Raw genomic sequence first — 64,041 nt, 5'->3', positions numbered from 1 at the left:
TGTCTATAGGCCATTTTTATTTCTTCTTCAGAGAAGACTCTCTTTAAGTCTTTGGCCCATCTTTTACTGGGATGGTTGTTTCTTTGGAGATTAATTTTGGAGTGATTCTATTTTTGGAGCTGTTGATATATTTTAGATATGAGGCCTTTGTCCATTGTATGTTTAATGAAGATCTTCTCCCATTCTGTAGGCTTCCTAATTAATTTACTAGCTATGTCCTTTGCCCTACAGAAGCTCTGCAGTTTAATGCAGTCCCACTTATCCAGCCTTTCTCTGATTTGTTGTGATTCTTGGTCCTTATTAAGAAAGTTTCCACCTGTGCCAAGGAGGCCTAGTGTATCTCCTATTTCTTCTTGTAAAGTTTTCAGTGTGTCAGCTTTTACCTCGAAGTCTTTGATCCATTTGGAGTTAATTCTAGTGCACGGTGACAAAAAAAGGATCCAACTTTATTTTTCTACAGGTGCTTAACCAGTTCTGCCAGCACCATTTATTGAAGAGGTTGTTTTTCTTCCATTCTATTTTTTTGGCTCCCTTAAGATTAGGTGGCCATAAGTCTGTGGTTTAATATCTCGGTCCTCAGTTCTACTCCATTGGTCTTCAGGCCTGTTCTTGTGCCAGTACCAAGCTGTTTTGTTTATTATAGAGCACCTGAGCATTCTTTTTCTTTGTATTTATTCTCTCCTCCTGAGCTAATTTCCACTGGAGCTTTTGCCTTTTCCTAGTGATCTTTCTCTTAGTAGGTAGGAAAGCTATTTAATCTGGTATTTTATCAGTTGCTTTGTTGAATTCTCTTAACAATTATATTCTTTTGAACTTTACAGGAAGGCAATCATATTATCTAAATATAATGAGAACATGTTTCCTCTTCCTCTCTTACTTAACTGAAGAGAATTGTGCTTAGTGCATTTTCTTGGCCTGTAGAATACTCTTGAACAACAGTCACTGCAGTGAAAAATGAGGGTTGATGAAAACTGTGCTGTGGGTTGCACACTTCACTATTGTAGGAGGGATTGCTTACCAAAACTTAGATGCTCTGTGTACTTTTGTTGTCTGCCTACTTTTAGTCACTTTTATTTCATACTTTGAGCTCATTTCCTGGAACCTTCTCTGTGTGAATCCCTGAGCTGAGACTCTTTTCCTCCAAAGGATTTGTCTTGGCCTTTGGCAGGAGTAGGGTCAGTACCAAGTGGACCATACCTTGGAGTACACACCTAAGTAGAGTTGAACCTCAGTCTAGCTCACCAACTGCAGACTAGTTATGTGAAACTATATTTTCTTGCTGCTTCACTAAAACCAAAGATATTTCCCCTCTTCCTCCTCCCTTTCCCTGATAAGGACAAAAGGGAAATCCTCCATCACTGAGGAGAGCTGTATGGATCAGAGACTCCAACCAGGGCAACTAGGGCAGACCATTTCCAAGACTTACCCTTTATTTGTTTCCTTTCCCTCTCTCTTTCCTTCCTCCCTTCTCTCCCCTTCCTTTTCTTCTTTCATTTCTCTCTTCCTTCTTTCCTTCCTTCCTTCTATCTTTCTCTCTTTCTCTCTCTCTTTCCTTACTTTTTATCATTGCCAATGTAGGTGCATGAACTCAAGGACTAGCCATTGTCCCTGAGATTCTTTTTAATCAAGGTTAACACTCTTCCATACTGAGCCATATACCACTTCTGTCCTTTTCTGTTTATGTAGTACCTAGAAATCAAACCCTGGTTTTTTTTTTTTTGTTGTTGTTGTTGCTGTTGTTTTGGATTGTTTGAGAGAGTCTTATTATGCTATCCAAACTGGCCTTGAACTCATGATCTTCCTGCCTCAGTCTTCCAAATGCTGGAATTTTAAGTCATGTGGCACCGCTCCTAACAGGTTAATATATATTTTCAATTGAGAGAATGGTGAAGGCGGTGGCACTTATCAGAATGCATAGAATTTACAAACTGCTTTGTTAAATAGCATCTCTTCTCCCGTCCCGCGGGTTCAGTTATTCATAAGGCCCGAGGAGGCGCCTCCTAAAGGAAGAAAACCAATGGGGGAAAGAGAGGAAGGAGACCAGGCGCATAAAGAAAGACAGAAACAATCTGAGTCGCGTCAAGGTCTCATTTATTAAAAGTAAAGCAGGGTTTATATACCCTGAGTGTAAGGAAGGGAGTATAGAGGGGGGGGGGATGGAGAGTTTTTGTGATAACAAGAACGGGAAATCTCAAGGCTAGGGGTGGGTCAGGTTATTCTTTTGGCCATTGTGCTAACCCAAGCGACACAACCTGCGGTTATTCCGAGAAGTATTTTGTGCAGATGACTCAACCAGGTGCGGTTTGCCCAAGGCTAGAGGGTCTTTGCTTTGTTCCGTTTAACTCCTTGGTCTCTGACAATTCCCCCTTTCCTTTAAAGAACAGTCTTTAAAGATTGGTTGAGAGAACATCCTGTCTTAGGCTATATGGAGGGCCACCTTACTCCTGGCAACATGCCTTGTTGAGCCGGCCTCGACGGCCTCTGTATGTTGTGCCATCCAGGGTAAGCTCCATACTACTCCCGTCATTGGATGCTCTCTAGCTACCTTGGGGTTAACGGGTGAGGAGTTTATGGAACTGAAGTCCTCTCTCAGGAGGGTTCTCAACAGGCCCTGCAGGGCCTTCTAGGTCCTCTAGGCAATGACAATGCACCGAGATTGACAGAATTAACTTGATGTTTATAAAATATGTAAGGCGCTGAAAAAGCTCAAAGGCCAAAAGAATTATACTGGAAAAATTTAAAAAGGTCCCGAAATTAGGCTAGAGTGGTAAAGTCTAGTCCTGGACTTTGGTCAGTGTCAACGGTACTAAGGGGCTGATATTGAATAGCTATTATTTTAGTCTTAACTACTGTATCTATTTGGGTTTTTATAAAAGTCATAATTTTATTGAAAAGGAAAGGCCCGAAAGAGAGTAAAATAAGTATACCGAATAAGGGTCCTAACAGGGGTAGGAGATAAGGTAAAAGCCCATTAAGCCCAGTCCAGAGGGGGTTATCAGTCAGTTCCCTTCGTCGTTTTTCCAGATCTTCCTGAAGGTTCTTGATCTTGTCCCGGACAATGCCAGACTTGTTTGCATAAAAGCAGCATCGTTCCTGTAAAGCCAAGCAGATACCTCCCTGTTCTGCGGTTAGTAAATCTAACCCCCTTCTATTTTGGAGGACCATTTCCGCTAGGGAGTCCACTTGGTCCTGTAGATCCTGGATAGTGCCAGATAATGCTTGGACATCTCCAATTAATTGTTTTGATAATTGATTATACTTATGTAGAGACACACCTAATCCGGCTGTTCCCGACCCTATGGCCGCAGTAACTCCTAGGGTCACGAGGAGGGGAATAAATGTAATTGCTCGTGTGTGTCTCTTCCCTCCTATCATATCAAAACTAGGGACAGGTAGGGGCTCATCCCCTGGTACGACACTTATATCTGGGAGTAATAAAGCGAGAACACAATTTCCTGTCCAGTTGGATGGCAATTGGGGATAGGCCAAATTTCCTCCACAGACAAATATTGTGCCGCTGGGGGAGCAAAGAGACGGGGTAGGTTGAGAATAGTTCTTCAATATTTCACAATTATTGGAGGGGTACGTGCCAATATCAACATCTAGGGTATTGTTTTGCATTGCACCTGAGAGGCAGGTTGTAAAATTGCCCATAGGTTGGACCCTAAGAGGGGGGCTAGGGGAGCATGTGTCTTTAGTACTCACATTATATGTGGCGGAAATGGCTAAAGGCATAACTCTCCCTGCTGCTAAACAAAGCCAACAATCACTAGCAAGTACAGGGTTAGAGTTGTTGAGTAAAAGAAAGGTGGTGTTTAAAATATCCATTGTATTTATATCTAAATTTGATGCTCGGGACTTGGGTAATGCTAAGGGATGATACGTAAGTTGAGGCAGTTGGGGTTCTAGTGATTTCAGTACTTGGATATGTTTAATAGCATCTGTGGGCCCTCCTCCATCAGATACGCCTATGGGGGCCGTAAGGGGCCAGCAAGAGGGTTTGCCAATAGTTCCCTCACAGCCAGCAAGTTGCAACTGCGTATGGAGTCTTGTATACCCAAAAAGACCAGTGGTCACGTGTGTGGCCGTTCCTTCAGGGTGAAAGGTTTTGGTCAGGGAGGCTTGAAAGTATTGAAGGCCTTGTTTACCTATACAAATGGCGGCTGATGTATAGCAAGTGCTGTGCATTGCTGTGGTATATGCGCAGGATTCTGAGCAATTTTGTCTGGCTTGGCCTGTTTTAGAGGGAACTATTTTTGGTTTATTAATGCAAACCCATTTTGGTTGATGAAATCCTCCAGAATTAGTATTTACTTCTGCGCGGAGGTAGGCCACCTTAGTTATACAATCCACTGTCCGAGTGTAACTACTAGGAGCTTCAGGCCAATATCCTCCTGAGCAGTCACAGGGAGGGCCAAAGAGTGCAGTAGAAAGTTCCTTTCTTGAGGGGGGGGTCCAAAGCCTGAATTTACATTTTTGATTATTATTGAGGCTAAAAGCCATAGGGGCACAAGTTTTGGCTGCATCTTTATCTTACCAATTACAGGAATGGCCACGAGTTATTGAGACTCTGCAGCACCGTGGATCCTAGAAGAAGAGAAAAACTTTCTCAGGGAGGGTCCCTGGATTTATTATACGGTTTTATTAATCTTTCAGGTAACCACCTAGCTCCCCCTTCTTTAGAATTATAAATGCAAGCTGATCCTTTTCCCCAGATAATGACTGGGTCAGGGCCATTCCATATTCCCGTCAGTGGGTCTTTCCATAGGGCCTGGGCGTAGTCTGTTTGTGTGGTTGGATGCCAAAGGCGTTCTGCGGCAGATTTGCCATTAACGTCAAGAGTTAAAAAGTTTAAGACAAAGAGAGCATGTAATAATAAAGTCTTATAGTTTCCTTTAAGGGAATATAATGTCTCTTGTGAGGCAAGTTTAATGAGGGTGTTTTTTAAAGTCTGATGAGCCCTTTCCACTATTCCTTGTCCTTGGGGGTTGTAGGGGATTCCAGTAATATGTTTTATGCTCATTTGGGAGCATCTCCGGGCCCATTGTCTGTCTTTATAGCTTGGGGTTGTCCCATGACAGAAAAAACATATAGGAGATGGTTTATAACATCTTTTGTGGCCTCCCCTAAATGAGCAGAGGCACAAATAAACCCACTAAAGGTATCAATGGTAACATGTACATATTTTAACCTTCCAAAGGAGGGGACATGAGTAACATCCATCTGCCAAAGTTGTCCAGGTATGAGCCCTCTGGGGTTTACACCTACATGGGGTTCAGGGAGCAGGGTTAGGCAATTTTTGCAGTTTTTAACAATTTGTCTTGCCTGTTCTCTAGTAATTTTAAATTTTAAGCGCAGGGTTTGAGCATTAAGGTGGTGAACAGCATGGGCCTCTTGTGCAAGGGTCACCGGATTAACTGTTTGAGATAAGGTAACTATTTGGGTTGCCAAATCAGCTAATTCATTGCCCCGGGTTAGTGGCCAGGTAGGCCAGAATGAGCACGAATATGTCCTACAAAGAAAGGGTACGAACGTTGTCTAATAAGTTTTTGCAATTCAAAAAATAATTGAAAAGTAGGTGTAGTAGGCTGAATAACCGGAACCATTTCTAAAACCTGTAAAGCTCTAACAACATAATGGCTATCCGAAAACAGATTAAAAGGGTGGGTCTTTAATAACCGAAAAACACAAAGCGCAGCAAATAATTCTACTAACTGAGCAGATTTAAAGGAAGTATTTACAAAGTGGGAAACATTATTAATAACATATGAAGCTTTTCCATTTTTCGAACCATCAATAAAGATGCTCAGAGTATTGGGGATGGGCTTTATCAAGGTATTTTTTAGAAAAACGAAAGGAGTGATATTAAGGAATTGAATAAGTCTCTCGCTGGGCATGTGAGTATCAAAGCTACCCTGGAACCCAGTGCATAAAACAGCCCAATCATCTTGTCTTTGTTGTAACCAATTAATTTGTTCCTTAGAGTAAGGGGTAATTATGATATCGGGATCTTTTCCAAAATACCTGACTGAAATTTTTAATCCTATAAAGATAAGTTGAGATATTAAAAGGGGGTAGGGGGGTAATACTTTAGATTGAGAGGCAGAAGCATGTACCCAAAATAGGGGTACTGCTCTCTGCCACAGTAAACCAGTGGGGGTGAATTCGGTGGCAAATATAATTAAATAAAGAGGCAAACTGGGGTCAAAATAGCCTATATTTTGTTGGGTAATAGCTGCTTCTAATTTTATTAAGGCCTTTTCAGCCTCTGGAGTAATTTTTCTTGGGGACGTGGGATCAGAATTTCCCTGCAAAATATTAAACAAGGGTTTTAATTCTCCTGTTGTTAATTTAAGATAAGGGCGTAGCCAATTAATGTCCCCTAGAAGTTTTTGAAAATCATTTAGGCAAACTAATTTATCCCTTTTAATTTTAATTTTTTGCGAATAAATTAAGTTGGGTTCTAATTGAAATCCTAAAAATAAAAAGGGATAGCAGGTTTGAATTTTTTCTGGGGATATAAAAAATCCTCTGTCTTGTAAAGCAATAACTATTTTTTGAGTCACTTGATGGGCCTCCGTTTCTTGTTTGGCGGCAATTAATAGATCATCCATATAATGTATAATATATATATGAGGGTATTGAACACGAATTGGGTCTATGGATTGAGCCACAAATTTTTGACAAAGAGTGGGAGAATTAGCCATACCCTGTGGCAACACTCGCCATTGAAAGCGGGGATTAGGGCCCTTATGGTTTATCACGGGTATGGAAAAGGCAAATCTTTTACAATCTCCAGGATCGAGGGGAATGGAGAAAAAACAGTCTTTTATATCTATTACAATTTTAAAAAATTCTTTAGGGATAGCTGTGGGAGAGGGCAGTCCAGGTTGTAGGGCTCCCATGGGTGCCATGGTTTTATTAATTTCCCTTAGATCCTGCAGTAACCTCCAACTCCCATTTTTCTTTTTTTATAACAAATATGGGAGTATTCCAGGGAGAGGTAGAAGGTTCAAGATGTCCCTGCTCTAATTGTTCCTGCACCAACTGAAGAGCAGCCTGAACCTTTTCTTGAGGCATGGACCACTGGTCTATCCAAACCGGATTGTCAGATTTCCAAGTTATTTTATCGGCTTGGAGCGCAGGGGGAGCAGTGGTCTTTAGGAAAAAAGGTCGGTCCCAAGACCTTTTCTATCCCATTTAGGGGTGGGTATAATTGGGTGACTAATTCCTTGCTCATGCTTTCCCAGTCCTTTTCCTGGCAAATATCCAGACTTGAGCATCATGTTAGTCACAGTCTCATTAGGACTGAACATGATAACTCCCATTTGGGTCATTATATCTCTCCCCCATAGATTTACAGGGAGTCCGTCCACCACAAAAGGTTTAACTGTCCCAGTGTTTCCCTCTGGGTCTGTCCATGTTAATATTTTAGAACTCTGGAGTGTATTTTGAGTCTGCCCAATACCCTTTAAATGGGTAGCGGTGGGTTCCAGAGGCCAAGAGATAGGCCAATGTTGTTTTGCAATGACAGTAGCATCGGCCCCTGTATCTAAAAGACCCAGGAATTGTTTTCCTTCCAAAAATAGTTTTAAAGTTGGTCGAGATTCTGTCAATTGATGTACCCAAAATATATCTGTTGATCCTGGGGTAGAATTGCCACGCTGGGGATGCTTATATGGGAACTGTCCTGTTACCGGCAGAGGGAGGGCTTGTGCAATGCGTTGGCCTGCCGATATGGCAAGAGGGCCTTGAGAGGCATGAACTAAAATTTTTAATTCGCCTGAATAATCGGTGTCAACCACCGAGGGAATGACAGAGAGTCCTTGCAGTGAGCTTGAAGCTCGGCCTATAATAAGAAAAAACATTCCTGGCGGGGGAGGCCCGAACCTTCCAGAGTTTATAACAACTGTTCCTTCCTCTGGAGTTATAATCCTGGTGGTGGAGGAACAGAGGTCCAGTCCTGCGCTGCCTGCAGTGGCTCGGAACAAGTCTGAGTCAGCGATGTTTGCATCAGAGGCAGATTTTGGGCAGGAAGGGTCATTGGTTGTCTCGGTGGGTAGGTAGGGCCCCCTGCTGGGGCCCGTAGCCCGTTTCCCGAAACCGCAGATAAAGGCTGGCCATTTATATCGGTCTTGGACCGGCACTCTCTAGCCCAGTGACGGCCTCTTTTGCATTTAGGACAAAGGCCAGGGGGAAGGGGGAGGGGAATTGTCCCAGGAACGTTGGGTTGTTTAATAGCTCCAGGGCATTCTCTAGCAAAATGTCCGATTTGTCCACATTTAAAACAGTTTTTAGGGCTAGATATTTGTCCTAGTTTTCCTGAAGGTGGAGTCTGGTTTTGGAGTATGGCTCCAATGGCCAAATTAATAGATTTAGACATTTTATGTTCAAAGGAATCCACATCATTGCAAATTTTAATCATACCATTTAAATCTAGGGTCTTTGTTTTGCCTCTTAAAGCAGCTTTACAGGCTGCATTAGCATTTTCTATGGCCAACTGTCTAACTATAATGTCATCTGTATCTACCTCACCTAATATTCTTTCAGCTGCTTCTAACAGTCTGGCAACGAATTGAGAATATGGTTCATTATTGCCTTGTACTACCCTGGAAAGAGAGGTAGTAACCGCTCCTGCAGCAGGCACGGCTCTCCAGGCGGCCAGGGCAGCCTGAGCAGTCTGGGTTAATATTCCTGCAGGGAGTTTTTGTTGTTTTTCCTCCGAGGCAAATTTGCCCCTCCCTGAAATTTTATCAGAAGACCATGAAGCCATTTGTGTATGTTTTTTATTGGTAATGGCTTGATTTTCTGCCTTATCTATAAATTCAGCTTTCCAGGTTAGATATTGACTCCTGGTTAAAACAGACTGTACAATCTTGTGCCACTCATGAGGCAATAAATGTCCCTCACCCCCGAGGCCCTCCAGTACTGTTAAAGTAAAAGGGGCGTTAATTCCATAATTCTTAACAGCCGAATGTAGTTCTTTAATTTGTTTAAACGTCAATCTCCTATATGTAATTTGAGAATGTCTCCTTGCCTCCTCCTGATCACCCCCTTCCTCCTCGGAGGCAGAGGAATCTAGGTTTTGTCCCTCCTCCTGCCTTCTGGTGGTGTCCACCTCCTCCTCTCCCGCTTCTCCTTCCTCCCCCTCTTGTTCCCGAGGTTGAGTGTTAGAGCGAGTAATTACGGGGAAGGAGAGGGAAACAGTTTGCGCCCCGGATCTGAGTCTACTATTACGGCTCTTTGAGGCCGAGGGTGTTTTAGCGGGCTTGTTACCCGAGGCATGGGGGGTAGTCATGGCTTCCCCAACAAGATCCATTTGTAAATCATGAATTTGCAAAGTGAGGTCCCTTAACTCTCTTTTTAAATGAAGCACGTTTTTTAATTCTGTCACTTGTTTCAAGAGAGAGTCTTTGGATTTAAGGAGACCTTGCACCTCCGGAGGAACAGAAAATGATCTCAACATTTCCTGTGGTGGGGCTGACGGGAGAGGGGTGTCTGGATAGGGGGGAGGGGTGGCCCAGTGAAGGGCCCTTATCTCTGGAGTCTGTGTAGCTGCAGAAACTTGGGGAAGAGAAAAAGGGCCATATCTTTCTTCCTCACAATGCGCTGCCTCCTCCTCTAGCTCCACCTCAGAGGGGGGGTTGAGCCTGCCATTATCAGGAGAAGTCTTAGGAATAATAGGATAAATATTTTTATAAGGTTTTAGTGACATATTTTTCTTTTTAGTATTGTTCTTGATCCTGTCTTCTAAAGGGGGTTGGACTTGTTCCTCTTTTTCGGGAATTAAAGGTGGCGCCAAGCGGCGTCCTGAGGGCACAGGCTCATCAATCAAAGAGGGAGTGCGCGAGCCAGGCCGAAGGCCAGTGACCATAGGTTTTTCATCGTCACTTTCGCTTTTGCGAGACGGGCAACGTGACTCCTGACTCCGTTAGGTAATCCTCTGTTAAAGCTAGTAAGCGAGCACTGTCACCTCCCTCCTCTGCTTCCTTTAAAATATCTCTAATAACCCCATAGAAGCTAAAGAAGGCCTCGGGGATTTGCTCTCCCTGACGGAGTAAATCATTGATATTTTTCCCTACCTTATTCCAGGTAAGGGGATGGATGTCTGGTCCGTGCAAGACCAACCACGGACACTTTTCTCCAACAAAACAAAAGAATTTTACCAAATCTTTCTTTTTAACTCTTATTCCTCTCTCCCTAAGTGATCCTTTCATTTCTTTTATAAATAAAACCTCTTTTGATAACGCTTTGCCCATGGTTGATGGGACGGCAGAACTTACCTCAAGACTCTCCCACGGTGCACGAGCGATGCGGTGTGGGCGTCTCTACCTTAATATAATCGGGGTCCCCTGCTCTCCACGCCGTCCGGTAGGTCACCGTGCCTCGAGCCCCACGTTGGGCGCCACTTCTCCCGTCCCGCGGGGTTCAGTTATTCATAAGGCCCAAGGAGGCGCCTCCTAAGAGAAGAAAACCAATGGGGGAAAGAGAGGAAGGAGACCAGGCGCATAAAGAAAGACAGAAACAATCTGAGTCGCGTCAAGGTCTCATTTATTAAAAGTAAAGCAGGGTTTATATACCCTGAGTGTAAGGAAGGGAGTATAGAGGGGGGGGGGGGATGGAGAGTTTTTGTGATAACAAGAACGGGAAATCTCAAGGCTAGGGGTGGGTCAGGTTATTCTTTTGGCCATTGTGCTAACCCAAGCGACACAACCTGCGGTTATTCCGAGAAGTATTTTGTGCAGATGACTCAACCAGGTGCGGTTTGCCCAAGGCTAGAGGGTCTTTGCTTTGTTCCGTTTAACTCCTTGGTCTCTGACACATCTCCTTTATACAACTATTTTAAGATAAGAAATTTAGAAAGTGATATTCTTTAATACAGAATTCCAAGCAGCCACTCTCTTTCAATAGACAGTTGCTTACCTTCTGTGGAATGTGCATCAATGTTAATAAAGTTGTTGGCTATTCTCTTGTTAAATCTGCCTTTTGTTATAGAAATGTCTTCCCCAAGTATGAGCTCAAAAGAGTTGGGGAAATCATACCCTTCCCTTCCCTTTGAAAGGATAAAAGAAGGAAATTAATTGATGCTCAAAAAGAATTTAACAAGCAATGATACCCATTATGATTTAAAAATTCCAGAAAGAATGGAAGAAAGAATGGAGAAGACCTTTCATGAAATCAATTGATAGAAGATAGTTTTCAAAAATGTTTACATATTACTTGGAGAAGCATCAGAATAATTCTCATTTAAGGAAAATTAGAATTTGTGTGCTGGTAGTAGGATAGAAAAAGCATTTACAGAAAACATTCCTGGTACGGTCTACCTAAAAAATATTATTTTGCTGCATAGTTGAGCTGGTAAGGAAGGAAGAAAGCAGCCTTCTGCCCTGTGTGCAGTCAAGTAGGAATGTTTGGAGGTCGTTCTGAGCTTTCTCCATCTTCAGCTCTCCAATCTTCTATGTTCTAGAGAGAATGACTTGGGTTTCTTCCATTTGCAGGGTGGTTGGACTCTCTGAATGACATAGTAGAGCTCTGAGTTCTTCATCAAGAACAGTGACTCAGGAAGGGGAGCAATGTTGGTTTAGATTGCTGATGCAGTTGCTGCCTCTTTCTGAGCCATCCATCCAGCCTGGTTCTCCTACTCCAGGTGATGTGTGATGGATGCATGGGAGCCCCGCCCCCACCCAATCCACTTTGCATTTAGGGATGAGACTGGGTAGAGCTCTCTGTCTGCCAGAACCTGAGCGTCTGCCCACCCTTCCTGCAGTTCTATGAAATATGGAAATACCAGACCCTGATTCCAACTGAAACGTGAGAGACAGAGGCATGTCCCTACCCCTTGTGAAGTACACCATACACTGTACATTCCAAACAAGGGACTCCTAGTATAAAGCTGCAGGTGACAAGACACTACATGGACTGAACCGGGCTAGGCAGTCAACTCAGAGCTCTAAACATTGCGGCCTGCTAAACATTGGAAAGGGGACAGAGTGTACTTGGGAGCTGATGCCAGCTGCCACCTGTGATCTGGGTGAGGGTAACTGCCTTCTGACCTCTTGGGTCTGGTGACTCAGTCCCTGAAAGCACAAAGGCCAACTTCCATTTATGGTCACATGAAGATAGCAGATGAGCTCTCTTCCTCCAGGTCATGAACTGTGGTGCTTGCTTGCTTATTGTTTTTGTGTTTCTTGTTCATCTGAGAGGAGGAACTCTACTCATACTCTACATACTTGAACCATTTCAACAGAATCTTAAACATATGATCTCACTTTGCCCTCACCCCAACCCCTGGCATTGTGTGACAAAAATGTATCCCATGTGGCATATCCATGTGCGGGAGAGAAAGAATCAGAATAAAGCAGAAAGAGACAAGGTTCTGCCACTTACTTCCCTTCGTCACTCAGATCCACCCCGTGCCCAGGCTTCTTTGTCATGCCCAGCTCCACCACAGGAGGAACTGCTGCTAGCTGTGTGAATGTCACTGGCCTCTCCACTTGAGGCTGTGATTTCAACACAGCCCTGTGTAGAAGTGACTTGATAAATTCACCTGTCATCTCCCTCTATTGGGTGAAGCCAACCGTTTCATACTTCTCTTGCCACTGTGTCTGTTATTACATTATTTCCTCCTTCCTTCTTTTGTTCCCTCTCCTTTACCTTTGGGTTGTTTCACACCAAATATACATGGAGCAAATACCATTTACTATGCATTTGTCAGTTGTGGGGCTTGAGCTCAGTGGCTGAGCACTGCCCCCGAACTTTTGTGCGGAAGACTAGGGTTTTACCACTTTGAACCACAGCACAGTGTCCAATTTTCTTGTGGTTGATTAGAAATGAGTTGCATAACTTTCCATACGTGATTTGGCTCTCAACTACAGTCCTCAGATTTCAGCCTCCTGAGTAACTAATATTACTGTTACGAGCCACCAGTGCCTGGCCAAATTCCCATATATAGGGTGTGAATCATTTATCTTGTCTGTCTCATCAGCTCCTCTAGCTCTAGAATGAACCAAACAGATTTTTCTTGTTCGTGCCAGTAATGGAGCTTGAAATCAGGGTCTAGGTGCTGTTCCTGAGATAGTTTTTCTCAAGTGTAGCAGTCTACCACTTGAGTACCTGGATGGGTGGCAAATGGAGAGAAGAATCTTATGAACGTTCCAGCCTGGGCTGGCTCTGAAGTGTGGTCCTCAGCTTTTAGCCTCCTGAGTGGCACAAGCCACTCATGCCTTGCCAGAACAACCTTCTCCATTCCATCTCTTCTGAATGCTGCCAATTCCATGCATTTAACTGGAGTTCCAGGTCTTTCCTCAAACTATGACTTGCACATTGTTTCCATCAGTGTCACCAAGAGATTGTTGGAAATGCACATGCCCCAAATCTCAGACTTTTGAACTGGAAATTTGCCTTTTAGAACCTCCTAAGTGGTTTGCATGAACATTAATGCTATCGTCATCTCTAAAATTTTAAACAAAGGCACCAGGTTTCCTTCAGCAGTGGAAACTGATATAGACATGGGAGGGAAGGAAGGAAAGACGGAAAAAAATCTCAACTGCTCACACCCTGGCCGCTCAGGAATTCAAATGTGGTTCAAAACTGATCACTCAGGATCAAATGTGGCTGAACAAGCAGCCTACCTCTGTATCCCTTGCTGTGGGGCTTTGCACACTTGGTGCTGCTTCCCCTCCCATTTCCTTTCTGCTTCCACGTCACTTACTTCTTGCTCACCTCTTGTTTGCCTTCTCTCCTCGCAGTGTTCTCTGACTGCTATGCCCAAGACATAATTGAGACTGTTGGCACTCAAACCAGGCTTATAGATTGGTTTTACCCTTCAGTGTCCTTTTAACATTTTCTTAACATTTATTCACTCATTAAAATATTTAAATGAAGCCAGGCACAGTAGGTCATGCTTGAAAATCCTTGAGATCTGAGGATCGAGGTTTAAAGCCAGCCTGGGCACTAAAGTCTGTGAGACTCTTATCTCCAATTAATCACTACAAAACCGGAAGTGGTTCTGTGGCTCAAGGGGTAGGGTGGTTACCTTGACCTATTTCAGCATACTGTCTTTCATGTTGTAGCATTTTACCAAATTTCCTTCCATTTCAGAACTGAATAATATTTTACTGTATGTATACACATTTTAATTACTCACATTTTGTTTATGTGTTTTTCTGTGGGTTTTGTTTGTTTGCTTCTTTTTTTTTTGTATTGGGGATTGAATCTAGGGCCCTATGCAATCTTTGTATTTCTTGACTTAGGAAGCTGTCTCAAGTCGTGTAAGCTTCAGGTTCTATGGACACCTCCATCAGCCCGTTGCCTTCAACTGTGCTTTCAGTGGAATTTCTCCTCCAAACACCCCTGGCTGGGAGTCAGCTGAGGTCAAAGGTGGGCACTTCCCAGCATAAACCAGTTAGGGAGCTGGAAAGGGCAGCACTGGGCACACCCTGCGTCTCAGATAATGATCTTTATGTCGTGGGTGATCTTGAAGAGCCTTTACATGCACACAGTGCAGCCTAGAAGAACAAACCAGCATGGTGTGCCTGACGGCAAAGGCAGATAAAAGCCCCCAAGCTATATTATCGGGGAACTTTGGCACATGCCATAATTCTCCTGGCTTCTCTCACCTGACGTTACTCCCATTTATGAGCACACACTACAGCCTTCAGCCCTTTCTCTGTGATTCTTTCCTAGTTTCCCCCTCAACCAGATGCCTTCTTTCTTTCCTCCTGCTACCTTAAGGAACAGGCCCATCACCGTGGTTTCTCTTGGACCCCATCTTTTTGGCAGCTAATGCTGCTTTTCCACTCCCAGTATCTGAGACTGCAAGCTTCCATTTGATTCCTTGACTCTTTCTGGCCTCTAATCCTCTTCTCTTCTTGCTTCCCACACTCTTTCCCACCACTCTTGTGGTTGGTCTTACCCATTGATCATCTGAGTCCCTTACTTTTTCCTAGGGTACAATTCTTTTTTTTTTTTTTTTTGCCAGTCCTGGGCTTGAGCTCAGGGCCTGAGCACTGTCCTTGGACTTTCTCAAGGCTAGAGCTCTAGCTCTTGAGCCTCAGCACCACTTCTGGCTTTTTTCTATGTATGTGGTACCAAGGAATCGAACCCGGGTCTTCATGCATGCTAGGCAAGCACTTTAACCACTAGGCCAAACTCCTGGCCCCTAGGGTACAATTCTTTATGAAAATGTTTCTTAATTTCTTCCTTTTGTTGGCCCATATGATTATTTATTATTAATGATAGGTGGTTTTTAAAAACTTCTTTTTTTAACTCAGTATTGGAGAACTCTCCCTGAGTTCCTTTTCTTAAACCTATCACTCTAACCACTTCTGGTCTTTCTAGATAAGGGTCTTGCAGAAGCTGGGCGCTGGTGGCTAGCTATTCACGAAGCTGAGATCTGAGGATTGAGGTTCAAAGCCAGCCTGGGTCTAAAAGTCTGTGAGACTCTTACCTTTAATCACCAGAAAACCAAAAATGGTGCTGTGGTTCAAGTTGTAGAGCAAGCAGCCTTGAGCTGAACAGCTCAGGGACATTGCCAGGTCCAGAGTTCTAGCCTGAAGGTCAATTTAAAAACAAAGTCTTGCAGGCTTTCCTGCCTGGGCTGGCTGCCAACCATGATCCTTAGATGTTAGCCTCCTGAGTAGCTAGGATTATAGACATGCTCCCCGGTGCCCTGTTCAGAGGTTAATTGGATATAACAGTCTCAGGTCCTGGCTTTTAACCTTGATCCTCACATCTGAGCCTCCTGAGTAGCTAGGATTAGAGGCATGAGCCACCATGCCTGGCTTTGGTGTTGTTTTCTATGGTGCGATACTAAGTTATATTCCTATCAACAATGTCTGAGGTTTAACATTCTTTGAATCTTTGCCAGCATTCTTTTTGGTTTTGGTTTTTGCTGCCAGTCCTGGAACTTTAGTCCAGGCCTGGGCTAAATCCACAGCACCATATCTGGCTCTTTCTGGAAGAATCAAATGTAGGATTTCATGCATGCTAGGCAAGAACTCGACCAATAAGCCACCTTCAACTCCACCAGCATGTATCCAGTGTGTTTAGGTAAGAGTCATTCTTGGAAAGTGGTACTCTGGCTCAAGTGGTAGAGTGCTAGCCTTGAGCTGAAGACCTGAAGGACATGCCCAGGCCCAGAATTCAAGCCCCAAAACAGACCAAAAAAAAAAAAACCCGTCATTCTTGTCCCAGACACCCTGAAATGACATCTCATTGTCTTGTCCAGTTGAATCTCTCTGGTGACCAGTGATTTGGACCAGTGATTTCATATAATTTTTGGTTGCTTATATATCTACTTTGAAGAAATGTCTATTCCCATTATTTTCCCATTCTTAATTGGATTTTTTATGATGAGTTTTGTGAATTCATTATGTAGTCTACATAGCAATCCTTTGTTAGATGAGCAGTTTGTACATGTTTCCCCCAACTATAGATTCTCTTTCTCTCTGCCTCCCTCCCTCCCACTCATGTTTCTGTCTCTCTCAGGCTCTGACTCTGTCTCTCTCTCTTTGTCAGTAGTGGGCTTGAACTCTGAGCCTTGGCTGTCCCTGAGCTCTTCAGCTAAGTCTAGCACTCTCCCACCTGAGCCACAGTGCCACTGCTGGTTTTCTGGTGATTAATAGGAGTCTCAGGGACTTTTGTGCCCAGGTTGGCTTTCAACCTCGATCCTCAAATCTCAGCTTCTTGTGTAGCTAGGATTACAGGTGTGAGCCACCAGTGCGTGCCTCTCCCTCTCTCTTTATAGTGGCCCTGGGGATTAAAATCAGGGTCAGAGCATGGGCCCTGACCTTTTTTCTTTTTTCTTTTTGTCAGTTATGGGGCTTGAACTCTGGGCCTGGGTGCTAACCCTGAGCTCTTCAGCTCAAGGCTACCACCCTACTCCTTGAGCCACAGTGCCACCTCCACTTTTCTGGTGGTTAATTGGAGATGAGAGTCTCATGGTCTTTAGTGTCTGGGATGGCTTTGAACTGATATTCACAGACCTGAGCCTTCTGAGTAGCTAGGATTACAGGCGTGAACCACTGCACCCAGCCTCTGAGCTTTTTTCATTCAAGGCTAGTGCTCTACTGCTTGAGCCACAGCTCCATTTCCAGATTTTTGGTCATTAATTAAAGAGAAGAGTCTCATAGACTTTCTTTTTCAAGCTGTCTTTGAACCAAGATTTTTGATCTCAGCCTCCTGAGAATGTAAGCTGTCGTGTTACTTCGTTGTTTAGAAAGATAGAGAGTAAAAGTGATTACAGAGGGGTTACATTTATATAAGGGAGAAAATAAGTACATTTCTTTTTTTTTTTTTTGGCCAGTCCTGGGCTTGAGCTCAGGGCCTGAGCACTGTCCTTGGATTTTCTCAAGGCTAGAGCTCTATATATGTGGTACCGAGGAATCGAACCCGGGTCTTCATGCATGCTAGGCAAGCACTTTAACCACTAGGCCAAACTCCCGGCCCCAAGTACATTTCCTTCTCTCTTCCAGTTTTTTAGCGTACAAAAGGTTCTTAATTTGATTTGAATGCGTTTTGTACATTGGCTTCTGTTGTTAGGTTTTGGGATTACACACACACACACACACACACACACGCACACGCACACGCACACACACACTTATAAGTATATACATAGGTAATAAAAATGTTTGTACCCACCGTAGGGTGTTTCCCATCTGTTTTGTCTCAGCTTCTACCACATTACCTGTGTTTTTCATGCAAGTTGCCTTTTAGCTGCTTGTTCTCTTTCTAGTGCCTTCCTTTTCTATCTCTCATGGCTTCCTGTGGAATGCTTCCTTCAATTTGTCTTTCCTCTTAGCCACCAAGTAAAATATTCGATTCCTCCACATTTTGCACATATGCTGGGCATTTGAACAAACATACTTGGTTATTCCTGTCTCACTGCAGTGATATTGTTATTATTGTCTCATATAATCACCATTCAGATTTTGACACCTAGTTTTATTCATCTTTCATGGTCATTTGTTTAGCTTTTGATCTTTCCTTATCTCTGCTATTGTTTATTTAAACATATTTGTGTTTATTCATTGGGGGAGTTATAACATGTGTACTTGCACAGTAAGTTGCTTTTTTGAATCTTGTTTATGGTATTGTATTCATCTTTAGTTTTTCTCATAATTCTTGGAAATTATGCACATAATTATTTGCCCTAGGTACAAAGCAGTATGGCAAGTTCCATCAGTGCAGAGGTTGTGCTGCCTCTCTGAGAATCTGACAGAACTATGAGCCCAAGAGAACTTTATATCAAATCCTTGGCTTCCGGGTTTTGTGAACAAATAAAATATACCTTATTTCTGCAAGCTGACATAAGCTGAAAATTATAACTAGAGCACTCAGAGGAGATCCACTCTCCACATTAATGCAATTGAACCATCTAACAAACCTGTTTTATTCCATTTTCTAGAGAGCCAAGAACAAGGACAAGTTAATTCCTTGTTCACTGTTAGGGAAGAAATGCTGGCTACCATTTTACCTGAAATAACCAACAAAAATTACCCTAGGTGGAAATGTTCCTGGGAGTTTTATTTTGGTTGGAGAAAAAATAGCATCATCTGTGGAAGATTGCACTAGATAGACTTGTGTGTGTGTGTGTGTGTGTGTGTGTGTGTGTGTGTGTGTGTGTGTGTGTGTGTCTGTCTGTCTGTCTGTCAGTCTGTGTCTGTGTCTGTGTCTGTGTGTCTGTGTGTTTGTGTGTGTGCTTGCTCATACACGTGGGTCAATAGTGAGGTTTGATTTCAGGGCCTGAGCATAGTCCCTGAGCTATTCTGCTCAAGGCTGTTGCTCCACCACTATCGCTATTGCTCCAAGAGATTCAGGGACTTTCCTGCCTGGGCTACACTGAAAGTGAGATCCCTACGCCTCCCTGGAGAGACTTGTGAGCACAGTGGGGGAACTTGCCAATTGCTGCTCACCATCTACACTTCCCATTCCAAGAGAAACTCATGGCACACTGCCAAGATGGCCTGGGCCTGGAAAGACATCCTGAGCAGAGCTCCCCGTAATGAACACAAACTCTTGCTTATCCAATCACACTCGACCTCCACCATGGTGGAGGATTCTTCCTTCTACACTAAGTACAATTTGAACACATCTACACTGCCCCTCTCCCTCTTTCCCTACTCTCTTCTTCCTCTGGATTATTGCTGACTCTCCTGTAAGTGTTTTACTACAAAGGTCTATCATGGACAGAAGGTCACAGTGTCATTCCAACCTTCTCCCACAGTTTTCTTTCCATGAGTAGTCAGCTCTTCAGCCTAGCATCAGACCCAAATGAGAGCCATGTACAGAAGGCACAGTGTTCCTTGTGCAGTCCCTAGCCCTTCACTGTCCAGCCATTTCATGCTCTGTTCTTTTTCCCTCCTTGTTCAAGAGGCCAAGCAGACAACCTGGAGATGAGACCTGGAGAAGGATGGAGCCACAATGCTCCTGTGTCCCAGGAAGAAGCAGACTCTGACTCAGAAAGGCCCATTATCAATGTAGACGAAGAAGATGACAGTCCTCAAATCTGCCGTGTGTGTGGGGACAAGGCCAATGGCTATCACTTCAATGTCATGACATGTGAAGGCTGCAAGGGGTTCTTCAGGTAGAGACACCAGCAACCTTCACTCTCCTGCTGCCATGCACACAGTGGCACATGGAACTGGATCTTCCATTAGCTCTCCAGGCAGTGTCTCAGGGGCCTCAGTTGTTCTGTCTCCAGACTGGAGAGTGGGTGTGCTGGTGGCTCACCCAACCGTCTCCTCATCAGTTCATATAAGCCAGTTCTATATCAGAGGAGTCCTTCATCTTCAGTTCTTGCTGGATTTACCAGGGCCCCTTCCACTAAAACTTTCCTAGCTCCTGGTGTGTTCTTGAATAAAAGATGAATCAAGAAAAGTGAAAGAATTTGAAAATCTAAAATACAAGTGCTCAGTTCAGTCTTGTAGGGAAGTTGAGTAAGGTTTGGCAGAAAATCAATAGATGAACATTATAGTCTCATCTGAAAACACATGGATGACCCAAAAATGAAAGATAAAGTATGTCATCTCAAAAGCAACACAGGCCTTGGCAGAAGAATCAGATTGTCTAGCTGAAGCATGAGGAAGATGAGAGCCAGCTCAGCAAGGCTGCCTGAGCATGGAGTTCAAACCAAACTGAGAAGGGAGGGGAGGGAGGAAGAGCCATGGGTTGCCTTCAGGAAGGGATGGTTTATGCCACCTCAAGGCCACCCTGAGCTCCCCTTGATTCCCAAATGGCCAGCCTAATGGGCGCCCTTCTGGCTCTTCCTGGTGGTGAATATTCACTCACCATTGAGCCAAGTCCTGCACCCACAGCCCTAAAGATGGAGTGCTGGTCCATGCGGGCCTGGGACTCAGCTGTGTGTCTCAGGACACGAGGGAGGACCGCAGGCTTGGGAGGATCACAGTCCCAAGTTTTGTGTTTGTGTTGGTTCATTGTCACGGGAGGGAAGAAGTCCTAGGTGCCATGGCCAAGCCTTGTGCACAGTGTGCTGGAAAGTTACCTCCCTGCTCTTCCTGTGGCCGGCAGGGTGCCAGCCCTCCTGGAAGAGCCCTGGCTAGGCCTGTGGTGTAAGCAGGGTGAGACTCCAGTGACCTGGAGGCCCTGCCTGGTTCAGAGTCGGGGGTGTGCGTGCACGGTGTCCAGTGCTCTCTATGCTCCCACAGGAGGGCCATGAAACGCAGTGTGCGGCTGCGGTGCCCATTCCGCAAGGGCACCTGCGGAAGACGCGGAGGCAGTGCCAGGCCTGTCGCCTGCGAAAGTGCCTGGAGAGCGGCATGAAGAAGGAGAGTGAGTGGTGGGCGCAGGCAGCCCCTGGGCGCCCAGTGTGCGCTCTGGGTGGGGTGCCTGGTTGATGTGGGCACACGCTGGGCGTGCACACGCCATGGGACTGGGCGCCGCTACTCACAAGGATGCAAGCAGCCATGAGGGCTCTTAGGCTCCTGGGAGCTGGAGCAGGGCGCTTGTGGCCCACCTCTGGGTGGGGTGGCAGGTGCCCTGGGTTTCTCGCACCTTGAGCAGGGCGCTGTGCTGCTCTGCCCTGCACAGTGATCATGTCAGAAGCTGCTGTGGAGCAGAGGCGCGCCCTGATCAAGAGGAAGAAGAAGGAGCGCATGGACGCTCAGCCGCCCGGGCCGCAGGGCCTGACCCACGAGCAGCGCGCGCTGATCCACAAGCTGATGGACGCGCAGACCAGAACCTTCGACACCACCTTCTCCCACTTCAAGGATTTCCGGGTAAGAGCTTTGCACCTGGCCTGCCAGCCTTGTCACAGCCTCCAAACCCCAGTCTCCTCCCCAGGCCTTCCTCCAGGGCAGACTCGGGGGAGGAGGGGCGCTTCTGCACTCAGCAAGGTCAGAACCTTTGGGGAGTTTTTAGAAAGGCACACTTCCAAGCACTCCTGGAGATTGGGCAAGACTCCCTGGGTTGGAGAACCCCTGACCAGTGGTTCCATTTCGAGTAGGATGTGGTGTGAGGGCAAGCGGTTGCAGCCTGTGGATGGCATTGGGGGATTGGTGAGGACAGGGTCAGGTGTGCTGGACTTATGGCCTTCCCTCACCCTGCCCACCCTGCCCGGCTCCTCTCTCCCTGAGGGTGCACAAGAATCTCAGGTGATCTGCCCTCTTCGGCTAGGGGATTACATTAACCCCAAAATCTCAGCTTCTATTCTGTCTACCTGCAGTTCCTTAAGCCTTCTCCATGAGTGTCAAGAGATGAGTGCAGAGGGGCAGAACCACCCCCCCACTCACACATGGAATCATTTGTATGAAAATACAGACTCTTCTCTCCCCAACCTCCTATTGTGCTTTCCAGCTACCAAATATCTTTGGCAGTGACAGTGACATCCCAGAGTTCCTGCAGAATGCTTCAGATGAACCATCTCTCACCTGGAGGGAACTCGGGAAAAAGGTGTGGCCCATGAAGATCTCTCTGCAGCTGCAAGGGGAAGATGGCAGTGTCGAAACTACAATCCTCCTACCTATAAAGAGGGAAAAGAGATCATACCCATGCTGCCACACCTGGCCGACATGTCAACCTACGTGATCAAAGGTGTTGTCAACTTTGCCAAAGTCATCTCCTGCTTTAGGTAGGCCTAGTGTCTGGGCACAGAGTGTGGAGAGGAAAGACATGGCCTAGAAGTTCAAAGGAGCTGAGGCACGATCCATGAGTTTAGGGGATTGACTTCAGTGCCCAGGCCCCCTGTGTTTCTCTGCTGGGGAGTCAGTTTGTCCCCCTAGTATAAATGGCTGTTTTAAGAAATAAAACGGGGTGGGAATGTGGGAGAAAAAACATCAGAAGCATCAATGTTCAAGGAGTAATGTACCTACATTCATGACAGCTGGCTCAATAGGTGACCCAGCACCCCTGTGTGATGAGAACCACAGTCCCATCCTATGAAGGCTCTGTGGCTAAAGATGGTGTAGGGTGTGTTTGCACTTGGGTTAGCCTCCTGTCCTCCTGAGCCTGCACAAGTGGGGCTGAATCACACATGCAGAAACCTGGATTCCTTGGTAGGGAGGGGGCAGGGGCTAATTATAGCACTCAAATTCTCAGGCTGTCTGGAGTAAAAAGGGCAGAAACATGCCCATGTGAAATCCAAGGTAATGCCAGGGAGCAATTAGCTCCACTCCATGGAGCCCAGAAAGGAGCGATACTCATGGGCCTCTGTGCTCTGGACACAGCCATAGGAGGAGCTGAGACACCTGGTCTTGATTAATAGGAATGGTTTGTTCAGGTGAAGGAAGCATTCTAAGTGGAGAAAGTGAGGCTGAGAAAACAAGAGCCAAGGCATTGACAGTAGGTCAATGGCTATGTGGGAAGTTGGAGAAGATGGTCAGGTTGTTAAGTACCCAGATGTCAAGCTAACTGGGCCTAGAGGGCCCCTGAAGGCTGCACAAGGGGAGAGGATAATGTAGGGGACTGTAATTTGCTGAGCTACCCTATGACTGGGAGAGACTGGAGGTAGCCAGGATGCCATTGCAGTAGTGCTCAGGAAGACTCCCTCCTACCTCTCCTCCTCCACTGCTCCTCCTCCTTCTTTTCCTCCTCCATCTCCTCTTCTGCCTCTTTCCCCTTCCTTCCTGTCCCCACTGTTCCGTCGTTCTCTTTCACCTCTCCTTCCCTTCTTCTGCCTCTAAGCCTCCATTCCAGGTCCTCTTCTTTTCACTCTTTCTCTCCCCCCCTCCAGCTCATGTGTCTCTTCTCGGATGTTGATCTCTCCCCTCCTCCTCTCTTCCTCTCCCACTTCTGCCCTTCCTCTTCCATCTCCTCATTTCCTCTTTCCTCTTCTCCCCTTCCCTTCTCTCTCCTTCCTGTCTTTCTTCTCCTTCCTTCAATTTTCCTCTCTAATCTGCTCCCCCTTCTATTCTTCCTTCTTGAATTACTTCCTCATCTGTTCAACCACCCCCTACCCATCCTCTTTTACTTCTCTCCTCCTCCTACCTCTTCAGTTCTTCCTCCTTTATATCCTGGATTATGGCTGCTGTGTGTGGCTAGTTTCCCTGGAAGCTCTGATAGCCTCCCCATCTTTACTATCAGGGATTTGCCCATCCAGGACCACATCGTTCTGCTGAAGGGGGCAACCTTTGAAATGTGTGAACTGAGGTTAAACACATTGTTTAACAAGGACAAAATGACTTGGCATTGTGGCCGGCTCATCTACTGTTTTGAAGACCATGAAGGTGACCTGGCAGAGGGAGGTGGGGAAAGGAGGAGGTGGTGGTGGAAGGAAGGGAGCTACAACTTTCTTGCCTAGGTTGCAGGGCAGACAGACTGGGCAATGGTTAGGGAAGCCTGGCTCCTGGGTCAGCTTCCTGAGACACTGTCTCCCTATCAATATCCGCATCCACAGGAGACTTCCAGAGACTTCTACTGGAACCTGGGATAAAATTCCACTACATGCTGAAGAAGCTGCAGCTGCATCAGGAGGAGTATGTGCTGATGCAAGCCATCTCCCTCTTCTCCCCAGGTGATGGCTCTCCCCAGCCGGTGACCTGGCCTCTGATGATCTGCCCCTGCCCACCCGCCCTCGCCCCAGGGAAGGTTCCCACCATTGGCCAGGCTCCCCCATCACCACACAGCTAAGGTGCAGACACCCTGGCTTCTCCTTGGTCAGTGGGGTGATGCAGAGAGAGCCTCAACCCTCCTTCGCAGGCCTGCCTGGTGACTCCAGCTGTGAGGCCCTGGGCTGGGAGTTCCTGGTCTCTGGCCTGACTGAGGCTCTTGTGCAGCTCACCCTTGCTGATGCCACTCCCTTCCCTTTGCCCCACAGATCGCCCTGGAGTAGTGGAGCGCAAGACTGTGGACCAGCTACAGGAGAGGTTTGCCCTCACCCTGAAGGCCTACATAGAGTGCAACCGGCCACAGCCTGCACACCGGTGAGAACTGGCAGGGAAAAGGCTCATAGGGCTGCCTGGGCCCTCCTGGCAGCTCTTCCCTCCAGCTGTCTACTGGCCTGAGCCTCTGACTTCCAAGGCTCTGGGACTGCATCCTGTGATGTCCACTGACACCTCCCTTTCCTGCTCAGCCCCAGCCCCAGCCCCAGCCCCAGGCCAGCTGTGATGACACCTAAAGGGCCTGAAGCTACATCCCATGAAGTAGCAAGAACCAGATGCCCCCAAGTCTCCTACAGGGTGTTCTAGCCCTGATGGTAAAGAACCACAGTGATAGTGGAGATAACAATGCCCCTGGCAGTGAGGTGTTCCTTGCAGGTATTATTTATTGGGAAATGCCAGCCATAGTGCCCAACAGTTTTTGTGTTGCATTGCATTTAATCCTCCCAGAAAGTAGGTGTAACACTGTCCTGCCAAGGGTCAGGACTAGGACCTTGGGCTCTCCAGAGACATGGACCCAAGCAGAGCAAATCCAATCTGGAGCTTAATAATTCCCAGGATGAGCACAAACCAAGAACAGGAAAGAAACTATGTATCTGCTTCTAGTTGCAACTCACAAGAATGCTACTTGGAAACTGGCCTCACCAGGGGCCACCACTCCTCAATGGACCTTAGTATTCCTGCATCCTCTGTCCACAGGACAGCAGACCAGGAGAATCTTTGATGGCAAAATTCCTGATATCTTAAGCATTATGCAACCAGGCCTGGTATTAGGGTGCTGACCTGAAACTCAAAATTCTCCCCAGGCCCACACCAGCTTTCTTTTGGGCTCAAATGAGATGTGACACTGGAAGTGGCCATGTCTTTACTGGGCCAGTCTTCCCTCAGGATGGAACCAGGTGGCCCGAGGTTCCAGCCATCTGTCTTTATCATCTAGAGTGGAAGGAGGCATGTGATGTGTCCCCACACTAAATGCAGAGTCCAATCTAGGAAGGGATCTGACCCTGCAGGTCCTGGTTCCTGGACTTTAACCAAGGAAGTGAACCCCACACCCCTGGCCCTTAGTCTATGTGTGTGATGTCTGTCAACCAAATACATTTGGTACCATAAATGCCTTTCCCACTAAGATCTCTATGTCCTCAAGGCTTTCAGGACTGGAGCCTGTGGCTAGGGTGGAATTCCAGCTTCTACCTCAAGTGCTGGCATGCATTCTTCCCCCCTGGTAGAGAAACTAAGGAATTCAGCTTTGTCTCACCTCTGGAATGACTGTAGCTGTCCTGAGATTGACCTTACATCCTCACATATGTGCTCAGGTGGATGGGAGAGAGGGAGGCTGTGTCTCCAGCCTCTCCCTCTGGCTGACCCACAGGTTCCTGTTCATGAAGATCATGGCTGTGCTCACAGAGCTTCGGAGCATCACTGCCCAGTACACCCAGCAAGTGCTTCGAATCCAAGACTCCAGCTACCTCTTCACCACCCCGCTCCTGCAGGAGCTGATCAGCAACACAGATGACTGAGCAGCTGTCCTGGCAGTGGCCACTGTGTGGCAAGCAGTCCCAGGGTCCTCTGAGCTGCCACTTCCAGAGCTCCACTGATGGACACTGTGATCACTCATGAGTCCTCCATGAGGACTCATAGCTGGCATCCATTCCTCCAGAAGGGGACCCAGTTCAGCAAAGGAAAGCCACAGACCCTATGTGCACTGTGCTGGCCAGGCCTATCAGGGAGGCAAAGCTGCCCTCCCCTTGACACAGGGCCCTGTGGTCTGGGAATGAATCCCTGTTTCCCAGTGAGTGCCACATCCCACAGAAGTGTGGGGTAGGGAGAAGGAAGGGGTGACCAGCCCTGGGCCAAGTGACTGTCCCCACTCAACTCCCAGATCAATGGCTTGGCTTTTCATTGCATCTTTAATGCCCCTGCACCACTCAGCTCCACCTCTTAGCCTCTTTCTAGGTGCTCAGCGGATTCCAGGCCTGTGTCTGTCCATCATCAGTGCAGTGTCTTGTTGCCTTCTAGAGAAGCCAGGAGGCCTGCTTGGAGTGCAGGAAGCTTGTCATGGCCTTGTCCTGGGCACACCATTCTGGGTCTGTGCATGCATTCACATGCATCAATAATGCCAAGGCCTGCGTGAGTTGGTATGCAGCACTGACTGAGAGGTGGATCCTCACCTCAGAGTTTATACCTAAGAAAACAAAGCAGAAACTCCTGCTACTCATAGTTTCTAAGCCCTGTTATCACAGCACAGAGTAACAGTTATTCCATGAATCATGAGAAGTGACATGTGACAGAGCACAGGTCAGTTTCTGTGGAGGCTGAGCTGCACTGGGTTCAGTGTGCCCAGGAGAGGTGCCTGTGTGTGTGAGAAAGGGGCAGAGACTGGGTCTCCCATGTGCGTCTTTGGTCCGGTTTATCTGCTCCCATTCTGCCAGGAGTGTGGCTTGTCCTGAGGCTAGATCACTGGAGTGCTTGGCAACAAGCCTCAGGTGACAGTTAATAAATGTGCCACTTGAATGCATCTCTTCTCTAAGGGAAATGGTATAGGAAGATCCTGCCTTGCTTAAACCATTTCTTAGGAAAAAGGTTCTTGTTATTGTCATAAATACACTTCAGGCACTTTACAAAAAAATGCATTTTCTTGGGGCCAGGAGTTGTCTGACCTAATGATAGAGTGCTTCCCTAGCATGCAGGAAGGTCTGAGTTCGATTCCTCTGTATCATGTACATAGAAAAAAATGGGAAGTGGTGCTGAGGCTCAAGCAGTAGAGCTCTGTCCTTGAGAAAGTCCAAGGACAGTGCTCAGGCCCTGAGTTCAAGCTCAGAAGTGGCAAAAAAACAAAAGTTCATTTTCTTTTTCTTTCTTTTTTCTTTCTCTTCCATCTTTCTTCCTTCCTTCTTTCCTTCTTTCTTTTCTTTTTTTTTTTTACTGGTCCTGGGGCTTCAACTTATTGCCTGGCAATGTATTTGGGATTTTTCAAGGTGAGGATTCTGCCATTTGTGCTACAGTATACCTTCTGGCTTTTTCTGTGTGTGTGATACCGAGAAATGGAACCCAGGACTTTATGCATGCTAGGCAAGTATGCTACTCCACCAGTAGGCCACACTCTTTGCAGCAATAATGAATTTTCTTTAAAAAATTTTATTGTAATTTATAGAGGAGTTACAGTTACATTTGCCAGGTAATAGGTGCATTACTTCTCACACATTGATACACCTTAACATATTTTTCCCCATTTCTTTCCCCACCCCCTCCCAATCATCTTGTTTTCCCCTTTTCCCTTTCTACTTCAAATAATCAAATGTATCACTAAAGAATTTTTATTTGTACATTTATAAATGTTCACATTTGCATGTTTATAAATGTCTGTTTATAAATGTGTTGCTGAAGGATCACTTGGCATGTATGTATGCCAGTTAGGGAGACAATTTCCATCTTAAAACAAATCTAAAATTTATTATTATTATTACATATGTTTATAAAGGACTGTGTGTTATAAACCAAGTATTGAAACACTTGTGCAAATCTGTCTTGATATAAGGAAAAGCAAAATTTGTATCACATTACCACTTGAATCCTCTGTTACTGAATTTCTTCTCATTTTCAATATACACTTTCTTATGGAACATATGCTCAATGATTTTCCTCCTTCCTTTATTTCTTGTGTAAGTACATTTCATTCCATGTGACTTATTTTGGAAATAGTTAACTGGTACTGTAATTTGCATTAAATAAAAAGTAGATTAGTCTGGAAATGAAATTAAAATTCACAAGTGTGTGGTCTTTATTTCAGTGCCCACCCTACTTTCTCCACCCTACCTATGTTGCCACCCTCCCTCCCTCTAGGGAAACATGACTTTTTGTTGCAAAATTCAAGGCTTCAACATCATGTCTCATTCTTTGAAATAACCTCACTCCGCTGCACAGCCAGGAGGTGCAGCTTCCAGCTTGGAAACCTTTGGATCTGATACTGAGGAAGCATTGCAGACACTGCTTTGAAAAGTAAATATCCACGAAAGGGACAGTTGTAAAAAGGTGTAAAAACTGCTGTCTATTTTTTGTTTTTTTTTTTTTGTTTGTTTTTTTGCCTGTCCTGGGCCTTGAACTCAGGTCCTAAGTACTGTCCTTGGGCTTTTTCCTCAAAGCTAGCACTTTGCCACTTGAGCCACAGCACCACTTCTGGCTTTTTCTATGTATGTGGTACCAAGAAATCAAATCCAGATCTTTGTGCATGCTAGGCAAACACTCTACCACTAGGCCAAAGTCCCGGCCCAAAGTTGCTGTCTTTTGATTACTGTGTTCATGGTTTGGTGTGGCTGTATTTTCTTTTCACTTTCGACCTATTAATGATGGTCTTTGGGGAGGGTCCCCGTAAAACATGAACATCACAAACAGTGGAGCTATACCTCCCACTGACCAACACATTGTGTGTGACTGCTCATTTCCAATCCTGGATAATGTATGTAAACATGTCCTTAGGGCTGGCTTAATTGCCAGGCCTAACCTAAAGGGTAGATAAAAGATCATGTGACTGCTGCTTCTTCAATAAAAACAAATTTATATTCGATAAAGTCTCGTTCTCTTTATTTACTGAAGTAATGCCGGACTGATTCCTTTCACTGGGGGAGGGAACACATATAGCAAAAGAGCATTGCTTGTGACACAAGCCCACACCTGGCATGGATTCATAGCTGCTGTAATCAGGAAATACCATCCCTACTTGAACTGGATGAATGTGAACAGGCTTCTGTGGGGATCTTGTAACTGCTTTCCTCCAGAAATGAGAGGCCACTCACCCTTCCCACATGATACGTTGTCCATGTCAAGACACAAAAGGGCTAATGAGTACCAGGAGATAGCAGTAACTTAATTAAGATCTTTCTTCTGAATTCTGAAGACTGAATCCTGCCCTCCTGAAACAAAAAGTAGAAGAAAAGAAGCCAGTGGCCACAGAGATATCTAGTTCTTGTTTCAAGGAAGGGGGTGAAAAGGGAATTGAAATGCTTGAGAATAGAAATGCCGAGAAAGCATCCTGTGACTCTTCAGTGCACCAAGTGTGGAATCTCAACTAGTTTTGGGACACATTGCTTTTATCATCTGTATGGGTCATACAGACATTGGTTTAATGTTTGGGGAACCGCTTGGATGTTTCAACAGTGAATACTGGAAGCGGGCACTAGTGGGTCATCCCTGTAATGTTAGCTAGTTTCTGGAAGTGAAGTTTGGAAGCACAATAGTTCAAGGCCAGCTGAGCATTACATGCAAGACCCCTTCTCAACCAATAAGATGGCAGGATGGCTCGCACCTGTCATCCTGGCTATGCTGGAGTCTGAGATCAGGCGTTCCAGACCAGCACAACAGAAGAGTCCATGAGACTCCACCCCACATGGTTGACATCCCAGCTGGGTGTGACACCTAAACCACGATCCAGGCAGGAAGCAAGACCCTACTTTCAAACCCAATGTTGGGCCGGGAGCATGGCCTAGTGATAGAGTGCTTGCCTAGCATGCATGAAGTTTGGGTTCATTTCCTCAGTACCACATACACAGAAAAGACTGGGAGTGATGTTGTGGCTCAGGTAGTAGAGTTCTAACCTTGAAAATGCTTAAGGAGAATAACCAGCCCCTGAGTTCAAGCTCCAGGACTGGCAAAGAAGAGAAAAAAGAATGGAAAGAATCTATCTGATTAGCAGGCTGAGATCTAAGGATTGCTGTTCAGAGCTAGTCCAAGAAGAAAGTCAGTGAAAACCTTATATCTACTTAATCAGCAAAAAAAAAGGAACAGGAAGTGGAAATGTGGCTCAAGTGATGGAGTGCCAGCCTTGAGTGAAGAAGCCAATTGAGAGACTGGTGAATCTAGAAGTAGGGAAAAGAATAAGTTTTCTTGCGTTCACTTAAGAGACTTCTTCAAGTCCTCAAATATCCTACTTGATGTAAAATGTCAAGCACTCCTTATGGTCAATCTCATATTGTTACTGTATTTAACTTTGTTACCTGATATATCGTATATATGTTTATTTGTATATTTGAAATAGGAAAGGGAAGGGGAGAAAAGAAGATGATTGGGAGGGGTGGGAGGAGGGTAACGGAAACAAAAACTTAAGAAGGGGTATCAGTGTGTGAGAAGTAATGGATCTATACTATCTGGGGAATGTAACTGTAACCCATCTTTACATTATCCCGACAATAAAAAATGGTGAGCACTAAGAAGTTGTCTCATTTTTATAACTCAGTTGGTAACAGCTCATTTGTAACATGTTAAACTAATTCAGTGCCAGTCACTGGTGACTCACGCCTGTAATCATAGCTACTCATAAAGCTGAGGTCTGAGAACTACAGTTCAAAGCCAGCCTAGGAAGGAAGTCCATGAAACTCTAATCTCCAATGAACTACCAAAATATCAAAAGTGCCTCAAGTGGTAGAGTGAGTCAAAGGATAGGATCCAGTACCAGCATGTCCACCAAAAATGGTAAAATGCATTGTCATATGTTTAGTTGTTATGTGCATTTAAATATTTGCACAGAACACTCATGAGCAAACCAAATTAAATCATCTTTATGTTTTATACTGGCTGAGTCTAAAAGTAGATAAGAAACAGGTAGGGCAGTAAGAAACAAGTAAAATATATATGTATACATGGAGGTTCTGAGACAGAATCTCACAATGTGTGTCAAGGTGATCCCAAATTCTTGATCCTCTTGCTTTGGTTTGCTGGAATTACAGACATTTTCCACAACATTCTACATTCTTCATTGTTCACTCTTTTTTTTTTTCTTTTGCCAGTCCTGGGCTTGAGCTCAGGGTCTGAGCACTGTCCTTGGACTTTCTCAAGGCTAGAACTCTACCACTTTAGCCTCAGCACCACTTCCAGCTTTTTCTATATATGTGGTACCAAGGAATCGAACCCGGGTCTTCGTGCATGCAAGGCAAGCACTTTAACCACTAGGCCAAATTCCCGGCCTGTTCACTCTTTTAAAATTACTATTTCCCACATTTCTTTCTTCCCCAGGAATGGAGATCACAAAGGTTTTACATATACGGCCTAACATTTATGACTGCAGTATCCTTGGAATGTGTTTGCGAAGTCTCATTTTTATGTGAAGAATTTGAAGTGTACCTTGCAGAAATAACAAGAACATTTTTCCTAAGAAATGGTTTAAGCAGGGCCTGGGAGTTTGGCCTAGTGGTAGAGTGCTGGCATAGCATGGACGAAGACACGGGTTCGATTCCTTGGTGCCACATACATAGAAAAAAGCCAGAAGTGGTGCTGAGGCTCAAAGGCTCAAGAGGTAGAGCTCTAACCTTGAGAAAGTTCAAGGACTGGGCTCATGCCCTGAGCTCAAGCCCAGGACCGGCAAAAAAAAAAAAAACAAACAAGAAAGAAATGGTTTAAGCAAGGCAGGATCTTCCTATACCATTTCCCTTAGAGAAGAGATGCATTCAAGTGGCACATTTATTAACTGTCACCTGAGGCTTGTTGCCAAGCACTCCAGTGATCTAGCCTCAGGAGCAAGCCAGACTCCAGGCAGAATGGGAGCAGATGAACCTGACCAAAGACGCACATGGGAGACCCAGTCTCTGCCCCTTTCTCACACACACAGGCACCTCTCCTGGGCACACTGAACCCAGTGCAGCTCAGCCTCCACAGAAACTGACCTGTGCTCTGTCACATGTCACTTCTCATGATTCATGGAATAACTGTTATTCTGTGCTGTGATAACAGGGCTTAGAAACTATGAGTAGCAGGAGTTTCTGCTTTGTTTTCTTAGGTATAAACTCTGAGGTGAGGATCCACCTCTCAGTCAGTGCTGCATACCAACTCACACAGGCCTTGGCATTATTGATGCATGTGAATGCATGCACAGACCCAGAATGGTGTGCCCAGGACAAGGCCATGACAAGCTTCCTGCACTCCAAGCAGGCCTCCTGGCTTCTCTAGAAGGCAACAAGTCACTGCACTGATGATGGACAGACCCAGGCCTGGAATCCGCTGAGCAGCTAGAAAGAGGCTGAGAGGTGGAGCTGAGTGGTGCAGGGGCATTAAAGATGCAATGAAAAGCCAAGCCATTGATCTGGGAGGTGAGTGGGGACAGTCACTTGGCCCAGGGCTGGTCACCCCTTCCCTCTCAACCCCCACACTTCTGTGGGATGTGGCACTCACTGGGAAACAGGGATTCATTCCCAGACCACAGGGCCCTGTGTCAAGAGGAGGGCAGCTTTGCCTCCCTGATAGGCCTGGCCAGCACAGTGCACATAGGGTCTGTGGCTTTCCTTTGCTGAACTGGGTCCCCTTCTGGAGGAATGGACGCCAGCTATGAGTCCTCATGGAGGATTCATGAGTGATCACAGTGTCCATCAGTGGAGCTCTGGAAGTGGCAGCTCAGAGGACCCTGGGACTGCTTGCCACACAGTGGCCACTGCCAGGACAGCTGCTCAGTCATCTGTGTTGCTGATCAGCTCCTGCAGGAGCGGGGTGGTGAAGAGGTAGCTGCAGTCTTGGATTCGAAGCACTTGCTGGGTGTGCTGGGCATTGAGGCTCCGTAGCTCTGTGAGCACAGCCATGATCTTCATGAACAGGAACCTGTGGGTCAGCCAGAGGGAGAGGCTGGAGACACAGCCTCCCTCTCTCCCATCCACCTGAGCACATATGTGAGGGTGGAAGGTCAATCTCAGGACAGCTACAGTCATCCCAGAGGTGAGACAAAGCTGAATTCCTTAGTTTCTCTACCAGGGGGGAAGAATGCATGCCAGCACTTGAGGTAGAAGCTGGAATTCCACCCTAGCCACAGGCTCCAGTCCTGAAAGCCTTGAGGACATAGAGATCTTAGTGGGAAAGGCATTTATGGTACTAAATGTATTTGGTTGACAGGCATCACACACATAGACTAAGGGCCAGGGGTGTGGGGTTCACTTCCTTGGTTAAAGTCCAGGAGCCAGGACCTGCAGGGTCAGATCCCTTCCTGGATTGGACTCTGCATTTGGTGTGGGGACACATCACATGCCTCCTTCCACTCCAGATGATAAAGACAGATGGCTGGAACCTCGGGCCACCTGGTTCCATCCTGAGGGAAGACTGGCCCAGTAAAAACATGGCCACTTCCAGTGTCACATCTCATTTGAGCCCAAAAGAAAGCTGGTGTGGGCCCGGAGAGAATTTTGAGTTTCAGGTCAACACCCTAATACCAGGCCTGGTTGCATAATCCTCAAGATATCAGGCATTTTGCAATCAATGATTCTCCTGGCATGCTGGCCTGTGGACACAAGATGCAGGAATACTAAAGTCCAGTGAGGAGTGGTAGCCCTTGGTGAGGCCAGTTTCCAAGTAGCATTCATGTGAGTTGCAACCAGAACCAGATAGGTAGTTTCTTTCCTGTCCTTGGTTTGTGTCCTAACTGGGAAATTCATAATCTCTGGTTCTGATTTGCTCTGCTTGGGTCCAGCCTCCCCAAATCTGGAGAGCCCTAGGTCCTAGTTTTAAGCCATGGCCCTTTACCTACTTTCTAGGAGGATTAAAGATAATAAAACACAAAATCTGTTGGACACTATGGCTGGCACTTCCCAATAAATAATACCTGCAAGGAACACCTCACCGCCAGGGGCATTGTTATCTTCACTATCACTGTGGTTCTTTACCATCAGGGCTAGAACACCCTGTAGGAGACTTGGGGGCATCTGGTTCTTGCTACCTCATGTGATGTAGCCTCAGGCCCTTACAGGTGTCATCACAGCTGGCCTGGGGCTGGGGCTGGGGCTGAGCAGGAAAGGGAGGTGTCAGTGGACATCACAGGATGCAGTCCCAGAGCCTTGGAAGTCAGAGGCTCAGGCCAGTAGACAGCTGGAGGGCAGAGCTGCCAGGAGGGCCCAGGCAGCCCTATGAGCCTTCTCCCTGCCGGTTCTCACCGGTGTGCAGGCTGTGGCCGGTTGCACTCTATGTAGGCCTTCAGGGTGAGGGCAAACCTCTCCTGTAGCTGGTCCACAGTCTTGCGCTCCACTACTCCAGGGCGATCTGTGGGGCAAAGGGAAGGGAGTGGCATCAGCAAGGGTGAGCTGTGCAAGAGCCTCAGTCAGGCCAGAGACCAGGAACTCCCAGCCCAGGGCCTCAGGGCTGGAGTCACCAGGCAGGTCTGCGAAGGAGGGTTGAGAATCTCTCTGCATCACCCCACTGACCAAGGAGAAGCCAGGGTATCTGCACCCTAGCTGTGTGGTGATGGGGGAGCCTGGCCAATGGTGGGAACCTTCCCTGGGGCGAGGGCGGGTGGGCAGGGGCAGATCATTAGAGGCCAGGTCACCGGCTGGGGAGAGCCATCACCTGGGGAGAAGAGGGAGATGGCCTGCATCAGCACATACTCCTCCTGATGCAGCTGCAGCTTCTTCAGCATGTAGTGGAATTTTATCCCAGGTTCCAGTAGAAGTCTCTGGAAGTCTCCTGTGGATGGGGATATTGATGGGGAGACAGTGTCTCAGGAAGCTGACCCAGGAGCCAGGCTTCCCTCACCATTGCTCAGTCTGCCTGCCCTGCATCCTAGGAGAGAAAATTATATTTCCCTTCCTCCACTACCAGCTCCTCCTTGCCCCCCCTCCCTCTGCCAAGTCACCTTCATGGTCTTCAAAACAGTAGATGAGCCGACCATCCTCCCACTACCAGCTCCTCCTTGCCCCCCCTCCCTCTGCCAGGTCACCTTCAGGGTCTTCAAAACAGTAGATGAGCCGACCACACCCCCAGGTTCCATTCTCTGTGTTGAACATGGTGTTGAACCTCAGTATGAATATTTCAAAAGTGGCCCCCTTCAGCAGAGCGATCTGGTCCTGGATCGGCAAATCCCTAGTAGCAAGGACAGGGAGGCAGTCACAGCTCCAGGGATACTAGCCCCACATAGCAGCCAGAATCCAGGATAAACAGAAGAAAGAGGATTGTCAAAGGAGAGGGGAGTTGAGAGGGGAGAAGGGAAAAAGGAGAAACAGGTGAAGCAAGAGGTCTAGGAGGGGGAGGAGAAGATACAAGAGGGGGTAAGGAAGGAGGTAGGGGTGAAGGGCAGAGGAGAAGCAGGAGGAGAAGGAGAAAGGAAGAGAAGAGGAGAAAAAAGGGAAGGGGAGGAGCTAAGTAGGATGAAAGACAGAATAAAGGGAACAGGGGGAAGGAAAACAGCGTGGGGAGGTGAGGCAGAAAGGGCAGGTTGGAAAGGAAGGGGAAGGGGAAGAGGACAGGATGAGGAAAGGGAGGAGGAGGAGAAGCATTAGGAGAAGCAAAGAGGAGGAGGAGGAGCAGGAGAGGTGGGAGGGAGTCTTCCAGAGCACTACTGCAATGGCATCCTGGCTACCTCCAGTCTCTCCCAGTCATAGGGTAGCTCAGCAAATTACAGTCCCCTACATTATCCTCTCCCCTTGTGCAGCCTTCAGGGGCCCTCTAGGCCCAGTTAGCTTGACATGTGGGTGCTTAACAACCTGACCATCTTCTCCAACTTCCCACATAGCCATTGACCTACTGTCAATGCCTTGGCTCTTGTTTTCTCAGCCTCACTTTCTCCACTTAGAATGCTTCCTTCACCTGAACAAACCATTCCTATTAATCAAGACCAGGTGTCTCACTCCTCCTGTGGCTGTGTCCAGAGCGCAGAGGCCCATGAGTATCACTCCTTTCTGGGCTCCATGGAGTGGAGCAAATTGCTCCCTGGCATTACCTTGGATTTCATGTGGGCATGTTTCTGCCCTTTTTTCTCCAGACAACCTCAGAACTTGAGCGCCACAGTTAGCACCTGCCCCCTCCCTACCAAGGAATCCAGGCTTTCTGCATGTGTGATTCAGCCCCACTCGTGCAGCCTCAGGAGGACAGGTGACTAACCCAAGCGCAATCACACCCTGCACCATCTCTAGCCGCAGAGCCTTCATAGGATGGGACTGTGGTTCTCATCACACAGGGGTGCTGGGTCACCTATTGAGCCAGCTGTCACAAATGTCACCTGTATGTCCAGCTCTGGGGAGACCTAGCCCTGTGGATCTCAGTGCCACCCATCCTTTCCTTTGGAAGGTGTCAGCTGGAAGTCTATCTTCTTTGTTCTAAAAAGGCAGAATTGTGATTTCTGCCATTATGGGAGTAAAGGAAAGGGAATTGCCATCGCAATGTCCCCTAAGTGGACATCGGTGTGGGGGACATTTCTTATTTCCTACAAAGCCATGTGAATTACGGAGATCAACACACAGCTGAGGCTAACTGAATCCCCAGCAAAAAAACACAGGGGTCTTGGGCAATGAAATCCATCCCCTAAATTCATGGCTACTGCCTTAGTTCCTCTGAAACTCTAGGCCATGTCTTTCCTCTCCACACTCTGGGCCCAGCCCCATGGCCTACCTAAAGCAGGAGATGACTTTGGCAAAGTTGATGACACCTTTGAACATGTAGGTTGACATGTCGGCCAGGTGTGGCAGCATGGGAATGATCTCTTTTCCGTCTTTATAGGTTGGGGGGTTGTAGTTCCAGACACTGCCATCGTCCCCTCGCAGCTGCAGAGAGACCTTCATAGGACACAGCTTTTTCCTGAACTCCTTCCAGCTGGGAGGTAATTCTCCCAGTGAACTCTGCAGGAATTCTAGGATCATGTTGTCACTGCCAAACATGTTTGGTAGCTGGAATACATGACAGGAGATGGTGGGGAGCACAGTGTATTGTCTTCCAGAAGTGTCCTCACAGCACCTTAGAGAGTCAACCACACCTGAAAAGATGCATGCTAGCAAGCCATTTTGCACACACACACACACACACACACACACACACACACACACACACACACACACACTTGTCCCTTTTATACTGGTCTTGTCAAGTAAGCTTTCTGAATCTATGACTGAATGGCCAAACATGTTCATTCGTGGTTGATGTGTCTGGGAGGAGAGGTCTGTCCCCTCCAGTGGTCCGAGCATCCCTCTGTTGCACTCATCTCCTGACACTCATGGAGAAGGCTTAAAGAACTGCAGGTGGACAGAATAAAAGCTGAGATTTCTGGGCTAATGTAATACTCTAGCCAGGGAGGGCAGATCACCTGAGATTCTTGTGCAACCACAGGGAAAGAGGAGCCGGGCATGGCGGGCAGGGCGAGGGAAGGCCATAAGTCCAGCACACCTGACCCTGTCCTCACCAATCCCCCAATGCCATCCACAGGCTGCAACCGCTTGGCCTCACACCACGTCCTACTCGAAATGGAACCACTGGCCAGAGGTTTTCCAACCCAGGGAGTCTTGCCCAATCTCCAGGAGTGCTTGGAAGTGTGCCTTTCTAAAAACTCCCCAAAGGTTCTGACCTTGCTGAGTGCAGAAGAGCCCCTCCTCCCCCGAGTCTGCCCTGGAGGAAGGCCTGGGGAGGAGACTGGGGTTTGGAGGCTGTGACAAGGCTGGCAGGCCAGGTGCAAAGCTCTTACCCGGAAATCCTTGAAGTAGGAGAAGGTGGTGTCGAAGGTTCTGGTCTGCGCGTCCATCAGCTCGTGGATCAGCGCGCGCTGCTCGTGGGTCAGGCCCTGCGGCCCGGGCGGCTGAGCGTCCATGCGCTCCTTCTTCTTCCTCTTGATCAGGGCGCGCCTCTGCTCCACAGCAGCTTCTGACATGATCACTGCGCGGGGCAGAGCAGCACAGTGCCCTGCTCAAGGTGCGAGAAACCCAGGGTGCCTGCCGTCCCACACGCGCCTACTCCAGCTTCCAGGAGCCCACGAGTCTCCATGGCTGCTTCCAAGCTTGCATGCAACGCCTCCCAGGCCCATGGCGTGTGCACACCCAGCATGTGCCCACAGCGCCCAGACACCCCACCCAGAGCGCACACTGGCCGTCCAGGGGCTGTCTGCGCCCACCACTCACTCTCCTTCTTCATGCCGCTCTCCAGGCACTTTCGCAAGCGACAGGCCTGGCACTGCCTCCGCGTCTTCCGCGTGATCTCGCAGGTGCCCTTGCGGAAGGGGCACCGCAGCCGCACATTGCGTTTCATGGCCCTCCTGTGGGAGCAGAGAGAGCACTGGACACCGTGCACGCACACCCCGGCTCTGAACCAGGCAGGGCCTCCAGGTCACTGGAGTCTCACCCTCCTTACACCACAGGCCTAGCCAGGGCTCTTCCAGAAGGGCTGGCACCCTGCCGGCCACAGGGAGAGCAGGGAGGTAACTTTCCAGCACACTGTGCACAAGGCTTGGCCATGGCACCTAGGACTTCTTCCCTCCCGTGACAATGAACCAACACAAACACAAAACTTGCCACCATGATCTGCCTAGGCCTGCAGTCCTCCTGCGAGTCCTGAGGCACACTGCTGAGTCCCATGCCCACATGAACCAGCACTCCATCTTTAGGGCTGTGAGTGCAGGTCTTGGCTCAAAGGGAGTGAATATTCACCACCAGGAAGAGCCAAGAGGGCGCCCATTAGGCTGGCCATTTGGGAATCAAGGGCAGCTCAGAGCAGCCTTGAGGTGGCATAAACCATCCCTTCCTGAAGGCAACCCAACCCATGGCTCTTAAGCCTCGCCCATTCCTCCCTCCCCTCCCTTCTGAGTTTGGTTTGAACTCCATGCTCAGGCAGCCTTGCTGAGCTGGCTCTCATCTTCCTCATGCTTCAGCTAGACAATCTGATTCTTCTGCCAAGGCTTGTGTTGCTTTTGAGATGACATGCTTTAGTCTTTCATTTTTGGGTCATCCCTGTGTTTTCAGATGAGACTATAATGTTCATCTATTGATTTTCTGCCAAACTTTACTCAACTTCCCTACAAGACTGAACTGAGCACTTGTATTTTGGATTTTCAAATTCTTTCACTTTTCTTGATTCATCTTCTATTCAGGAACACACCAGGAGCTAGGAGAGTTTTAGTGGAAGGGGTCCTAGTAAATCCAGGAAGAACTGAAGATGAAGGACTCCTCTGATATAGAACTGGCCTATCTGAACTGATGAGGAGAGGGTTGGGTGAGCCACCAGCACACCCACTCTCCAGACTGGAGACAGAACAACTGAGGCCCCTGAGACACTGCCTGGAGAGCTAATGGAAGATCCAGTTCCATGTGCCACTGTGTGCATGGCAGCAGGAGAGTGAAGGTTGCTGGTGTCTCTACCTGAAGAACCCCTTGCAGCCTTCACATGTCATGACATTGAAGTGATAGCCATTGGCCTTGTCCCCACACACACGGCAGATTTGAGGACTGTCATCTTCTTCATCTACATTGATGGTGGGCCTTTCTGAGTCAGAGTCTGCTTCTTCCTGGGACACAGGAGCATTGTGGCTCCATCCTTCTCCAGGTCTCATCTCCAGGTTGTCTTCTTGGCCTCTTGAACAAGGAGGGAAAAAGAACAGAGCATGAAATGGCTGGACAGTGAAGGGCTAGGAACTGCACAAGGAACATTGTGCCTTCTGTACACGGCTCTCATTTGGGTCTGATGCTAGGCTGAAGAGCTGACTACTCATGGAAAGAAAACTGTGGGAGAAGGTTGGAATGACACTGTGACCTTCTGTCCATGATAGACCTTTGTAGTAAAACACTTACAGGAGAGTCAGCAATAATCCAGAGGAAGAAGAGAGTAGGGAAAAAGGGAGAGAGGCAGTGTAGGTGTGTTCAAATTGTACTTAGTGTAGAAGGAATAATCCTCCACCATGGTGGAGGTCGAGTGTGATTGGATAAGCAAGAGTTTGTGTTCATTACCGGGAGCTCTGCTCAGGATGTCTTTCCAGACCCAGGCCATCTTGACAGTGTGCCATGAGTTTCTCTTGGAATGGGAAGTGTAGATGGTTAGCAGCAATTGGCAAGTTCCCCACTGTGCTCACAAGTGTCTCTAGGGATTTGGAGAGGATCTCACTTGCAGTGTAGCCCAGGCAGAAAAGTCCCTGAGTCTCTTGGAGCAATAGTGATAGTGGTGGAGCAACAGCCTTGAGCAGAATAGCTCAGGGACTATGCTCACGGCCTGAAGTCAAACCTCACTATTGACCCACGTGTATGAGCAAGCACATACACAAACACACAGACACACAGACACAGACACAGACTGACAGACAGACAGACAGACAAGACACATACACACACACTCACACACACACGTCTATGTAGTGCAATCTTCCACAGATGATGCTATTTTTTCTATAATCAAAATAAAGCTCCCAGGAACATTTCCACACAGAGGATAATTTCTGTTGGTAATATCAGGAAAGACAGCAGCCAGCATTTCTTCCCTAATAGTGAACAGGGAATTAACTTGTCCTTGATCTTAGCTCTCTAGAAAATGGAATAAAACAGGTTATTAGATGGTTGAACTGCACTAATGTGGAGAGTGGATCTCCTCTGAGTGCTCTAGTTATAATTTTCAGCTTAAGTCAGCTTGCAGAAATAAGGTATATTTTATTTGTTCACAAAACCTTGAAGCCAAGGATTTGATGTAAAGTTCTCTTGGGTTCATAGTTCTGTCAGATTCCCAGAGAGACGTGCTGCCTTTCTGCAGTGAATGAACTTCTTTTACCCCTTTATACCTGGGGAAGTAATTGTGTGCATAACTTCCAAGAATTATGGGCAAAAACTCACTAATCATGAACCAAAAATGAATACAACGCCGCAAACAAGAGTCAAAATAGCAACATACTGTACAAGTAAACGTGTTATACCTCCCCAATCAATAAACAGCAATATGTTTTGTAAACAGTAGAAGAAATTAAAACTATATGAATGATCACGTAGATTTCAAAGATGAATTAAACTCGATGTCAAAATCTGAAGTGTCTATGAACCTAGAAAAATAAAATGAGGGCTGGGAGCATGGCCTAGTGGTAGAGTGCTTGTCTAGCATGCAGGAAGCCCTGGGTTTGATTCTTTGGTACCACATACAGAAAAAAAATGCTGCTGTGGCTCAAGTGCTAGAGCGCCAGTCTTGAGAAAACATAAGGACAGTGCTCAGGTCCTGAGTTCAAGCCCCAGGATTTTCAGAAAAGCAAAGAATAAAAAGAAAACAACAAATATCAGTAGAGTTAGAGCAAGAAATCTAACTAATATATGCCCCCAGTATAAGGCAGGAGGTGCAATGTCAAAACGCAAGTTGTATGTTCATGTAGATGTTTGAGAAAAAGGAAGGAAATAATAACTTAGATTTTAATTAGTATAGTACAAAAATAGATGAATAGGGTATTTTACTTGTAACAAAGAGGAAGGAAAAATGGAAGGCAGAGAGTCTATAAGGAAGGCCTCAGAGAGAGCAAAGGAAGTCACTAGAGAGAGAACAAGAAGTTGAAAGTAAATTCATATGGAAAACACAGATAAGATGGTAGAAACGGAGACAAAACACGAGGGAAACATTCTACCATGGTGACAAATATTTTTTTAAGATTTTAATGATATATATGTGTGTATGTGCATATATGCTTATAATTAAAAACCTACAACAAAAGCTAAAGTAGGATAAAAGTGATCATATCAAATTAAGAAGCTTCTGGACAGTAAGTAAAATAAAGAGAGGTCAAGGAAATAAATATATTCATTACCTCACTTACATAATTGTAACCCCTCTGTACATCACCTTTCCGATAGGTAGATATAGGTGTCTATGTATCTCTACACACACACACACATATACACACATACACACACACACACACACGACAATGAAGGGCAATCTACATACTCAGGAGGCTGAGATCTGAGAATCTTGATTCAAAGCCAGCCCAGTCAGGAAAGTCTGTAATACTCTTATCCCTAATTAACCACCAAAAGGCTGGGAATGGAACTGTGGCTCAAGTAGCAGAGCACTATCCATCGATGAAAACAGCTCAGAGACAATGCCCTGGTCCTGAGTTTGATACCCAGGACTAGAATAAAAAGAGAGAGAGAAAATTTATAGATGGGAGAAACTGCTCATCTGACTAAGGATTGATATCTGGACTATGTAAGATAGTCACAAACTTCATCATAAAATCCAATTAGCCAGCTGCAGTGGCTCACACCTGTAATCCTATCTACTCCAGAGACTGAGATCTGAGGATCAAGGTTCAAAGCCAGCACAAAAGTACCTGAGACTCTTATCTCCAATTCACCAATTAACCTTTAGAAAACGGGAAGTGGGGCTTGGCTCAAGGGTAAGGTGGTAGCTTTGAGCTGAAGAGCTCAGGGAGAGCACCCAGGCCAAGTTCAAGTCCCATGACCCACAAAAAAATCCAATTAAAACATGGCATTTGAAATATAGTATAAAAATCAGTGTTAATAAAAATCTTTTAATAAAAATATTCAAAAAGTCAAATTAAAATAATGGACAAATACAATGTGTTAAAAGTATTAAAAAATCCAATTAAAATGGGAAAATAATCAGAATAGACACTTCCTAAGATATATAAGTGACAAACAAGTCTAAAACACTCCATATAATTGTCATCAGAGAGAAGAAGATGAGATGGCATTTCTGAGTGTCTGGGGACTCTTGTCCTCATTCTTATGGTTCTTATCCAAAACAAGGAGTCAAAGAATAGTAGACTCTCAGAAATTGTTGTTGGGAATTTAACTTAGTATAGCATTATATAAAACAACTCTATATATGGAAACAAGAGCTATAAAATGAGTGAATGTTGTTCTTAATGTACTATGTTATTTCCTCATCTCTTTTGTTGTCCCTTGGTTATTCTCATATTGTTACAGTATCTTACCTTATAATCTGGCATATTGTATATATGTTGATTTGTTTATTTGAAATAGGAAAGGGAAGAGGGGAAATAAGATGGGGGGAGAAGGAAGGGGAGGGAAATGGGGACAAAAACATGAGAAGCGGTATCAATGTAGGTGAAGTAATGCTCCTTCTACCTGGTGGATATAACTATAACTCTTCTATTAATTACAATAAAAAAGAAAACAATTCCAAAATTCCCCAACAACAAAAGAGGTTCACCATATGACTCAGGTTCTCCCTAATCACGAATGCACCCACAGGAAATGAAATCAGTCTTTAAAAGTGGTATCTCCACTGCCACATTTATTGAGCAGTACTCACACCACCTGGAATCTGGAATCAACTCAGGTATCTGCTGACAGATGAGTAGATTAAAGCATGTGGCACAGGGTTATCTTTTGCAACTGTAAAAAAAATGAACTGTTGGTTCCGGGAATCATGATAATATTGGAATATATGGTACTAAATGAAATAAGTCAGGTGCACAAAGATAAAGACTTGGCTGTTCTCACACTTTTATGGAGCTGAAAAGGAATGATTTGATTCTTAGGAAAAGGAAGAATACTGCTCCCTAAAGATTAGGAAAGGGAATGAAGAGGAGTTGGAGACTAGGTAATAGGGACCAAGGTCTGATTAGACAAGAAGAAAAATTTTCAGGGATTCAAACATCAACAGGGCAATTACAGTCTACAACAATTTATGTTATAGTTTTAAAATAACTTGAAGAGTCCAAATGATCCCAATGATGAATGTCTGAATACATGTAAATGCTATTTATATCACAGTCATTTTAGACTGCTTTATATGTATTGCATTATTATTCTATATCCCATAAAATATGCAAATAGTAAAAGGATGATACAGAGATAGGCAGGCACATTGTCTCAAGCCTGTGACATCACTGATTGGAAGGCAGAGATGGAAGGATAGTGGTTTGAGGTCAGCCTGGGAAAAAACAAACAAAAGGGTGAGGGCCCTCCATTTCAGCCAATGTGTGGGCACAGTGACTCCTGCCTGTCATCCTAACCACAGGGAATGGCTGGGCACAGTATTACCCCAGGGTCAAGAGAGCACAAGTGTGAGAATCTCATCCCAGTCTGGCCCAGGCTTGTTGGGGTTTTGTTATTGCACTCAAGGTGCTGAGTCTGGGTAATGAGCCAGACAAAGGTTGGAATGATGGTCTCGTATTTGGTAGGAATCTCAGTGAAATGTGAGATTTGGAGGAGAGGCCCATCAAATACCTTCTTTTTAGGACAGGGATCAAAGAAAGCTTTTGATTAAAAAGCTGTGAACTTCCTTTCCTCCATGATCATTAAACACCTCTTGAGTGCCAGCACTCAAGAGGTAATTCCATGAGGAATGACATTAGGCTAACAGAAGTAAGTCAGTTGCAAAAATCAAATTATGGGGGCCAGGAGTTTGGCCTAATGGTAGAGTGCTTGCCTAGCATGCACTAAGACCTGGGTTCGATTCTTCGGTACCACATACAGAGAAGAAAAAAAAGCCAGAAGTGGCGCGGAGGCTCAAGTGGTAGAGCTCTAGCCTTCAGAAAGTCTAAGGACAGTGCCCATGCCTTGAGCTCAAACCCAGGACTGGCAAAAAAAAAAATCAAATTATGTACGTTTTTTTTATATGAAGATCAGTAATCACACATAAACACACACACAAAGAACACATTTTCCAGAGGAAGGGCACAAAGTATTGTTTACTGGATGGAGCATTTCCCTTGTATAAGAAGAAAAAGGTCTGAAATTTGGCTGCCAACAATATCAATATAATTACCATGGACTGTGCACTTAAAAATGGTTAGGGTAGTTGGGTGGTGGTGGCTCATATCTATAATTCTAGCTAATCAGGAGGCTGAGATTTGAGAATAATGGCACAAGGCCAGCCTGTGCAGGAATGCTATCAGACTTTCCAATCAGTCACAAAATCAGTCACTCTTCAATTAAGCAGCAAAAAGCAGGAAGTGGAGCTGGGGCTTCAAGTAGTAGAATGCTAGTCTGGGCTAGTAACTGAACCCTAATTCCAAGCTCTAGTACAGGTATAAAGAAAAAAAAAACCTGCCAGGCACACTGGCTCATGCCTGTAATCCTAGCTACTCAGGAGGTTGAGATCTGAGGATCAAGGTTCAAAGCCAGGCCAAGCACAAAAAAATCCTGAGACCTTTATCTCCAATTAAACTGTAGAAAATAGGAAGTGGGGCTTGGCTCAAGGGTAGGGTGGTAGCCTTGAGCTGAAGATCTAAGGGACAGTGTCCAGGCTGAGTTCAAGCCCCATAATGCCCCCCCCAAAAAAAATCCTGTTTGGTTCATTTTAAAGTTAAAAGTGCTGATAATACAGACATGAGAAATGATCCACACCTTAACCCGTTATTTGGATGGGCGGCAGTGGTTCATACCTGTAATCCTAGCTACTCAGGAGGCTGAGATCTGAAGATCACAGTTAAAAGCCAACTCAGGCATGGAAAGCCATGAGACCCTTATGTCTAATTAACCACAACAAAACTGGCCATAGTGTTGTGGCTCAAAGTGGTAGAGAGCTAGTGTTGAGTACAAAGCTCAGGGAGAGTGCCCAGGCCCTGAGCTCAAGTCCCAAAACTGACAACCAAGCAAATGAATAACTCAAAACTGCCAGACACACAAGCAAATTAATAATGTTAAACAGTTATTTGCTCACTGTATATTTGGTGTGAGATGCTCTGAAATGAAAAGCAGAGGGGGAAAATAGAAAGAAGGTGGGAATAATATAAGAATGAGCACTTTGGCAAGAGAAGTATAAAACGGTTGGCTTCACCCAATAGAGGGAGATGACAGGTGAACTTATCAAGTCACTTCTACACAGGGCTGTGTTGAAATCACAGCCTCAAGTGGAGAGGCCAGTGACATTCACACAGCTAGCAGCAGTTCCTCCTGTGGTGGAGCTGGGCATGACAAAGAAGCCTGGGCACGGGGTGGATCTGAGTGATGAAGGGAAGTAAGTGGCAGAACCTTGTCTCTTTCTGCTTTATTCTGATTCTTTCTCTCCCACACATGGATATGCCACATGGGATACATTTTGTCACACAATGCCAGGGGTTGGGGTGAGGGCAAAGTGAGATCATATGTTTAAGATTCTGTTGAAATGGTTCAAGTATGTAGAGTATGAGTAGAGTTCCTCCTCTCAGATGAACAAGAAACGCAAAAACAATAAGCAAGCAAGCACCACAGTTTGTGACCTGGAGGAAGAGAGCTCATCTGCTATCTTCATGTGACCATAAATGGAAGTTGGCCTTTGTGCTTTCAGGGACTCAGTCACCAGACCCAAGAGGTCAGAAGGCAGTTACCCTCACCCAGATCACAGGTGGCAGCTGGCATCAGCTCCCAAGTACACTCTGTCCCCTTTCCAATGTTTAGCAGGCCGCAATGTTTAGAGCTCTGAGTTGACTGCCTAGCCCGGTTCAGTCCATGTAGTGTCTTGTCACCTGCAGCTTTATACTAGGAGTCCCTTGTTTGGAATTTAGAGTGTATGGTGTACTTCACAAGGGGTAGGGACATGCCTCTGTCTCTCAAGTTTCAGTTGGAATCAGGGTCTGATATTTCCATATTTCATAGAACTGCAGGAGGGGTGGGCTCAGGTTCTGGCAGACAGAGAGCTCTACCCAGTCTCATCCCTAAATGCAAAGTGGATTGGGTGGGGGCGGGGCTCCCATGCATCCATCACACATCACCTGGAGTAGGAGAACCAGGCTGGATGGATGGCTCAGAAAGAGGCAGCAACTGCATCAGCAATCTAAACCAACATTGCTCCCCTTCCTGAGTCACTGTTCTTGATGAAGAACTCAGAGCTCTACTATGTAATTAAGAGAGTCCAACCACCCTGCAAATGGAAGAAACCCAAGTCATTCTCTCTAGAACATAGAAGATTGGAGAGCTGAAGATGGAGAAAGCTCAGAAAGACTTCCAAACATTCTTACTTGCCTGCACACAGGGCAGAAGGCTGCTTTCTTACTTCCTTACCAGCTCAACTATGCAGCAAAATAATATTTTTTTAGGGGTAGAGCTGAGGGGAGGGAAATGGGGACCAAGACATGAGAAAAGGTATCAATGTGAACTAATGCACCTTCTATCTGGTGAATATAACGTAATCCTTCTGTTAATTGCAATAAAAAATATATGAAAAAATAATGCAAAAATGCTTTTGTTCATATCCTATAATCACTCTATGCTAACTTTATGGTTTCATTACAAATAAAGACCAGTGAGAAAATCATCTCAAAAAATAATCTTTTTTAAAAATCTAGTATTTTTTAGGTGGGCCATACCAGGAATGTTTTCTGTAAATGCATTCTCTATCCTACCACCAGCACACAAATTCTAATTTTCCTTAAATGAGAATTATGCTAATGCTTCTCCAGGTAGCATGTGTTAGTTTTGAAAACTAACTTCTATCAATTGACTTCATGAAAGGTCTCCTCCATTTCTTCTTCCATTCTCTCTTCCATTCTTTCTGGGTATCATTGCTTGTTAAATTCATTTTGAGCTTCAATTAATTTCCTTATTTTATCCTTTCAAAGGGAACAGCTCATACTTGGGGAAGACATTTCTATAACAAAAGGCAGATTTAACAAGAGCATAGCAAACAACTTTATTGACATTGATGCACATTCCACAGAAGGTAAGCAACTGTCTATTGAAAGAGAGTGGCTGCTTGGAATTCTGTATTAAAGAATATCACTTTCTAAATTTCTTATCTTAAAATAGTTGTATAAAGGAGATGCTATTTAACAAAGCAGTTTGTAAACACTATGCATCCTTATAAGTGCCACCGCCTTCACCGTTTTCTCAATTGAAAATATATATTAACCTGTTAGGAGTGGTGCCACATGACTTAAAATTCCAGCACTTGGAAGACTGAGGCAGGAAGATCATGAGTTCAAAGCCATTTTTTATAAGAAAATAACACTGTCTCAAAAAAAAATCAAGGGTTTGATTCCTAGGTACCACATAAACAGAAAAGGCCAGAAGTGGTATATGCTCAGTATGGAAGAGTGTTAACCTTGAGTAAGAAGAATCCCAGGGACAGTGCCTAGTCCTTGAGTTCATGCACCTAAACTGGCAGAGGAGAGAGAGAGAGAGAGAGAGAGAGAGAGAGAGAGAGAGAGAGAGAGAGAGAGAGAGAGAGAGAGAGAGAGAGAGAGAGAGAGAGAGAGAGAGAGAGAGAGACAGAGAGAGAGAGACAGAGAGAGAGAGACAGAGAGAGACAGAGAGACACACAGAGAGAGGCAGAGAGAGAGAGGGGGAGGAGGAAGGAAAGGAAGAGAAGGAAGGGGAGAGAAGGAAGGGGAGAGAAGGAATGAAGGAAAGAGAGCAGGAGAGCAAACAAATAAACAACGGAAAAGTCTTGGAAGTGGTCTGCCCTAGTTGCCCTGGTTGGAGTTTCTGAGCTGTAAAGCCCTCCTCAGTGATGGAGGATTTCCCTTCTGTCAGGGAAAGGGAGGAGGAAGAGGGGAAATATCTTTGGTTTTAGTGAAGCAGCAAGAAAATATAGTTTCACATAACTAATCTGCAGTTGGTGAGCTAGACTGAGGTTCAACTCTACTTAGGTGTGTACTCCAAGGTATGGTCCACTTGGTACTGACCCTATTCCTGCCAAAGGCCAAGACAAATCCTTTGGAGGAAAAGAGTCTCAACACAGGGATTCACACAGAGAAGGTTCCAGGAAATGAGCTCAAAGTATGAAATAAAAGTGACTAAAAGTAGGCAGACGACTAAAGTACCTAGAATATCTAAGTTTTGGTAAGCAATCCTCCCTACAATAGTGAAGTATGCAACCCACAGGACAGTTTGCATCGACCCTCACTGTTGTCTGCGGTGACTGTTGTTCAAGAGTATTCTACAGGCCAAGAAAACGCACTAAGCACAATTCTCTTCAGTTAAGTAAGAGAGGAAGAGGAAACATGTTTACATAATATTTAGATAATATGATTACCTACCTGCAAAGTTCTAAAGAATATAATTGTTAAGAGAATTCAACAAAGCAACTGATAAAATACCAGATTAAATTGGTTTCCTACCTACTAAGAGAAAAATCAGTAGGAAAAGGCAAAAGCTCCAGTGGAGATTGGCTAAGGAGGAAAGAATAAATACAAAGGAAAAGAATGCTCATGTGTGTAAGTGGGAATTCCTATGATAAATAACATGTCACCTCTGCATAATAGAGAATATGTAAAATAAGTAGGGAAAAGATGAACTTTACATAAATAACACTGAAATAATTTTTTCAAATTAGTTTTTCCAGTATCAAACTTTGAACTTAGTGCCTCCAGCTTGCTTAACAGGCACTCTGCTACTTTACCATATTTCCAGGCAAGCTTTTAGCTGCTTAATTGGAAATAGAATCTCATGGACGTTGTTGCTCAGGCTAGCTTTGAGCATCCAGCCTCTTGGTCTCAGCTTTCTGTGTAAGTAGGATTGAGCCAATAGAGCTTGACTTGACACTTTTTCTTTTTTTCCTCCCTCCTTCCCTCCTTTCCTCTTTCCCTCCTTCCCTCCCTCCCACGCACTTTTCTTTCCTTTCCTTTTCTTTCTTTCTTTCTTTCTTTCTTTCTTTCTTTCTTTCTTTCTTTCTTTCTTTCTCTTTCTTTCCTTCTTTCTTTCTTTTCTTTCTTCCTTCCTTTCTTTCCTTTCTTCCTTCCTTTCTTTCTCCTTCCTTTCTTCCTTCCTTCCTTCCTTCCTTCCTTCCTTCCTTCCTTCCTTCCTTCCTTCCTTCCTTCTTTCCTGTCTTTCTTTGGGGTCTAGACCCTGGCCTTGATCTCAGTGCCTGAGCACTGTCCCTGAGCTTCCTTTGCTTAAGGCTAGCACTCTTAACACTTGAGCCACAGCTCCACTTCTACTTTTTTTGCTTGTGTGGTACTGAGGAAATGAACACAGGGCTTCATGTATGCTAGACAACACTCTACCACTGAGACACATTCCCAGCCTGTGACTTTTTTTTTTGGTCGAGATAATGTATAAAAGGGTTAGAGTATTATTCATTAGGCTGTTGGTGCATTAGTTTCACTCTTTATTTATGTCATGAGGCTTGAACTCTGGGCCTTGGCTCTGTCCTTGAGCTCTTCAGCTCAAGGCTACCACCCTCCCCTTTGAGCCACAGCCCCACTTTCCACTTTATTTGGTTTTGTTTTGATAGTGATTAATTGGAGATGAGTCTCATGATCTCTACTGCCCCAGCTGGCTTTGCAATCCTCACACCTCAGTCTCCTGAGTAACTAGGATTACAGGTATGAGCCACCATGCCTGGCTTGATCCTTCTTTTTAAGTGATGAAAACATTACAAGAAAGTTTGATAAAGTATGACGGATCCTCACAAGACTAACCATAGAACTCTGCTATGGCCCAGCAATTCCACTGCTTAGCATTTACCCAATCTACCAGACACAAGGACATACTAAAGCCACTAGCAAAATGATGTTCACTGCAGCACTATTTACCATAGCAAAGATTTGGAACAAACCCAGATGCCCCTCAGTAGATGACTGGATCAGCAAGATGTGGTATTTATACACAATGGAATTCTATGTTGCGATCAGAAAGAACGACATTGGTCCATTTGTAAGGAAATGGAAAATCTTGGAAAAAATCATATTAAGTGAAGTAAGCCAGACCCAAAGGAACATAGGCTCAATGGTTTCCCTCATTTGTCATAATAAGTACAAATCATGGACTCTCCCAGCAGAGGATTACAAAACACAATACCTCTATATATCTAACTAAAAACCTAGATACATAAGGCCACCATATAGAATGAGGCGAAATGAAAGGATTTGTAGGCGATGGTTACAAGAGCTATGTAATGTGTGATTGTTGTTTTAATGTACTATGACATTTCTCATCTCTTTTGTTGTCCCTTGATTATTCTCACATTGTTACAGTATCTTACCTGTTATCTGGTATATTGTATATACATTCATGTGTTGATTTGAAATAGGAGAGGGATTGGGGGAAAACAAGATGAGGGGAGGTGTTGGGGGGAGGGAAATGGGAACAAAAGCATGAGAAGTGGTATCAATGCATGTGAAGTAATGCACCTTGTATCTGGTGAATATAACTGTAACCCTTCTACTAATTACAATAAAAATAAATCAATGAAAAAAAGAAAGTTTGCCAAATACCTTCCTAATCTTAGAAGCTGAGAGAGCTTCTTGAAATAATTTCCAAATACTAAAATAAACAAAAATGAAAAACAACTTCACTGACTTGAAATTAACAGCCAGCAGAAAAACAGTAGTCAGAATTATACTTACAAAAACATAATATTTTATAAACAAAGTTAACAACAACAAAAAAACTGATACGTATTTACCATAGGGTTACCACATTAAGATAGTTAATGAAATGGTGGAGGTATAGCTCAGGAGTCGAGTGAGGGGTGGGTACTATCAAGTGTGCATGAGGCTCTGGGTTCAAGCCTCACTACCATAAAATCAATCAAACAACACCAATCAGTCAATCACTCCTACAAATAAGTAAAACACAAATGCAATAAAAAAATAAACTAAGAACATAGATAGGTCATTCAAGTCAAGGAAATACAACAGCCAAGAATTTATCCTTGAGATGAAGAGCTCAGGGACAGTCCCCAGGCCCACTTCAAGCCTCATGACCCACAAAAAAAAGGAATGCCTACTGGGCACTAGTGACTGGGGCCTGCAATTCCAGTTACTTGGGAGGTTGAGACCCAGAGATTTCGGTTCAAGGCCATCTGAGGAGGAATATTTGTGTGAATTATCTCCAATTAACTGACATTGAAACCACGTAGAAAGTGGAGTTATAGCTCATGTGGTAGAGCACAGGCCTAAAGCCAAAAAAAATGCTCAGAGGCAGCACCCAGGCCCTTACTTCAAGTCACAGGAAAAGAAGAAGGAGAAGAAGAAGAAAAGAAGAAGAAGGAGAAGAAGGAGGAGGAGGAGGAGGAGGAGGAGGAGGAGGAGGAAGTGGAAGAGGAGGAGGAGGAGGAGGAGGAAAGAATGTTGAACCTCAATTACAATTGAGGTTATAATTAAAATATTTAATAGTAGGACATCAGTCCAATAAGTCATTGCTTTTTTTTCACCCAAGTGGAATAAAATGAGCTACTAAACAGACAGCAAGTGCTCTGCTGACCATGGTGGAGGTTGGCCTAGGCACTGAGGAGGGCTGCTCAACAGTTCCACAAGCAAACCACACATGAGGTACGATGCAGGGATTCCTCTCCCCAATGTCTCCTCTAGAGACACACCAGCTTCCCCACATGCCACTCACATATGCAAATGAGAACAGGGAGGGTCACCAGTAACCCTGAAACACCAAAACCCTTCCATACCTATCAAAGCAGTGGTTCAATGAAGTGATTTCATGCTGTGAACTCTTAGATAGCAGTACACTAAATGAGGTAGAGCTCCACATACACATAACTAATGTCCAAGCCGTGCTGTGCAGTGGTAAAACATAATGACAAGATATGACAACAAACACACCTGCCAGCACCCACATTCATGTGTACACATGTGTGGTGTGCTAATAAACACAGGAAACCGATTACTTTTATGGGAACAGGAGGTCAGGATTAACAAGGTGAACGAGAGAGAATTTAGTCTTGTCTACACTGCTTTGCCATTTTGCAAGGAACACAAAACTTTTTTTAAAAATTACTTTACAATTCAAAAAGTGAGTACCTATTTTTAAAAAAAGAATAGTTAATGTTTGGAGGTCTGTGGTGTTTATTCCAGAATATATTGGGATCATGTGATAGCTAGGAGATATAAATGCTTTCTAGGAAGGGCCAGGTAGTTAACAATTCAGGATATGTGGGCCATGCCATCTATTGTGCAGCTGTTCTCTTCTGCCATTGTAGGACAAAGGAAGTGCAAACTGCATTGTAAATGGACATGGCAGTGTTTCAATAAAACTTTATTTTAAAAAAAACATGTAGGGCATAACTGTCCTGTGATATTAAATCTGGCTAATTTGAGGTTTAGAATAAGATAGGCATATAAATAACTACATTTTGCAAGTACTAGCGCTTGAACTCAGGGACTAAACTCTGTCCTCGGGCTTTCTCAAGGCTACAGAGGTCTACCACTTGAGTCATAGCAACACTTCTGGCTTTTTCTATGTATGTGTTACCAAGAAATCAAATCTTCATGCATTCTAGGCAAGCACTCTACCACTAGGTAGACTACCAGGCTCCATAAATAAAATATTTTCAGTACTTACATGTACAGAAAAACCCATATTGTCTATTAGTCAATGAATTAAGTAAGCTGAGGCCTGGCTAAGAATTCTTGAGAGTCATCAGAGTGGAGATAAGCTATAACCCACTAGCCCCACAGCAGCAGTGTCACACAGTCACCCTAAAGGCACAGCAGACTTTCATATGACTCATGAAGGCCTTCAAAGTGTCTCCTGACCTGCCCAAGACTAACAAGGGTCTTAGGGCAGTGCCTCTGGCTCTCACCTTGGACAGGAGGGGTTTCCTGGATGGGGGCAGGGGAGGGGGGAAGACCTGGGGACACTGAACATTTCAGGGCAGAGCCAGTCCTGCAGGATCAGGTGACCCCCATACAAGCAGAAAACTCAGAAGTCCAAAGCCAACACAACCACAGGACTGAGCTTCAGTGAAATGGGATTGGGGGAGGAGATTCTCCAATGAGGGGCACGGCCTGGTCTGCTGCTGTCCTAAGAACAGAAGCAGCTAACTCTCACCCAAATAAGCCCACCGGACCCAGGGTAGTTGTCCTGGCTCCCATAGGCCAGACCAGTATGATTTTCCATGTCAGGGAGAGGGCTGGCCAGACAGATGAGTCATAATAACTCACTCCCGCATCTACTGTATTGATTCCTCTGGCAGGGAGAGGCCAGGGAAGCAGGGCCATGGGCTCAGTACACAGTGAAGGTCTTCATTCTCTTTTTCAGCTGAGCCATGAGGAGAGTAAAGCTTCCCAGGCCACTATTGCCAACCTCCTGTGTGAGGCAAGCTCCAGCTCCCATGGAGCTCCTGCAGGAGCTGGAGGACAGTGCCCCAGGAAAACAAGAAAAGAAAGGCCATACCTGCTGGGGTGCCGCTGCTTTGTTCCCACTACTCCTTTGGATGCCACTTTGAACAACTGGGAGGCAAAGGCTCAACCTAAAGCCCAGCACAGCCACCGAGGCTGTCTTGTGAGGTGGACCCAGCTGGTCTCACATTTGGTAGGAGGGAAGACTGGGCTGGCAGGACAGGCCTGGGCTCTGCTGAGGAAAGGACAGGGTTTCCTTCTCCTGTGTGGCCTCAGCTAGGGCATCTCCGGATATGAGCTAGGCTTGTCTCTCACCTGCATTGCAGCCCAGGTCCAATGTAGGCTCTAACTGGCTCCATTTGGCACTCCTAAGTCCCAAGTCCAGCACAGGAACTAGCAAACCAACAGATTACCGTATTTACTCTCATTACATTACCCTCCCTTTTTCCCCTCCTGTCCAACACTGTACTGGAGGAGCAGGATACTCTCCACTCTTCCCAAGAAATTATGGACACACTGTGTGTCTGAAGATCTCTGTGGACCAGCATTTGGAAGCAAAGTTCCTTTCTTTTGGTCAGTCCTGGTTCTTGAACTCAGACTGAGTACTGTCCCTGGGCTTTTGTGCTGAAGGCTAGCAGTCTACCACTTGAGTCACAGCTTCAGTTCCAGCTGTTTTGTGGTTAATTGGAGATAGGAGTCTCCTGGAGTTTTCTACGCATGCTGCCTCAGATCTCAGCCTCCTGGGTTACTATGATTGCAGTAAGCCTCTGTTACCTGGCTACAAAGTTCCCTGAAGACTTCTTCCTGGGTCTAGGCCATCTTCCTGCCTGGTGTTATTTCAGGGAATATCACTGGGATGTTGATGTGAGAGGAAGGGAAACAGAGGCAGGACAGTCGGGGATGGGGTTCAGACAAATGAGTTGCCTGCTCTCCAGTGTCAAGACATAAGCTGACCAGGAACAGAGCGATTGGACCTACGGGAACTTCTGAAGTTCTTTCCTCTTGCACATCCTGCCAGGGCTGGCAAGCATTGCCTTAAACCCTAATGCCCAGGAGGTTGCCTTGGGCAGGAAGGATCTAGAAGAAGCGAATGCTGACGTTGCTTCTCAGTGAGAGCCTGTCTCATGTGCTCTGGGTAGAAGACAGCTTGGGCGATGCCCTAGGTGGACGTCCCTCAGAGAAGAAGCTCCAAATCCATGGCTACAGCACAATGGCGGGGAGAGGCTGAAAGGGGTTAAGAATCCACCCAGGATTTTCATTTCCAAGATGGATAGGAGCCAGGCAGTTTTGTACCAAGGCAAGATTGGCACGATCCCAGCTCTGGGGTAATGGAATAAACACATAGCTTGCATCATCTCTCCCATCTCTCCTGGCTTACGGTGTCATTTCTGGTCTTTTCAGGGTATTTTATTCAAGATAAAAACTGTCTCACAAATGGGCTGGGAATATGGCTTAGTGATTCAGTTCTTTCCTAGCATTCATGATGCCCTGGCTTTGATTTCTTAGTACCTCATAAACAGAACCATGTAGAAGTGGCACTGTGGCTTAGGTGGCTAGCCAAGAGCAAAAGAAGGTGAAGGACAGTTCTCCCGGAACTGAGTTCAAGCTTCAAGAGTGGCAAAAAATTTCTCATCTACTTAGCTGCCTGTGTTGGCTTCTAACCACAATCCTAAGAATCACCCTCCTGAGTACCTGGAATCACATGCATCCAGCCATGTGACAATTATCTACAATTGAATACCAATAAGCTAGAAGTGGAACTGTGACTCACATGGTAGAATGTCATTCTTTAGAGAATCTTAGGATCAACATCAACGAAACAAAACAGAACAAAATAAAACCTCAAAAAATAGTAACAACAACCAATCGTATATGTTGGGAGTTTGGCTTAATGGTAGAGCGCTTGCCCAGCATGCATGAAGACTCGGGTTTAATTCGTCAGTACCATATCCACAAAAAAAGCTGGAAGTGGTGCTGTGGATCAAGTGGTCGAACTCTAACGTTAAGAAAGCCCAAGGATAGTGCTCAGGCCTTGAGTTGTAGCCCTAGGACTGGGGGAAAAATAGCCATAAAAAAAAAACAAAATCTGAGGGGAAGAAGATGGCACCAAAACAATAGGGACCCAGTCCAGCTCTCTCCCACAAAGAAAGTGAATCAGGAAATCCCTCGAGCCAACTATCTTGAGAAATCCACAAAAAACAAATTCAAGAAGCAATGGAGAAGTACACAAACCGGAAAACAAGCCCACATAAAGTTTATATTCAACGTTCTCAAAGAAACTGAAACTCCAGGACTCCCCATCCCAACCCCTTGCTGCAGCGCCATGCCTAGAAAGCCGGGGTGGTGGGACCAGCCTGAGAAGCTCCGAACTCAAGAAACTCCACCAAGTGGCAGAATCCAGATATAGGAACCCACACATACCTGGCAGCACGGGCAGCAGAGAGAGCAGTGAAGACCAGAGGGGAAGTGAAAGTACCCCCCAACACCATGGAGCAGCTCACATCTAACCCGGTCCGTAAGTAGTCCAGCGAGTTCCCCCAAACCCATGGGGAAAGCAGAGCTGGAGGCGAGCTACAGAACTTAACCCAGATTCCTTCATCCCGCCCAAGAAAGACTGGCAAGTGCAGGAGGGCAAGGAATTTAGAATCCTATCCCTTCCCCAACAGTCCCTTCCGTAGGCAATTGACTGGAGACTGACAGGCAGGCGGGCGCTAAGACCCAGCACCCAACCAAAGGGGGTAGAGGTGTCCCTACTTCCACCTGCCCAACAGCTTCCTCTCCCAGGCCACTGAAACTGGAGACTCAGGGGCACTGAGACCCTGCCTTCCAACAGTGGGTGGGGATTTCTGCCTGCCAGCCCCTGACTGAGCCAAAACTAAGTGAAACATCCTTGGGCTGGGAGGCTCTGGCAATCCAGCACCAGGGGGTGCCCCACAGAGTTACAGAAAGACTCACAACTAAAATCAGCCCAGTGCTCCACAGAAATTGCAGGGAACTAAAGGGCAGACCAGCAGGGGCCAAGCTCCTACTCCCAGAGCCAGCAAGGCACGGCTCCAACCTGGAAGCCCACATTTGGCTGGGCCTCGCCCCTGGGAACAGAGCCACAAACTAGCTGCTGGGCTAGGTGAGAGCCCAACTCCACCCTACAGCCAAAGCCCCGAAACTGCGGGCCCACAGCAGGGCCACTGGTTGGGATGAGAGCTAGCTGTCAGTGGCACACAGCCCTGGGAACGGGCTGACACACCTGTAAAAGCTGCATACTCCAATCCAGTCAGCAATGGAACTAATTTGGCTGAGAATCCCATGTATACACAGATTCCCAGAACCACCAGCCCCAAACCAAATAAAGACTGCCACCTACCCACCACAGAGCAAGCCTACAGCTACAATCTCAGCCCCAATGCGGAGCAAATCACAACGACAAATCATGAAATATATAAACAACCAAAGTCCCACACAAATGCCAAAAGGAAACAAGAGTAAAAGGACAAGACAAAAGTCACCATCCAAGTAAATAAAACCTGAGGAAACACAAAACATGACTCTGTGCAAGGAGATGACTGTGCACATGACTAACCAGATCAAAGAAGAATTCCAAAAACAATTCCAGGAACATATGCAAGAAATCAACAAGGAGCTCCTCGATTTCAAAAGAGAAATAGAAAAAAAAATTACTTCCCTAGAAGAAAATATTAATACCCTCAGAGTAGACATGATCAGCTCAGTGTCACAATGCAAACAAAAATGGAAGCATTAAGCAACAGATTGACTGAGATGGAGAATAGGACATCTGGAAGAGAAGATAAAACACAAGAGCTGGAACAGAGAATCATTAGTCTGGAGAAATCAGTGAGAATTCACCAAAGAGAACTCCAGCACCTGTCAAATGCAGCCAAGAAATCCAATCTTCATATAATAGGAATCGAAGAAAGGGAGGAGTCTCAAAATAAGGGAATGAAACTAGCAGACACAGCCAAGAAATCCAATATTCATGTAATAGGAATCAAAGAAAGGGAGCAGTTTCAAAATAAGGGAATGCAGCCCTTATTCAACAAGATAGCAGAGAACTTCCCCAACCTCAAAAGGGAAAACACTCACATTATTGAAGGCTTCAGAACTCCAAGCAGGCAAGATTCTAGAAGGAACTCGTCTAGACACATCATAGTAAAAACATTAGACCCGAATACTATGGAGCTGATCTTAAATGCCACAAAAACAAAGAAAGAGCTACACTACAATGGAAAAGAATAGAATAACTGCAGACCCCTCTACGTAAACCCTAAATGCAAGAAAATCTTGGAAAAATATCATTCATGCTCTAAAGACAAACAACTACCAAGACAGACTGACATATCCAGCGAAACTAGCATTTATATTTGAGGGAGAAACAAGAATATTTCATTCCAAAGAGAAGCTATTTGAATACATGCACACTAAACCAGCATTACAAAAAATATTAAATAATCAAGAGCAAATTGCAGAACAGCAAGAATTCCCATCAAGAAGCTATCACCTATAAATCAGTAAACACAAAGGGAGAAAAAGGAGACAGAAAGAAACTCAGAATTAAAAATAAATAATGTCGAAGTACACTAACCACTTCTCCATAATTTCCCTAAATTTGAAAATGGACTGAACAATCACATGAAAAGACACAGAGCAGCAGACTGGATTAAGAAACAAGACCGATCAATATGTTTCCTCCATGAGACCCACCTCACTGATAAAGACAGAAACACACTCCAAGTGAAAGGATGGAAAACAATTTTCCACTCCAATGCACCATGCAAAAAGCAGGAGTAGCAATCTTAATCTCTGACAAAATTAACTTCTCAGTAAAATCAGTAGATAAAAATAAAGATGGCCAATACATATTAGTAAAGGGTACAACTTAAAACCAAAATATTATAGTTATAAACATTACTCCCCCAACAAGGGAGGACCTAAATTTGTCAAGCAAACTGTCTTAGAATTACAGAACAACCCAGACTCAATCACAGTAATACTGGGAGACTTCAAAATGCCACTCTCACCAAATGACAGGTCAACTCAACAAAAGATAAGCAAAGACACCACCGACTTACATGACACCATAGTCCAGCTGGGCTTAACAAATATACACAGAGTTTTCCACCTGAAGATGAAATTTTATACGTTTTTCTCAGCAACACATGGAACATGCTCCAAAATAGATCATATAATAATTTGTACAGAAAACTTAAGCAGATACAAGAGGACTGGTATAATCCCATGTATTGTATCTCATCACAATGGAATCAGACTAGTTAAGAATAACACAGTAAAAGGTGAAAAAAAAACATTCAAACACTTGGAAGCCGAATAACACACTTCTGAATAAATCTTGGGTTACAGAACAAATCAAAGAAAAATTGGCAGCTTTCTTGAATGTAATAACAATCAAAATACATCACAAAGGAACTTATGGGACACAGCAAAGGCAGTACTAAAGGGCAAATTTATCGCAACTAAGAGCCCATATTAAAAAGACAGAAAAAGAGCATGTAAATAATCTACAGAAGAAATTGAAGCTCCTAGACGAGCAAGAAAAAGTTAATTCTAAAACAACTAGAAGGACAGATATAACAAAAATAAAATTGGAAATATCAGAGATTGAAATAAGATCCACCATATATAAAATAATAAATCACAAAGATGGTTCTTTGAAAGAGTCAACAAAATTGACTGACCCCTGGCAAGACTAATCAAAAAAAAGGAGAGGGGACTAAAACAAACAAGATTAGAGACCCTACGGGAACAATCATGACTGATATCCAAGAAATTCAGTCTATTATGAATAAGTACGACCCGGCCTATATTCAAACAAACAGGAAAATCTAGTAGAAATGGATTATTTCTAGAGAGGTAAGCAAATTGAACAAACCAACTTTATACAATGAAATAGTGGAAGCAATCAGGGAAATAACAACCAAAAGGAGCCCAGGTCTAGACGGTTTCATGGCGGAATTCTATAAGACTTTTAAAGATGAAGTAATACCTATACTATTGAAACTCTTCTGAGAAATAGAAGCAGAAGAGACAATGCTAAACTCATTTTATGAAGCTAATATTATACTCATCCCCAAACCACGGAAAGACCCAACAAAAAAGATAACTACAGACCTATCTCTCTAATGAACACAGATGCAAAACTTCTCAATAAAATACTAGCCAACAGAATCCAGAAACAAATTAAAAAAATTATACACTACGATCAAGTAGGCTTCATCCCACAGATGCAAGTCTGGTTTAACATTCACAAATCAATCAATGTAATACATCATATCAATAGAGCTGAGGATAAGAATCATATAATAATTTCTCTGGATGCAGAGAAAGCATTGACAAAATACAACATTGATTTGTGTTGAAAGAACTAGAAAAAAACAGGATAAGAGGTACATTCCTTAAAATAATTTAAGCCATATGTGACAAACCTATAACCAGTATTATACTAAATGGAGAAAGACTACAACCATTTACCTTAATATCAGGAACTAGACAGGGATGCCCACTCTCTCCACTTCTCTTCAATATATTGCTGGAACCCTTGGCCAGAGCAATAAGGCAAGAGAAGGACATCAAAGGGATCCATATAGAGAAAGAAGAAATTAAACTATCCCTATTCACAGATGACATGATCCTCTACTTGAGTGACCCAATAAGCTCCACTCCCAAAATCCTAGAACTAATAAACCACTTTAGCAAAGTGGCAGGATACAAAATAACCCCGCAAAAGTCAGTAGCCTTCTTATATACCAACATACACAAACAGAAGGCAAATCCAGAAAATGATCCCATTTGCAATAGCCCCTAAAAGAATAAAATACTTAGGAATTAACTTAACCAAAGATGTAAAGGAAATATGTAATGGAAACTATAAAAGCCTAACAAAAGAAATTAAAGAGGACACCAGGAAATGGAAAGACATTCCATGCTCATTGGTAGGGAGAACCAACATAGTGCCAAAATTGGTATACAAATTCAATGCAATCCCCATCAAAATCCCAAAGACATTCTTCACTGAAACAGAAGATGTAATCCAAAGGATCATATGGAACAAGAAAAGACCTAGAATTGCCAAAACAATTCTAGGCAAAAAGAGCAATGTAGGTGGTGTAACAATAGCAGACTTCAAACTCTAAGATAAAGGTATAATAACAAAAACTGCTTGTTACTGGCACAAAAACAGACCAGAAGATCAACGGAACAGAAGAGAAGGATCCAGAATTAGAACCATATACCTATGATCAACTTGTATTTGACAAAGGAGCCAAAGATATACAGTGGAACAAACACAGACTATTCAATTATTGGTGCTGGCAAAACTGGGCAGCTACATGCAGAAAACTAAAAATTGACCCTAGCCTTTCACCATGTACAGGCATTAACTCAAAATGGATCAAAGACATCAATATCAGACCAGAAATCTTGAAACTGCAACAATATAGAGTTGGAGAGACACTGGAACTCATAGGCACAGGCAAAAACTTCCTGAACAGAATCCAGGGTCAGAACAGATTGGAGAGAGACTCGACAAAGGGGACTACCTAAAAATAAACAGTTTCTGCACAGAGAAAAGCATAGATACTAAAGTAGGACGTCAGCCAACCAACTGGGAAAAGGTATTTACCGATAATACAGCAGACAAATGCTTAATATCCACTATCTACAGCGAACTCAAGAAACTAATCCCCCCTCAAACCCAAGAAACCAATCACTAAATGCACAAGGGAACTAAAGAGAGACTTATCAAAAGAAGAGGTTAAAATGGCAGAAAAGCATATGAGAAAGTCTTCATCATTCGTGGTCATAAAATAAATGCAAATAAAAACAACCCTAAGATACCACCTTATTCCAATAAGAATGGCCATGTTTTTGAACTCAGACAATGTCATATACTGGTAGAGTTGTAGAGAAAACCCTACTGCACTTCTGGTGGGAAGGCAAATAAGTTCAGCCACTCTAGAAGGCAGTTTGGGGATTTCTTAAAGAACTGAAAATAGACCTTCCCTACAATCCCACCATTCCACTCTTGAGCATCTATCATGAACATCATAACCCAGGATACGATAAGGACACCTGCTCAGCTATGTTCATCTCTGCACTGTTTACAATAGCCAGGTGATGGAAACAATCCAGATGCCCTACTGCAGATGAATAGATACAGAAAATGTGATATATATATATATATATATATATATATATATACACACACAATGACATTCTACATAGCCAACAGACACGATAAAATAATGGCATTTGCCAGAAAGTGGATGAATCTAGAGTAAATGATGTTGAGTGAGACAAGTCAAGACCAAAGGAACAAAAGGCGCATCATATCCTTAATATGTGGCTATTAAATTCAAAGTGTATAAGAGCAAGGACTCAATATTTACGTACCCAACGCTATGGGCATGGATTTAGAGATATAAACACAACTACATAAACATAAAAATTGATGACTCTATAGACATAATATTTTATTTCATAGATTAATATGTATCTATGACATAAAAATGCTCAGCCTAATTTTAATTGTGTTATAAAATCTGAGTGCCAGTGATTGTATATAGAGATTCTCTTCTTTAGTTCTTATTTGTTAAATACATCATTTGAAATATGACGGAAAAATTAATGTTAATAAATTTTTTAAGAAAGAGAATTTAAAAAATTCATTATTGGTACCAAGAGTGTGACCTACTGGTGTAGTAGCACACTTGCCTAGCATGCATAAAGTCCTGGATTCTATTTCTTGGTACCACACACACAGAAAAAGCCAGAGGGATATTGTAGCACAAATGGCAGAACCCTAGCCTTGAAATAGCCCAAGGATATTCCCCAGGCACTTGGAGCCCCAGGACCAGTTGAAAAAAAGAAAGAAAGAAAGAAGGAAGGAAAGTGAAAGAAAAAGAAAAAAGAAAGAAAAGAAAAGCATTTTTGTTTTTGCCAATTCTGACGTTTAACTTAGGGCCTTAGCACTGTCCTTGACCTTTCTCAAGGACAGAGCTCTACTGCTTGAGCCTCAGCACCACTTCTCACTTTTTTCTATGTACATGGTACAAAGGAATCGAACCCAGGACTTCCCTCATGCTAGGCAAGCACTCTATCATTAGGTCAAACAACTCCCGGCCCCAGGAAATTGCATTTTTTTGTAAAGTGCCTGAAGTATATTTATGACAATAACAAGAACATTTTTCCTAACAAATGTTTTAATCAAGGCAGGATCTTCCTGTACCATGCATTCAAGTGGCACATTTATTAACTGTCACCTGAGGCTTGTTGCCAAGCACTCCAGTGATCTAGCCTCAGGACAAGCCAGACTCCAGGCAGAATGGGAGCACATAAACCTGACCAAAGACGCACATGGGAGACCCAGTCTCTGCCCCTTTCTCACACACACAGGCACCTCTCCTGGGCACACTGAACCCAGGGCAGCTCAGCCTCCACAGAAACTGACCTGTGCTCTGTCACGTCACTTCTCATGATTCATGGAATAACTGTTATTCTGTGCTGTGATAACAGGGCTTAGAAACTATGAGTAGCAGGAGTTTCTGCTTTGTTTTCTTAGGTATAAACTCTGAGGTGAGGATCCACCTCTCAGTCAGTGCTGCATACCAACTCACGCAGGCCTTGGCATTATTGATGCATGTGAATGCATGCACAGACCCAGAATGGTGTGCCCAGGACAAGGCCATGACAAGCTTCCTGTACTCCGAGCAGGCCTCCTTGCTTCTCTAGAAGGCAACAAGTCACCGCACTGATGATGGACAGACCCAGGCCTGGAATCCGCTGATCAGCTAGAAAGAGGCTGAGAGGTGGAGCTGAGTGGTGCAGGGGCATTAAAGATGCAATGAAAAGCCAAGCCATTGATCTGGGAGGTGAGTGGGGACAGTCACTTGGCCCAGGGCTGGTCACCCCTTCCCTCTCAACCCCCACACTTCTGTGGGATGTGGCACTCACTGGGAAACAGGGATTCATTCCCAGACCACAGGGCCCTGTGTCAAGGGGAGGGCAGCTTTGCCTCCCTGA

At 45.0% G+C, this 64,041-nt stretch overlaps 1 protein-coding gene and 1 pseudogene across 1 annotated transcript; one reads left to right on the top strand and one right to left on the bottom strand.

Annotated features, from left to right (window-relative positions):
• Positions 1-19,391: 19,391 nt before the first annotated feature.
• On the top strand, positions 19,392-26,084 carry LOC150069289 (nuclear receptor subfamily 1 group I member 2-like; annotated as a pseudogene).
• A 6,482-nt stretch (positions 26,085-32,566) lies between these two features.
• On the bottom strand, positions 32,567-54,079 carry LOC150069288 (nuclear receptor subfamily 1 group I member 2-like). Its single transcript, XM_090332232.1, has 9 exons — positions 54,047-54,079; positions 39,401-39,613; positions 38,168-38,301; positions 37,738-37,925; positions 36,675-36,949; positions 35,008-35,150; positions 34,638-34,754; positions 34,229-34,334; positions 32,567-32,909 (listed from the first exon to the last, which is right to left on the bottom strand). The coding sequence occupies exons 2-9, from the start codon at positions 39,589-39,591 to the stop codon at positions 32,762-32,764; spliced, it is 1,302 nt and encodes a 433-aa protein (XP_090188358.1). The 5' UTR covers positions 39,592-39,613; positions 54,047-54,079; the 3' UTR covers positions 32,567-32,761.
• Positions 54,080-64,041: the final 9,962 nt, after the last annotated feature.

Source organism: Megascapheus bottae, chromosome 1, assembly GCF_031878675.1.
Source record: "Megascapheus bottae isolate mThoBot1 chromosome 1, mThoBot2.hap1, whole genome shotgun sequence".
In the NCBI taxonomy this organism is placed as follows: domain Eukaryota; kingdom Metazoa; phylum Chordata; class Mammalia; order Rodentia; family Geomyidae; genus Megascapheus; species Megascapheus bottae.
This window is presented reverse-complemented; position numbering and strand designations above follow the sequence as displayed.

Coding starts and splice junctions, on each gene's coding strand:
- LOC150069288 (XM_090332232.1), bottom strand. CDS start 39,591: ATGAGACCTGGAGAAGGATGGAGCCACAATGCTCCTGTGTCCCAGGAA. Junction 37,926..38,167: donor GAGCGGCATGAAGAAGGAGA/GTGAGTGGTGGG, acceptor TGCCCCGCGCAG/TGATCATGTCAGAAGCTGCT. Junction 36,950..37,737: donor CCTACTTCAAGGATTTCCGG/GTAAGAGCTTTG, acceptor CATGTATTCCAG/CTACCAAACATGTTTGGCAG.